The sequence below is a fragment of the Elaeis guineensis genome, chromosome 8, assembly GCF_000442705.2.
Source record: "Elaeis guineensis isolate ETL-2024a chromosome 8, EG11, whole genome shotgun sequence".
NCBI lineage: Eukaryota > Viridiplantae > Streptophyta > Magnoliopsida > Arecales > Arecaceae > Elaeis > Elaeis guineensis.
In genome coordinates this window covers 134,850,968-134,923,056 of record NC_026000.2, presented here as the reverse complement: position 1 = coordinate 134,923,056, position 72,089 = coordinate 134,850,968, and the positions used below count along the sequence as shown (strand labels likewise).

The following is a 72,089-nucleotide window of genomic DNA, read 5'->3' as shown; positions in this document are numbered from 1 at the left end:
ATTTTAATAATAATATAAATAAATGGTATTCGAATCAATCAATTATATCATTCTTTATAATCATATATCATCATAATTAATTTCAACGAATATCTTCAATCATAAGCATACCATGAATTAATATGATTTAAATTTATAATTTATCAGATAAATTTAGTAAAGATAAAATACTACTTACCTCAAAAGCAATTCAAACTATAGATCCTATAAATCCTGAAAATCCTTCTCTGAATCTGGTATGTCACAATATTATATTTTGATCAAAATTTTATCATAATTAAAATAAAATTCTTAAAATCCAATGTCCCCATATGGATTGACTTGGTGATAGCAACCAAAATTTTTGATTGATCCATCTAAGCTATTAAAAAAAAATCCTTCTTTATTTTTTTTATTTTTTCTTTTTCTTTTCTCTTTTTCCCCTCTCTTCTTCTTCCTTCGTTTAAACAGAACAGAGAATCGTGGTACCCCTTCTTCTCCGTCCCAATCTCATGGAGGTCTCGTCGGAACGGTGAGTGAGGGTTCAACCCAGGGTGGCGCAGCTGCGGCTCCATGTTTGGGTGCTCGCCGGCGATGGGCGGCGTCAGAAAACATACACACACGGATGGCTAAAATAGGGGTTTCAAAATCCCAAATTTTTTTCCAAAAAAACCGTAATAAATCAGTAGAAATCTTGATTTATAATCAAAAGAAATTGAAGAGAGGATTCTTTGATTCATTACCTTGCTCTTTGTGGTGTTTTTGGGCCACGAAATCGCCGGTAAAAACCTTCAATCTGAGAACAAGGAAACAAGAAAAATCGAGAGAAAGAGGAGGAGAAAGAGAGATTTTTTGGTGATTGATGGATGAGGAAGGAAGGGGCTTCCGTTTTATAAAGAAGGATTTAGGGTTTCGCTTGGATTCGGTCTCCTTATTAGAGTAGGAAGAAGACTCTCAACGGGAGTCTTCTTCCTCCCGTTAATTCTTTTGTTTTTTTTTATTTTTTTATTTTTTTTTGATTGGGCTTGGGCATTGAAAGTCTTCTTCCTCCCGATAATTTCTTTTTTTTTTTCTTTTTTTTTTTTGATTGGGCTTGGACTTTGGGCTTGGGTCATAACATGAATACTTCTTCACTGGCATGTTCACGGATAAGAGTGATATCTATAGTTTTGGGGTGATTCTGGTTGAGCTCCTAATAGGTGAGAAGCCAGTAGTACCAACAAAATCTATGGAGTTCACCAATCTCGCTTTGCAGTTCAGTTCTCATGTGAAGGAAGGCCATCTTTTGAAGATTTTGGAGGAATGTGTGCTGCAAGAAGGATCCCCTGAGCTGCTTGTAGCTATTGCAGAGATCGCGAACCGATGCCTGGGCTTGAAGGGGGAAGAAAGGCCTGCGATAAAAGAAGTCGCTATAGAGCTAGAGGGGCTGAGAACATCTAGCGAGCATCCTCAGGTTGTAAAGAATGAAAAAGAGGGAGACCATTTGTTGATGGCAGCTGAATGCTCCACAAGTGGTACCTTTGGTGAGAGCAATTCTTCGACACACATCATGTTGCCGTTTGGCATGTCACGATGATTGAATTGAATCAAAGTGTTCTAGAATTTAATCTGCTGGAAGTTCTATATCTTGTAATGAAGATAAGGAGACTACACCATGGCAGAACCAAAGATTCTGAAAACTGCATTGTGGTCCCTATTCTCTAGGTTTGTAAGTAACTTCTTGACCCCGTGTCGATTAAAAAAGAAGTTTATTAGTTCCGCCATCTGGTTGTCCCCAGTTTGGAGCTCAGATCCATGCACGCATATATCTATCCCATTATATTGAGGAATTTCGTCAAATGTTATAGCTTTCTTACGTTTTCCTGGATTTGACACCTGTTAGTGGGAGAGCACAAGTAGCATTTTTTTGACTAAGGAGGTGTTTGATTGAGACAATTGGGACCTGAAATAGAAATCAGAATGGATGACTTTTATTCTAATCATATAGTTTAGAGGAACTCATTCTAATTCTAATTTCAGAATGAAATGGACTCAATCCCTACTCCCTCCTAATAATTCAAATTTTCATTCCGATTTTGTTTCCGATTCCGATTTCGATCGTGAACTAAACACTTTGGGAGATTTGACATTCTGATTTCAATCCATTTTGATTCTCGTTGTGTTTCTGGTTCCAATTGCGAACCAAACACCCCTTAAGACCAGTGATCGTGTATCTTAATCATTTAACTGATCCTAATTTTTTTAGTAGGCCATCCTGATTCAACTATAGGAACATGACAAGTATTTATGTTAGACAATCTAAACCTAAGGGGAGGTAAACAAGAGAAAAATTGGACACTACAATACTAGCAGCCTGGATCAAGAAATCTATAAAAGTAAATAAATAAATAAACAAACTATTGGACCATGAATATACAAGCATGCTGGCGCGACAGGGCTCTGAACATTTCTGGCTAGTGTCGGAGAAAATGCAACTGAAAAAGAGTGTATCAAAATCGGAAATTCTAGAAGTAACTATGTATCTTTTGAAAAATAATCCTAATCATCTAAATGTGGTTTGAGATAAATGGATTTGCTGGTGCTAGTGAACCAATTGTATAGCTTGTGGACAAGACTAATTCCAGCTCTAACTTCTGGAAAAAAAGGGTGCGACTATGTTAAGATTTGACGAAGATTAGTCCATGGAAGACATTTCATGGGGGCTTTGTTCAACAAAATTAGTGAAAGGGGACCAAAAAGGGCGCCCTGTGAGCGCGTCTCTTGGGAAGTTTCACCTAGTATCGAACAAGTCTTTTGATACTTCCAATTTCTCATTGGACATGTTACACGACAATATTAATTACTTACCTTTGTTTGGTATGGATAGCGTTTAGTCCATATTATATGTACGATCAAATTTCACGTATCAACAAATCTTGCCCCAAGCATTGGATAGATCTTTCATATCTCCAGAACTAGAACATGGGCCGGTCCACAAGATGAGTTTGGAATATACTGCAAGTTTTTTTAAGAAAAATTCTGATGTACTTGGCCCAGCTGGTCCTTGTGCATCGGGAGATGGAAGTGACGTCATGCCCGAGATTGGTACAGAATAAAACATGCTTTAAGAATTCATGAGAAAATATTTGCTACAATGCAATTCCAGGCTACATATATCCAAAATTAAATTCCATCAGAAAAAAAACCAGACACAAGGCTTAAACCACAAAAAATTTTGCATGGGAACCAATCTCTTTCATCCCTATGTTTGGTGATGGTTCTAAAAATTTCAAGAAACATTTCTTAAATGAACTAGGCCAGAGTATGGAGCACTGCCCTTCAAACAGGAAAGGACTTCAGATGCAGAATTAACTATGTCATAATCCAATTACAGTGGATGATGCCTGAAATCATTATTGGGCATTATAATTGTCATATGTTATTTATGCAAATATGCCTGGACTTGGATTATTTAGGATTAACGTATTGACTATTGTCATGGTCATTATTTATCATGATAACATAAAATATTAGTTAATAAATCAAAAATGCAATGATGTTATCCACCAAATAATTATTCACTGGATAAAATATCATATATTCTTTTCTCCAGTTAGTTTACAAATTTGAATTTCTAAAAAAATGATTTTATTTAGATGAATAGTTTAAATATTAAATAATAGCTAAATATAATGAAATAATGGTCAAAGTATTAAATTTTTGTAATTAATATATACAACCTAATAGACCACCTCCAAAGCCATTGCAACAATGACAACTTAACATTATAATTACAATATATTTGTTCCAAAATATTCTTCATACATTGGAGAAAAAGGCCTTGGTGTTTAAACTAAGTCAAGATGTTAGATGTATGTCCTAAAAATCAATTGTTAGCTGACACACTTTTATTTTATGACATATATTTATATTTAAACTATTGATTTAATCAATAAGGCGCAAGTTTTCTTTTTCCATTCAAGTATTATGTATCCTTGAATCATCTTTGGAATTAGTGTTACGATACATATTCTCAACTATTGAGAATTAGAGACATGTATGATCGATTCCTAAATTGCTCTTGATCATAAGATAGTCATAAAGATGATGATCCATTCAGATAGATCGGCACATAGTTCGCTTCTTTCGGGGTAGATGAGTCTCTAATTTATAGTATAGAGATACTGTGCGGCAAATGCGGGTAGTTGTTAGAGAACAATTAGCATTGAGCATGACCATATGAGAGATCACATAGATTTCTATCCAATCATTAGTGATCATCTTGATGCTGTAGTTGTATGACTGATTTTTTGACCTGTGGTGTCACAGTTGCTCACAGTAAGACTATTGTAGTTTGACTACACATAAGCATTGACTCAATTATGAGTTTTTGTAGTGGACGTTAGCTCAGTTGGTTGAGCTATGGAAGTAAAATGTGTATCTAGATAGGATCTATTGTCCTTGATAGAGAGGAGTAGTTCTATGAGATATGAAAAGTCGAGTTCACAAGTCTATGGCCATAGCAATGTGATTAATGAAAAAGAATTTTCATTTGAAATCATTATTAGACTTGAGTTGATCGGATCTATCATATGACTGATGATGAGGTTTAACGATTTATCTATGACCTGCCATTTAGTCGGGATTCACGATATAGAGATTGCATCATATATTAACTATATCTAGAGGTTCTATTTCGATTCTGCTGGATTGTCACTACATATTTTTAGATGTCATTGGTGGATTGTGAGAGCTTAATAGGATCATTCTGGATCAATAATCTTTGTCGAGTTAGAGTGAACTGCTCCGACCCACTGAAAAAAATTTTAATGATATCTATTATAGAGATCATGGTATATTTCACTACCAGACAGAATTGAACCTATGGGGTCACAAATAAAGAGAGAAGATCTAGATTAGTTATAATTGGGCTTATGAAGTAACAATTTATATGGATTTAGAAAAATCCTATTGAATTCATGTTAATCTTGCTAGAACCTAGGTGAACCCAATTCTTCTTGTGATTGGTTTGCTTGTATGATAAGCTTTAGCCAATTTTTACACTTGATTTGAACTTAATTAAATTTAATTCAATGGCCTCAACTGGTTAGATGTTTAATTTATGGCTCGAATTAAATCAAGAAAGAGTTTTTTAATTTTATTCATCTTAATTTGATCAAGAATCCTTGAAGTGAATTTATGAAACCATATGGGCTGATTTAAAAATTTTTAATTGGATTCTATATGATGGGACGTCTAGCACTGGGTGTAGGCATGGGTCAATAATGGGTAGCGCTCCATTTACTTGATCCAAGTATTTTAAGACTAGGACTTCTAATATGATTAGGAGGAGGGATCTTAATTTGATTAAGACACTCTTATGTCGTCTATTTAAAGGATCTTAGTCCTACTTCTTTTCATTATCTTCTATTCTATCATCCCTTGCCACCATCCTTATTGTTTCCAATACTTTTCAACTCTTTCTCTCTCTAGTCCATGCCCTCTCTCTCTAGGCATCCTCTATTGGATCTAGAAGAGAAGTGGGTGGCATCTTCTTCTCTGGTGTCAAAGGTTGGCACCAAGGCTTTTAGTTTTTTCTTCTTCCTCTCAGGTTTGTTGGGAGTTAGTTACAATCACTTCTTGATAATAGTTCTTCTTGATTAGTTGAGGGATCAAGAAAGGTTCTTAGTTTCTTCAAGAATCAAGAAAGAAAAATCAAAAAGAATTCAAGGGTTGATCCCTATCTAGGCTTGATTCAAACCTATTCGGGCCTTCGGTTCAAGCAAGCAGAATTCAAGATAAAATAATTTAGGTCGGTCCTATAGATATCCATAGAGACATGATGCTTGTATTGCTGATTCAAAATCTGCTCAACCTTAGATCCAGTAATTAAATTAGATTCAGCTTCTATTACAGGTTTGAAGCAAAGAAAAAACGATTCAAGTATGTGAATTGATCACAGATTTTTCTTATTTATCCTAAAATCAGTTTATGTTAATTTCAACATATGAACTAGATCCGTAGGTGCTTTCATATGATGAATGCATATTTAGATTAAAATTATTTTAATCTGATTTTTTACTACATTTTGGATTTAGAAAAATTTTTGAAATGCACATGCACCAGCACCTGTAGAAAATCCAACAGTGGTATAAGAGCCACATGTTCATATATATGAAAGTAGCATAAAAGTTTTAAAAATTATTTTTAAAATTTTGATTTTGGCTCATACATGTGATGTATATATTTATGTTTAGATCTGAAAAGTATTTTAGTTCTAATTTTTATTCATATATGCGATATAAGAAAGCATGCGTAGGTTAGAAATTAAATTTCAGTGATCTAAATTTTTTATGTATACGATATATGATGGCATGTTTAGATCTAAAATTAATTTTTAAAAAATTTAAAATTTTTTATATATGTTGTATATGATGGCATGCATGTTTTAAAAATCTTTCGAGAATTAAAAACTTATTTTTTATTCAATAAATTTAGATCTGAAAATTATTTTTATGATCTAAAATTAGTGTGTGCATAAATCGTTGGGCATGAGTAGTTTTGCATTAGAATTGCTTCTTAGGTTATGATTAAATCATATTGGGTCTAAATCAATATAGCTATTGATTAAACCAAGTATTAATTTGGACTAGATTAATTGAACTAGCAATTTTATAAGTATTGTAGATTGAGTCGATCAAACCCCATATGTAGAATCAAATCAACCTAAGGACCTATTTGATTTTATGGCTCGAACCCGATTCACCTATATTGACTAATTGAAATCAATAAATCATTTGGTGTCTAAGATAAATCTCGATCGATGAGTTTTAATTGAGAGGCTACTCATCTAGATAATTTTATCTATGATGAGTTAATGACGTACCCTTTCATCAATCTCACTTATCTGACCAATTGGATGATTAGGTTCATTAGTTGCTAAGATGTTTTGGTTTAGCCCAAGCAAATTAGATCAATCATGTGATGACTGATTAGATGAGACCTAACCTAAACTTTCCTAATCAATATTAAGCCTTAAAGTCTTTTACCATTATAGAAGTGCGGGCGTAGTACTGATGTTGACTGTTCTCGACTGATCACAGTGGTTCAGTTGCATCGAAAACATGCAACTACTCTACAAGCAAAGAGTTGCTCTAAGATGAAGATAGGGTTGGACCCAATATATATTATCTGAGGGACTCAATAATGGCTTCATGCCTGTTAGTGAATAGTGGGTCTAGCTTAACTAAGGAGTAAGACAATATGTGTTATCTAAGCTCTATGACTTAGAGACCAAATTAGTACAATATGCTTAGAGAAGCACCTGGATAAAAAGTTACCTACACATCGATGTGTATGTCATCAATAACTGTTAGATGAGGTGCACGACATTGGTGAGACCGTAGCATCCATTAGAAACCTTATATTGGTCACATCGGATTTTCATTTTTCATCCAGAGAGTATCGAAATCCAAAAAAATAGTAAAAGTCTATTTACATCTAAAAGTTTCTAGAGCAAATATAATTTTAAGTATAAATATTTAATTAGAATTTTTACTCTCATAAATAAACTAACCATTTGATTGGCACAAATTTTAAAGACTGGCTCAAAAATCTCAGGATAGTCTTAACATCCGAGAAGATTGGGTATGTATTCGACCAGGATGCCCCAGCTTTACTAGTTCGTCCTACGGTAGAGCAAAGAGCTACTCTAGATAAGTGAACAGATGATGACCTTAGGGTAAAGTGCTATATACTGGCTTCCATGTCAAACAAATTGCAGAGCCAGTATGAGCACATGCCCACTACCTATGCCATGATCATTCACCTACAAGAGTTATACGGTAAATAGAGCCGTACTGTGTGCTTCGAATTGTCCAAGCGATTGTTCAATATGAAGATGTGTGAGGGGCAGTCAATCCACGATCATTGTATGGTAATGATCAAGGCCTTGAGGAGTTTGAGAAGCTTGGGCTTAATATGCAGAGGGAGTTAAAGGTGGATTTGATCTTCCAACTCCCGACTAGTTCATTTGGATAGTTTATTGTAAACTATCATATCAATAAATTAGACTGTAACTTATCCGAATTGATCAATATGCTGGTCATTGCTGAGGGTACATTGAAAAGTTTAATGAACTATATTCTTACTGTTGAGCGAGCACCTTTCAAGAGAAAGTCTCAAGGGAAGAAAAAAAATAAGCCTACAAAGAAGCAGAAGAAAGAGAGCAAATCTAAGAATAACACTCCAAAGAAAGCTATAGAAAAAGAAAAGTGATTCCACTGTAACTCCGATGGTTATTGGAAGAGAAACTATCCATTTTATCTGAAGAACCTAAAGATGAAAAAAGACGAACAACCTTCTGAAGGTATGCTCATAATAGAATCTAACCTTACAGTTTCTTCTACTTTTAGTTGGATATTGGAGTCTGATTCTAGTGCTCATATATGTACTTCAATGCAGAGTCTAATAGGAAGTAGGAGGTTGAGGTAAGGTGATATGATATTTCGGATCGGTAATAGAATAAAAGTTACCATAGAAGCCGTTGGAACCTATCCTCTTCGATTACCATCAGACTTTAGATTAGATTTAAAAGACTGTTATTTTGTTTCTATAGCTAGTTAAAATTTGATTTCGATCTCTGTACTAGCACAGGATGGATTTATTTTTTATTTTAATAAAGACTATTGTTTCATTTATTTACGAAATAAATTGGTTGCATATGATCTATTGATTGGCAGTCTTTATCACTTGCATGTTCATACTAATATGAACCTAAATGAGCAAGTAGTGAATGTCGTAGGCCAAAAGAGACTCAAAGATGAGTTTAATCATAAGTACTTGTGGCACCATAGACTTGATCATATTGAAGAAGACAGGATAAACATACTGAAAAAGGATGGGATCTTTGACTTAATTAAATTTGAGTCAATTTCGGCTTGTGAATCATACCTTCGAGGAAAAATGGTTAAGTTACTCTTTATGGGATAAAAAAATAGGATCACTGAGTTACTAGTCCTGGTACACACTAACGTGTGTGGCCCATTTGATGTGTAGGCCAGAGATAGTTATAGCTACTTCATTATTTTTATTGATGATTTATCACGATACGAATATGTGTTTCTTATGAAACATAAGTCTGAAGCCTTTGAAAGGTTCAAAGAATTCAAACATGAGATAGAAAAGCAAACAATAAATCCATCAAAGTTCTACAATCTAATCGAGGAGAAAAATACCTAAGTGCTGAATTTCTGAAATATCTTAAGGAGAACAGCATTGTCTCTCAATAGACTCCTCTCGACATACCTTAACTCAATGAGATATCTGAAAAAAGAAATAGGACCCTATTAGATATGGTCTGATCTATGATGAGCTTCACTGATTTATCTTTATTTTTTTGGAGACACGTCTTACTTACTGTGATATATATTTAAAATAAGATTCCTTCTAAATCCATTCTTACCATACCATATGAGATATGGCACAGTAAGAAGCCAAGTTTGAGTTACCTTAAGACTTGGAGATGTCCAACTTATGTTAAAAGATAGAAGGTTGATAAGTTAGAGGATAGATCTATTGTAGCTTGCTTCATAGGATATCTCAAAGAATTCATGGGATACTACTTTTACTTTCTACATGATCATAATGTGATTGTAAGTCGTAATGCCATATTTCTAGAAAAATAGTTTATCCAAGATAGTGGTAGTGGAAAGTTAGTTGAGCTCGACGAGAATATTTATGAAAAGCAACAAGTTATAGATCTTCAGAAATCCATCCATGATTAGTCAATAGTTAATGTTCCATCTCCACCTCATAGATCAGGTAGAATATTCCATCCTCCTAAAAGATACATGGGTATGCTAAAAGAGGATGTAGAGGAAGTAGTTCTTGTAAAAGATGAGGATCATAGTGATGATCCTAGTACTTTTGATGAGGTGATGTATGACATCGATTTTGAGAAATGGTTAGATACAATGAAGTCAAAAACTGACTCAATACACTCGAATCAGGTATGGACCTTAGTGGATCCACCTGAGAGAATTATTCCCATTGGGTGTAAATGGATCTATAAAAAAAAAAGGTACCGATAGTAAGGTAAAGACCTATAAAGCAAGACTGGTGGTGAACGGTTATAGTCAGTGTGAAGGTATTGACTATCATAATATTTTTTTATCGATAGCCATGCTAAAATCTATCCACACATTGCTTGCTGTTACAGTTTACTATGATTATGAAATCTGATAAATGGATGTAAAAACTACTTTCTTAAATAGGTACCTTGAGAAAGATATCTATATGGAGCAACCTCTAAATTTTATGTCTGATGATAGTGATCATCGAGTTTGCAAGCTATAAAGGTCCTTCTATGGACTAAAATAGGCTTCTCAGAGCTGAAAACTTCATTTTGATGATGTGATTAAATCGTTTGGTTTCATTAAAAATGAAGAGAAATTTTGTGTTTATAAAAGAATCAATGAGAGCACACTTATCTTTCTCATACTTTACGTGAATGATATTCTCTTTATTGGGAATGATATTTTCATGCTGACCTCGATCAAAATTTAGTTGTCTAAGAAATTCTCTATGAAAGACCTAGGAGAAGCATCCTATATTCTTGGGATAAAGGTCTATAGAAATAGAACTAGAAGGATGCTTGGTCTGTCACAAAAACTGTACATAGAGAAAATGTTGAAGTGGTTCAGTATGAAAAACTCCAAAAGGGGTTTGCTACTCCTTAGATATGGTATTCAACTCTCCAAGATGTTGTGTCCTACCATTTTTGAGGAGATCAAGTGCATGAGTAGGATCTCTTATGCTTCGACGATAGAAAGTCTCATATATATCATGCTGTGTACTCGACCTGACATTGTCCTTACTGTGAGTGTCACGAGCAGGTATCAGTCGAATCCAGACGATCAGCACTGGATAGCTGTGAAGAATATCCTTAAGTATTTACGAAAGACTAAGAATTTGTTCTTGATTTTTGGAGTACCTGAATTGCGAATCGAGGGTTATACAGATTCAGACTTCATATTGGATCCTGATGATAGAAAGTTTATATCAGGATATGTGTTCATTTGTAATGATGGTACATTCAGCTAGAAGTATTCCAAGCAGAGCATCGTCACAAATTCGACCATAGAGACTGAGTATGTCATTGCTTCAGATGCTGCAAAAGAAGGCTTCTAGTTCAAAAACTTTACTGCGAAACTTGGTGCAATGACATCGGATGCCATACCACTGTACTACGACAACAATGCAGCTATAGCATTTGCTAAAGAGCCTTGATCTCATCAAAAATTTAAGCACATTGAGAGACGATTTTATATCACACGCGACTATTTCAAAAAGCAATATATCGAGGTACGAAGAGTAGATTCCACGAATAACGTGTCAAACCTACTAACAAAGTAGTTAAGCCAGTCCAAAATAGAAGTTCATCTTGAAAAGATGGAGCTTAGATTAATGGTCAATTGGCTTTAATCCAAGTGGAAGATTGTTAGATGTATGTCATAGAAGTCAATTAGTAGCTAACATATTTTTATTTTATGACATATATTTGCACTTAAATTATTGATTTAATCAATAAAGAATAAGTTTTCTTTTTCATTCAAGTATTATATGTCCTTGAATCATCTTTGAAATTGATGTTATGATACATATTCTCAACTGTTGAGAATTAGAAGCATGTATGATCAATTTCTAAATTGCTTCTGGACATAGGATAGTTATGAGGGCGGTGATCCATTCAGATAAACTGATGCACGGTTCACTTCCTTCGGGATAGATGGGTTTCTAATCTACAGTGTAGAGACACTGAACGGTAAGTGTGGATAGTTGTTATGGAACAACTAGTACTAAGCATAACCATATGATAGATCACATGAATTTCTATCCAATTGTCAGTGATCATCTCGATGTTGTAATTGTATGACTGGTTCTTTAATCTGTGGTGTCATAATTACTCACAGTAAGACTGTTGTAGTTTGACTATAAATAAATATTGACTCAATTATGAATTTTTATAGTAGATGTTGGCTTCAGTTGGTTGAGCTGTAGAAACAAAGTGTGTATCTATATGGGATCTATCAATCTTGATAAAGAAGAGTGATCCTAGGATATTTGAGAAGTCGAGTCCATAAGTCTATAGCCATAACAGTGTGATTAATGAAAAAGAGTTTTCATTTAGAATCACTATTAGACTTGAGCTGATCGGATCTATCATATGACTGATGATGAGGTTTGACGATTTATCCATAGTCTATCATCTAATCGGGACTCACGATAGAGAGATTGTATCATACATTAACTATACCTAGAGGTTCTATTTCGGTTCTGCTAGATTACCACTACATATTGCTAGATGTCACTGGTGGATTGTAAAAGCTCAATAGGATCGTTCTGGATCAATGATCCTTATCGAGATAGAATGAAATTATTCCAACCTACTGAAAAGAGTTTCAATGATACCTATGATAGAGATCATGGTATGTCTTACTACTAAACAGAATTAAACCTATGGGGTTATATATAAAGGGAGAAGATCTGCATTAGTTATAATTGAGCTTATGAAGCACTAATTTATATAGATTTAGAGAAATCCTATTGGGTTCATGTTAACCTTGCTAGCACCTAGGTGAACCCAATTCCTTTTGTGATTGGTTTGCTTATATGATAAGCTTTAGCCAATTTCTATACTTGATTTGAACCTAATTGAATTTGATTCAATGGCTTTCAATGGTTGGATGCTTAGTTTATGGTTTGGATTAAATTAAGAAAAAAAATTTTCATTTTATTCATCTTGATTTGATCAAGAACCCTTGAAGTGAATTTATAAAACCATATGGGCTGATTTGAGAACTTTTAATTGGATCTTATATGATGGGATGCCTAGCACTGGCATGGGTTAATAATGGGTGGCGCTCTATTTACTTGATCCAAGTGTTTTAAGGCTAGGACTTCTAATATGATTAGGAGGAGAGATCCTAATTTGATTAGGACATCCTTATGTTATTTATTTAAAGAACTCTAGTTCTACCTCTTTTCATTATCTTATATTCTATCATCCCTTGCTGCCATCCATATTACGCCTAACGCCTCTCCTCCTCTTTCTCTCTCTAGCCCATATCTTCTCTCTCTCTAAGCGTCCTCTATTGGATCTAGAAGAGAGGTGGGCGGCATCTTCTTCCTTGGTGTCAAAGGTTGGCACCAAGACTTTTGGTTTCTTCTTCTTTCTCTCAAGTTTATTGAGAGTTAGTTACAACCACTTCTTGATAGTAGTTCTTCTTGACTTGTTGAGGGATCAAAAAAGATTTTTGATTTTTTTAAGAATCAAGAAAAAAAATCAAAAAGGGTTCAAAGGTTGATCTCTATCCAGGTTTGGTTCAAGACTATTCAGGCCTTCGATTCAAGCAAACAAGATTTTAGAGAAAATAATTCAGGTCGGCTCTGTGGATATCCGTAGAGACAAGACGCTTGAGCTGTTGATTTGAAACCTACTCAATCTTAAATCCAAGGATTGAATTGGATTCAGCCCCTATTACATGTTTGAAGCAAAGGAAAAGTGATTCAGGCATGTAAATTGAACACAGATTTTTTTTTATTCATCCTAAAATCAGTTTATATTAATTTCAGCATATGAACTAGATCCGTAGGCGTTTTTATATGATGGATGCATGCTTAGATTAAAATTATTTTAATCTAATTTTTTTCTATATTTTGAATTTAAAAAAATTTTAAAATCTATGTGCACCAGGACCTACAAAAAAATCTAATAGGTTAATTTTTTAATAGACTTTTGGTGGAGGTGGTTTATTCCTACTTTATTCTATATAACCTGCCAAATATTGAGTTTTGATATTGGAACAAGTCATATGCCTATACCCAACAAGTCATGGTCAACACCCAATTAAACCGGATTTAACTTGGTTCAAATTCCCGCTCTTATCGCTGCCATTTCGTATTAATATAGCATTAATACTATTATGATATATAATATAGAATAATATTATAAGATATGCTCAATATAATATTATATAAAACAATATATAATATTATTATGTAATATAATATTATAGTGTGGATATATAATATTATATATTATAGAGTAATAGGGACAGAAGCGCGACCTTGTCCAATTAAATATAAAGTACCTATTCTTCCGGAACTTATTTCTAATAACATCCAAACAATATGTTGCTTAAAAGTTAAAACATAACTTTGTCCTTGAAAAATCCATCTCCATTCCAAACGGTCTTCATGATCTCATTGTGTGGCCAAGTACAATCTCAAGTCAACATGATGATAGCTTTGTCCGCAAGATTGGAGTCTAAGCTTTGAATAAAGAAAAAAAGGAGAGGAGGATTATGCTTTAATAAAGTTGGCGCTGGGATGAGAAACCTCTCCAATGGAACCATCATGGAGAGCGACGGGCTTATCAAGTAGCGTGGGTGGCGGGTGCGACAGCGAGGCCTGCGGCTCCGGATGCCACGGTAGAGGAGGGGAAAAGGCCACGGCTTCACGTGGAGTTGGTGGAGACTCCTGCGGCTGTGGCTTCCGGGCCGGCCGCTTGGCTATCTCTCGTCCTGGCAGAAAACAAACCACATTCTCTACGCTACACAACCTAGAGGGCAATTAAGCAAACATCCTTTCTCTATCCCTCTCCCCAATAATGAAGGATAGGATTGGAGACAAACTTCTTTATCTCAGGTGATTGCAATGAACGGTCATGCACCACATGCTGCATGCTCCTTTTTCTAAAGAAAGAAGATAAGGCATCTTCTTCACCCCAATTCTCTAGATAAACATATGGAAGTTTGGAGGAAGACCTATATATACACACATGGTGAGATTTTACTAGCTAAATGATTTTGTGCCTCTTTAGATTCAACAAAGAAGTTCGCTTAAAATTTTCCTAACCTATATAAAGCTGCAATTGTAAGTAAATTGTCAGAATTTTATGCAACTATGGTTGTACCGAATGTGCCACAAATTTGAAATGTTAGGCTACCTTGAATGTTCTAGCCTGATGATCTTTGTCTAGATGGGGGATACCTTAACTTGTCACTGTCTCAGTCTTGTTATATGTGGAACGGTGCATGCGAATGATATGTCAGTATGTCGTACATATTTGATTTGATGATTGCTCGGGAACATACCTTGAAAAAAAAGATGCTTGCTAGAGAACAAGCCATCTATGTCATGCTTCCACTGAGTAGGACTATTTGTTACTAAGTTGATTGAAGTTGGATGGACTTTTTTTTTATGGCATACATGATACAATAAAAAATATCACTCATTCCACTGCAGAACCACTTGCTTCGGTGGTGTGGGTCCTTCCGTTGGAGAGTGAAAATTGGCCAATATCTTTGCAACATTAAGTGAGTAGCATAAATTAATGATTTATAGGTCATTCAAAATGGGTGCACTAAATGGGTATAATGTGTGAAAAAGTAGACATTTTGGATGGATACCGACACATCAAATACTTTGACTAGGATAATACTCAAAAAGTTTTCTTTTGAGTTGCGTTAAGATAAGTGCTTCATAGAAATTATGTGCAATGTATTATAAGTTGATCTTTATTGAATCTATCTTCATTGTTTGATTGAGAGTGATTCTTCAATCAACCCTTGGTTATCAATCAATTGCAAATCACATGAAAAAGTAAAATCCATTTTGCTAGAAAAGAATCTGCTCGAGCACCATTTGTTTATTCCTGCTCTACTCCATGTTTTAGCCATGACATGCTTGGTATTGCTCCAAAATATTGTATAGATCTAATAAAGTTATTACAAACTACCTATGATGCATGGGCAATCTATAATTCTTAGCTAGCCCTCTATTCATTAACCAACCTATAATTAGGCTATGACTTTTCTCTTCAATATGGCAGAGGTTCTCTACAGCCTAAGTGCAACCCTTGATTGAGGTACTTTAGACTTTAGGTTCAAAAAATTTTCCAACCAAAACCTATCATAATGAAGATACGACTTAGATTGACCGAACTCAGATTTTGTCATGCTTCCAATTTTGAAATTTGATCGTATTTGATTTTGGATGACCATTTTTCTAATCTAAGGCAAGCTATTTGTTAGCCAAGTAGAAGTCAACTTATCCGCTAGCCTAAGCTGCAGCTCTACCCTTAACTAAGGGTCATGATAAGAGTTGATAGTTAGCCTCAATCTATTGTCTTTTAAGTTGCATTTCGTCGCGCAATCTATCTAGATTGCTGATAATTTAATATGCTAATCTGGATTATACGTTCGGTATCTTTTTGAGTGGTAATCCAAACTGGATTACCTTGGAGAGAGGTGGCTATCGAGATTATCACTTCTTTGGTAATGTTACAATAAAAATTTTGGATAAAATTATCCTTAAAAAAATCATACAAAATCATTGCCCAACCCTCCCCCTCCCTCCCTCCGCGTGCACCCCTGGCCTGCGGCTCCTCTATCTACTTTTGCCTGTCTGCAGCTCCTCCACCCTAATCCCAGATTATCTCCTATGGCTCCTCCACATCTATCCCCACCAACCCCACAGCTCCACACACGCCCACCCCTCAGTTTCTGCAGTTCCCACACCCTCCAGCCCAATACCACTTCCCTGCGCTACCACCACACCCACATCACTCCCACTATTTCTCATCAGAGAAAAAAAAAGTATCCAGATAAAATTATTGAAAGTATTTTGAAAATTTGATTTCACATTACCAGTAATTTAATTATCATACCAAACATGCCAATCAATATTTTCAATAATCTTACTGTAACATTACCTATGTGTACCAAACACAGTAATCAATATTTACTGGCAATTTAATGATAGTAATCTATCTTGAAGGCAATCCACATTACCTTTCGAGATTATCTGATGATGCACGAAATCCAACCTTAGATTTGAGCATGCAAAATGGATCGAATTTAGCTATTAGCTTGGTTTCAAGATGCACAAGTGTCAGCGGCTTTGCTAGGTTGGCATCAAGTCTTACAAACATATTCAAATTTAAGTACATGCTATGGATTTTGTTGAACTAAACCCAAATTTGAGATATACCATTCTGTTGGTATGGTCCTCCTCATATGAGACCCATATCCTATTAAAATAAATTAAAAAAAATCATTTTGGATTTGGGTCTTTACGGTATACAATCATGCATGTGAAACCTAGGGTGATGCAAAAATCAGATGAGTAGCTGAAACAGAGGCAGCGACAGAAGAAAAAGATGGAGAAGAGGAAAAAGAATTCAAAGATTTTGATGTTATTTTATCAGATGATCGGATAGTTGATCGTATCTCGATTTTGATGAAATTTTAGTATATTGTTCCTGACATCGAGAACTATAAGGTGAAAGGTTTTGATTTTTGAAAAGCCTTCTCCAATAATTATTTCAAGCATTTACATATTTGATGAATCTTTCTCTATTTATTGTTGAAATTTATTTTATTAATGATAATTATTTTTATTGTGGAAGCCAATATTTATTTTTGATGATTATATATTTGTGTAATCTTTAGTTGATATAGAGAAGATCTGCAGTAATCCTGTTATTCTAAATAGTAGAAGATTCATATCAAAATTATGATGATTTTTTTTGCAGATTGTTTGATTATTTTTACTTATTAATATTTTCTTGTAAAAATTATTATTGCTCTACAATATCTTATTTAATTTATCAAAAAAAAATATGGTATCATCTGCAGTTTTTCCCGACACATCCTTATCCTCAATTTACATTTGCATTATCTTCGACATTTGAAGGTACCAGTCCACCTTTCGACCTAGTCCATTCTTCCTCCATTTTTTTCAGAATAAATTTTATGACCAAGCTCTGAAACGAAGTTGAAGTTTTATTCCAAACATAACAAAAGCCATGCAATTAAGATACCATCCTACTTTTGCGTGCGTAAGGATCTAAGCATTAGAATAGCTAACACACCGGACACCAGATTACGGGGACAGATCATCACGTATCATTTTGTGGATTTATGGGTCCCACCTTATGTGATTGTCACTTGTTACTGAGAGAGTGCCTCTCTGTGTCCCGCGTTTTGCCAGGTATGCAGATATACCGCTCTAAACGCATCCGGGACCGCAAGCAGTCCGAGCCCATAAAATATAATAGTAATGTGGGATGGACGACCGTTGTCACGGTTATTTCAAGCCTTGTTTTTCTGGAAAAAGGACAAAAAATGAGAAAGGGATAGGAAAGGACTGAAAAAATCGTAGCCTCAGAAACAGGGGATTGTTGTACAAGAATCATTCTGCCACGCGTCTCCTTTTCACACCAAATCCAACCATAAGAATCGAGGAAAAATCGGATAAATCGACAAAACGTACGGCCACGATCCGATCGGTCTAACGGTCCAGAGTGGGATTTAATTTTGGACCATTGAAGCCGTGGTGGTGGGTGGAGGGCTATTAATAAGCGGTTCCCCGTTTCTTCTTCCTCCTGAGCGATATGGCAGCTTAAACGGAGGATAAAGCAGCAAGCACTCAAGTCGGAGTACTTGAAGCCGTGTCATCGGTGTTCGCACTCCATTTCTAGAGGCTTCCAGAAGGTCTTTGTTGCTTATCTCTATTATTATTAGTGTTATTTATGTATATATATATATTTAAAAACGTTTCTTGCATGCTCTCTCAAAGATTGAAGGAAAGCATTCCCTACTCCTAGCTTTGAATTCACGAGCACTGTTTTTCTCTCTCTCTTTCTCTTTCTTTTTTTTTTTTTTTTATGAGTTTGAATTGTTTGTTTGGTTATGTTGTATTGGAAAAAAGATATTTGAAATGAGATAATTGAAGGAATATCTCCTGTGATTGGAAGTCAAGCTTTTGCGGAGGATCTGGTTATGATGTTTTGAAGCAACTACTAGTAGTTTTGTAATGTGGAGACTAAACAGTTCATTTATTTATTTATTTTGTCCCACCTTTTCTTCATAAGTTTTTTTTTTTTTTTTTTTTTTTTTGTGGGGGTGGGGGTGGTGGGGGAACAAGTGTGTCTTTGCCATTGTTTCATAAACAAAGCAGAGTGTCATAGATGTTTGATTTCAAGTTTCAGCACATTATTTTCTATAAACTTGATTCTGCCCCCAAATTTTTCTAAGTGGGTTTCCTTTAGTTTCTATGTTTCTCTGCATGAAATTTGAATTTTCTTTTCTGATGCAAAAGGGTGGTTTTATTTTCATTATTGAATTTTTAGTTAAGCTTAGTAGTTCCTGGCATTGGTTTTGACATGGTATCTAGTGCATCTACAGGGCTTTCAATATTAAAGTCAAGCAACTGGTCACCGACCATTGTAAACGCCAAGTCCAGAGGCTTAATTTGGAATAAGTCATTGAATGATGATAACAAGCACATCCAAGAATGCACATGAAGGTGGACAGTCCTCCAGCTCTAAACCCATCGAAAAGTGGATGGCATTTCCGACTGTAGAATCTAAAACAGATTCAAATGAAATAATCGAAGAATCAAAGGCCACTGGAAGCAATCAATTGGTGGCTGAAAGGGCAGCAGAATGGGGACTAAGTGGAAATCTTAATAGCCTATTTGTGGGCTTAAGGTCATCGGGAGAAGGAAGCAAGTCATCCATGGAAAGGACTCCAGCATCAACAAAGACATCGAATGAGTCAAGTTATACTCTGGAATCAAGCTTGCCTAGGGTCTCTCAGGAACTGAAGGATGCATTGTCAACACTGAAGCAGACTTTTGTTGTATCAGATGCAACCAAGCCTGATTGCCCTATCATGTATGCTAGTGCTGGGTTTTTCAGCATGACAGGCTACTCATCAAAGGAGATTATTGGAAGAAACTGGTGCGAGCCATGTCTTATAGCATCTACTTACTAAAATGTTTATCTGGAAAGCAAATTCAGCTGCAGCTCAAAAAAGCATTAACATCTACAATTAGGACATCAAGTGGCACTTCAGCTATGCTTGAAGGTTTTCAGATTCAAAATTATGATTTTATCCTTTTCCTATAGGTTTAATACTTTGGAGGTGAGATATTTAATGAGATGTTTGGTTGTCAAAGGGGAAGGTTCAAAATTGTAAGACATAAGATGATAAGGAGAGAAAATCATGAATTTGAAAGATTCTATGCAAGTAGAGGGTTTGTCTTATAAAATTTCATGATAGAGCCAAACATTTGGTACTATAAAATCACAAGTTCTAGTTTCCAAGCACATGCAATATTACAACTATAATAATTCTAGTAGTGATTCTTCCGAAAAACAACTTGTACTAGATTTACAGTTTAGCTTTTTTGAACCTTTGGCAATATTTCATTCATTCATTTATTTTGTTTTTTGATTTTTATTTTTGTGGGGGTGGTTTGTGCAGAAGGGGGGGGGGGGGGGGCGGGTGGGGGGGGGGGGAGTGGGGTGGTGGTGGTGATTTGGGGGATGGGATGAGGAGGTGAATGTACTGATATCATCATAGGTTTATTGCATAGATAGGCAGTTTATATCGTTGGAGTCATGACTAGCATTTTTGTGCTATAACAAAGTAAAATGTTTTGATATGAAGTAACACTTCATGCAAATAACTAACTCATCAATTGTATGGTCGAATCAAGTGCACCTAGCATTATCAATTCTACTATGTTCATGCATTCTTTTCTTTTTCTCTTTTTTCTTTTTTTTTCAGTCGGTTTCTTCAGGGACCAGATACAGACAAGATGGAAGTTGCAAAAATCAGAGAAGCTGTAAGGACAGGAAAAAGCTACTGTGGGCGGCTCTTGAACTACAAGAAGGATGGCACGCCATTTTGGAACCTTCTCACAGTGACACCCATAAAAGATGACCATGGGAAGGTTATCAAATTTATAGGGTGAGGTTATTTCTCGTGTAACTAATGCATTTCTGATAGTTTTCACTTGCTTGACAAACTGCAACCCATACTGAAATGTGCTGTCACATACCTGCTAAGAATTAATTCCATTACTGTAGCTTCAAGAAGCCCTTGATATTATTTAGCAAACACTAGAAGCTCACAGAGGCCAAATGCTGAATAGTTTTTAAGTCTGCATCTATGCAAGGATTAAGTTTATTGCACCTAATGTCCAATTATCACTAGAATCTATAAGGTCATGGTGAGTAGACTTTCAGATATTCAGATATCAGTTGTGAACTTTCCAATCATCTATGACCAATGCCAACTTTCATATCGGATACCATAAAACATAACCTGCTTGTCAATCATCTGCATGCAAGATCTCATCGAACAGATGCTTTTCAATAATGTTTCTCAAATTTATTTGTGTTGCATTTTGAAGTATTCTAGGTCCTCCTTTGATCTTATTGTTGCCTTAAATTTTAAATAGACTATCTAGCTGAGACATATGTTGTTTCAGAGATGACTTCTTTACATACCTTTCTACACTTTTCTACATACCTTTCTACCAACATGTCTGAATCATTTAGATGTAATATTTCAGAATGCAAGTTGAGGTCAGCAAATATACAGAAGGTCTAAATGACAAAACATTGCGTCCAAATGCTTTGCCAGTGTCATTAATCCATTATGATGGTGAGCAGACCCATCAAATACATTCTAAATATTTAAAATATTGAAGCTGCTGAGTATGACAATTTTTTGCATCAGCACGACAGAAAGAGAAGGCCTTATCGTCTATTACAGAGGTTGTCCAGACTGTGAAGCATCCCCGCTCTCACTCACAAGCTGCAGATGAGTTTGCTGTCAAGCTTGATGAGCATGAAAAGTTCTATGTTGACTCTCCACTTCAAAAGTCTTCAGACATTAAAAATCTCAAGTCACCAGGTAGACTGACTTCTCTACAGGATGCCAAAAGCGAGTCACCAGGAATGAGCATTAGAAAATCAGGCCGTTCTTCCTTAATAGGGTGAGTTCATCATTTTTTAGCTTCAAGAGTGTCAAAAGGGGAAAAAATGAAAAAGGATCACTTCATTAGTGTATTGAAAATTTAAGAATAAGGCGTGAGATGCAGAATTTCATATCAACTTACATGGCAGCCATTATTTTCATCTTTCCACATCAGACTAGATATTGCAAGGGGTGGGGGATTGGATTTTCTTGGAACAAGCTCTAAGGAAGATTGATGAAAAGATATCAAATGGTTTTTCTTCTATATAAATGAAGTTATTTCCATCTTTCCACATCGGTCTAGATATGCAGGAGGAGAACTGGTTACTTGGAATGCACTCCCTAAAGAAGATTGATAAAAATATATATATATATTAAACAGAAAAAATCCTGAACTCATAAGCTTCTATTCCATGGAAAGAACTGAGAGTAAATTTCCAACTTGTCTCCACAATTATAAATAACTGAAAACAATAATGGTTAAAGGTAATTTCCATCACTTGCAGAGTGAAAACTTAAAAGTAACAGTAATGGGGAAGAAAACTAAACTTTCTAAATATGAAAATCTACCATAAACATTAGACTAATGAACAAATAGTCCTTGTAACTTATCTAGAGGTCTGCAAACCAAATTTCCTGCTTTTTTCAAGTTCAAAAACGTTTAGAAGACCAGGATACTCCTTCTCTATCCTCCAAACTTCACTATGACAGATAGCTGAGCTTAATACAGGAGAAGATCTAAAGGAGTGTTTTCAACTAGTTTCAGGTTTGTTTGTGGTGTAAAAAAGAGAAAAGAAAAGAAACCAAAAGGGAAACCTACTTCCCACTGCTTGGTTGCAGGGAGAAAAAAGACACTAAATTTTAAGTAACATCTCAAATTAGGTGCAATTGTGATAGGACATCAACTATTAGAACTAAAGGAATATCTAGAGATCTACATAAAAGAAAAGGAATATTAAGAGATCTTTGGTATCCAGTATCCCTTGAACACTACCATTGTCAGTGAAAAAATCACCATGTAGTGACTAATTGACCATTATTACCAGCACCACTGGCTCTGCCACCATCCTCATGATCATTGATGCCCCCAGTTCCATGAATCAAACTGCCATCACCTCTGCTACCACCAACTCTCACCAGCACCTTTGTTGATGCTGGTAATGCTGCTAATACTATTGCCACTATCACCACTGCAGCTATCACTGCTGATACTCCAATTCTACTACCACAAGAACCACCACTACCTGCACTAATGGTGTCATCACCATCATCACCTACAAGACCATCAATGCCACTGGAACTACCAACTACCAGTCAATATCATCAGCAAGCATGCTGTCATCATACCACACCGCTCACTTCAACTTTTTTTCTTCTGTTGTATGCTTCTAAATGATAAAAAATCTTCTTTCCTCTATTTTCAGTTTATCTTTAAGAGTTTCTGTTTCTCTCCTTTACATCCATCTAGTGTAAGCTGTAACTATAATGTGCCAAATGTTTCCTAATACACAAGCAGCAACATTTGGCATATTTGATAAAACACCCAGTTGTTTGCAGGTTTAAAGGAAGAAAGCGGAGTTCTGTAGAAAAGCGTGAATCTCTTGTCGAGCCAGAGATTTTAATGACAAAAGAAGTTCAACGCACAGAAAGCTGGGATCATGTGGAAAGAGAAAAAGATATACGACAAGGAATTGATTTGGCTACAACATTGGAGCGCATTGAAAAGAATTTTGTTATAACAGATCCTAGACTTCCTGATAATCCAATAGTAAGATCAAGTTGGCAAAAGATAATCTGATATTATCCATAGTGTCATAATTAGAGGGATATAAGCTACTCATGCACATGTGCAAATGTATGCATGAATACATGAGTACATACATGCATACCCAGATGTAAGTATATGCATGTACTTTTGAATGCATCAGCCATCATATACATTTTCACATATTGTTGCTCACCAATCTCATCAGCACTTAATTCAAATTCAACTGTTCTGTTTGAGTGTTTTTGCTCTGGATTCATTTGGTGATGCTTGAGCTAACCTTAAAAGTGCATTTGGTTGAGTCGTGTTTAAAATAGAGGGACAATAATCTCCTTAAGTTGTTCATCTAAAGCAACTTATGACAGCAAGCTGACAGATGCTCTATGCTTCATCAGTTTAGTACACAATAACCATTTAACATTATGATTCCCATAATTTTCTAATTTTATTTAAAGTATATGTAAATGATAATGTCCACTGAAAGCTTATGTCTTGTTTTGTTTTCTAGACCAAAAAAGGCTAAATCATGCTTGGTGTTATGCTCTGCAGATATTTGCATCTGATAGCTTTCTTGAACTGACAGAATATTCACGGGAAGAAATTTTAGGAAGAAACTGCCGGTATGGAAAAATGCAAACCTCTGTGAATCTTAATCTATTACAGTAGTGCTATTGATTCTTGATCCGTTTGATATTGTGAATTTCACTTTTGGTTTTCCAAAGTCCCACTAGATTATTTGCTCAAAAGAAATGTCCCAATTTGTGGAAGGGTAAACGCTCTTTACACAAGTGGTGTCTAGCAAAATCTTGTAACACAATATGAAATTTTAGTCTTCCATAAAAAAGTGATAGAACATTTTCTAACCAAAGAGAGACATATGTTGTATTTTCTTTTTAACTGTGATTGGTATAATTCTTTGCAAAAGTATTGCTATACTGCAAGAACCTAAGCTAACAAAAATAATAATAATAACAAATAAAAAAAATCATGAAAGCCAATGCTAGGGAAGCCTAGATGATCTCTTAGTAAAGTTGATAGTTGCAGATGGCCCTGATTCATATGGGGGGAGATTCTGCCAATGCTTGGAGCAATCGTTTACTTTTGTCAACACAGTTTGTGCTTAAGTAACATGGCTAGAAAATTTCGTGATATCAAGCATATATATACACACACATACATATATAGAGAGAGAGTTGCACCATACATTTTATGTTAACTCCTTGTGAAAAATGTAATGGTTTTAAAATCAATGATACACCATTCAAATTGATAATCCAAACCAGTAAACATGATCTATACTATAAAAAGTGCCTAGAAATCAAAATTCATATATTTTGTTGGTCTCTAACCTATGCATCAAGTTGGTACATAAATGAATGGTATCGATTGCACTAGCATGGTAAAATACATGATAGGGCACTTAAATTGAAAATCCATTTTATGGATCATGATCTACACTCTTAAAACATGGGTAGAGTTAAGTTTGTAAGGTTTAGATGACTATATCATAGTAAAACATAGCATCATGCTACTAAAACTATCCATTCTGACACTTGATGATTAGGTTAAAGACCATCGAAATATAGGAATTTTGGTTTCTAGATACTTTATCATATAGATTATGTTTAACTATTTGGATTTTAAATTTTGTGAGTCTTTTATTAATTTTAAATCATTAGCTTCTTCTCTAAGTAGTTACTATATATACAAGGTACATCGTACTATATCGTACTGGAAGGTATGGAGCATACCATATCGTATCGGGTTGGTATTGGCACATGGTATGGGGGGTGTACTGACATTCGGTATGCCGAACTAGTTCCTATACAAATGTACCAACACAGTGATAGGGTGGCACTAGTACAAGCCCAGTATCGAGATGATGTATCTTGTATACATGTATGAATATGTATGTATCTGTTTGTGTGTGTATAATGTAGCGTATGATATCATAAGATTTGCTTCTGTCTAGGCTCACCAGGTAACCTATTGATCAACTTTAGGCACATGCCTCCTTTTAATCCTAATAAATCATGCATGTTGATGATGTTGTCTAGTCTTCTTACAAAATATGATGATTATAGATGTCTATGGTTATTTTTTATTTATACCCTAAATAAAATTTTTCATAAGGAAAATATATACCATTAGATCTAACCATTGTGCCGATAAGATTGAGTGCCTGTGAGTGAGAGGTAAGCAGAACAAATTGGAGCATAGTTTGAGAGTTCATACATAATTCCATAAAAGAATGAAACATAGATGGACTTTTTACAGGCAACAAGCAAATTAGTTAGGCATCTGGCTATTTTTTATTGAAGATATTCAAGAAATGTGACATCATAGGTGAATAGATTAGTTAGTCCTTGCCCCCTTGGACATAGAACGTGGTGGTCAAGCAATTATTGAGATATGGAGCTATTTAATGAACAAGGAAATTTTCATTCACTGAAGAGAGATCCGTTTCTTCTGTCATTCACATACTTTAAAGCAGTTATGGAATTTGCAGTAAACACCAAAACCTAGAAGCTCTAGCCATTATAATGTTTATAGCATCACTATCTATACCTTTTGTGATAGTTTTTAGAAAGAGTTATGTTGTCAAAGTGATAGTTTTCTAAGATAGAAGACACACTTAGCATGTTAGTTTGCTTGTAGTTGATCAATTTTGATATAAGTTTACAATGCTATAGGCCTATACTCTAATTATTAATTCTTTCCTTCATGAAATTTCATGCTATTAACACTTCTCTCACTGCCATGAAAACCATATTTTTAATATAAGGAAAGTAAATGTATTTTTTTCATAGTTGTCATATCCTATCACAAAGTTGATCATATAGTTCATTTGCTATCATAGTTTCATCTAAACTTTAATTGCAAGTTTAGAATATGAGCACGTCTATATGTCTACTATGACATTATCTCGCTTGGCATTTTGTCAGTAGTTTGATATGTGATTACTATATGCACTCCAGCAATAATCTTCATATGGTATTCCAGGTTTCTTCAAGGACCCGAAACAGATCAAGGAACTGTTGCAAAGATAAGAGATGCTATAAGAGAACAACGGGAAATCACTGTCCAACTAATTAATTATACAAAGAGTGGTATATAAGTACTTTCTAATCTATTTAAGGTTTGGCTTTGATTTTAATAATGCAAAAACTGACCTAAAGTAGTGCATCAAATTTGATAACCTTCCAAATAGCAACTTATGCAGTTTTTCTTCTTTTTTATAATTTCAATGTTTGACTGAGATAATAAGTTGCAACTTTGCTGCTAACTAGTAAGGTGTACGCTGAAATGAATGGGATCCATATGGATACAAACAATAATTCTTATTTGAACTAAAATATAGTCAATTTTTGGGGACTCACAAGACAGCGGCCTTTATAGAGACTACTTGAGCTATACATGTGTATTTGAGGCAGATGGGTGCTTGTTTGAAGCTGCCTTTGAGTCCTAAATATTTTCTAATTTTGAGTTTTAGTTAGTGTTTACATTACGATGGTCAACAGCTTGCATGAATTTCCAGTATGGGATTAGAATTGAGTTTGAGTCAAATAAGAGAAGTTCTTCAGTGGTTTTTGTGCTAAATCAAGATTCGTAGATGGTCAAGTTTATTTTAGGAAGTGTTTGCCATGTCTCCTATTTAGTTTAGGAGTTGTTTAAGTGGGTTTATATGTTACAAAATCCATAGTTACAAATTTACAAATTAATGCTTCTTTAAGTAACATTGGTCAGAATCCTGGAAGTACTAGTTCTCACTGTTGGTGCACTTGATGCAGGAAAGAAATTTTGGAACTTATTCCACTTGCAACCCATGCGTGATCAAAAGGTAACAGAAAATATCCTTTCTTTGGACTATCATTGTCTGTGATAACAAGTTCTATTTTACAAAAAAAATGGAGATTTTCCAGTTCATGATTGGTCCCAATATTGTTAGGGTGAGCTTCAATACTTCATTGGCGTGCAACTAGATGGAAGCGGTCATGTTGAACCCCTTCGAAATCGCCTCTCAGAGATGACAGAGATAGAAAGTTCTAAGCTGGTAAATAGTAAACCACTTCCTTTGAATACCTGCATACTTCTGGGCATTGTTTACATAGGATGTATGAATGATGAATCATTCTACAACTGTTCCATGTTAGGGGTGAGGGGGGTGGATTGCACAGTTATGCAAACTTGTTAAAGTCATGTCTTGCCCACTTAATTCTTTTATTCACTTGCAGGTTATAATTCTAGGAAATGACAATTATCCATGATGTTACATCTCTTGAAGAGTATTGCATATTTATGTATCATACTTTAGAAGTTGCTAATCAAAGCTATAACCTTCTTTTCCTCCACCTTTCAGAGACTTGAGTTTCCTTTTCTTCCTTATTGAGAGATAAAACACATTAGATATTGATCCACTGAATCTACATAAAGTTGGTGCTATATGTTTATACAATGAGAAAATTCAAACCTTTCATAGGATAAGTCTAACCAAAAATTATTCTTGAATGTGCTGCAGTTGGTTGAGTTTGGGCATTTGAGGAGAAAATATGCCAAGTTTAAGGAAAATTCTTTATTCAATATATTTTGACTCTATGAATCTTAGTTATGAAACTAGACTAATTAATTTTGTACCACTCATTTGTACAGATCTCAACTATTGTATATAAGTAATACAAACTTGTTTAATACTAGATGCTAATATATTGTATTGTGCTTATCAACCAAGTTTTCTTAAATTTCTGTCATATAAATAACATTTAGCTACTGTTCAGTAGTCTAACATTCATATGACGTGGAAAATGATGAGTTTTGATTTTGATTTTCATGTTCTTAAGCAAATTTTTGTTTTCACCTGACAACTATTTTCTCATATTTATTGCTCTAGTACTGTAAAAGGAGGTGTAATGTTTTACCATGTAATCCACCTTGTAACTTCTTACCCAGGTTAAAGCTACAGCAGAGAATGTTGATGAAGCTGTCAGAGAGCTTCCTGATGCCAACTTGGTAAGGTACATTTTTAATTATTTTTCTATTTGTACAGGCCGAGAGCAGAAAGACTTTCATTTTCTTGATGCTCATGTCCACTTATTTTTAATTTTGTTGTAATCAAGGTTTTCAATCCCGTGGGACTGAGGTATCTCGATATCTCTATAAAAGGAATGCCTTACTGTCTCATCCCGTCCCGTCCCGATAGATGTTCCAGTCATATCCTGATAGATGTCTTTTTTTTTTCATTTTTTTCATTTTTCTTTTCTACCTTCTTTTCTTTCTTTTTCTTTTTTTTCTTTTCTTCCTTCTTTATTTTCTTTTTCTTCTATCTTCCTTTCTTTTCTTTTCTTTTTGTTTCATTTTCTTATCCCTTCCTTTCTTTTTTTTTTCTTTTTTCTTATTCTTTCTTTTTCCTTTCTTCCTTTTCTTCTTTATTTTCTTTATTTTTTTTTTTTTTTTTCTTTCACTTTTTTCCTTTCTTCATTCTCCTTTCTTTTTCTCTCTTTCTTCTTCTCCTTGTATAGATAGGTTTCGGAGTCTCGTCCCTGTTCCGATCCATTTTCTCACAAGAATGGAACGGGTCGGCCAAGACACCCCCCATCCCATTGGGACGTAAAACCTTGGTTGTAATAAGATGAGCAAGCAATGTTTGGAAAATGATTTACTAATTGTTAAATCTTATGCTGTTCAAGTAATAAAAAATATGCTCATATCTAGAAGAAAACTAAACCACTTGAAACAACACAGGCATGTCTTTGGAATTGCTCTAATCTACAATGCTATAAAATGTGATGAATAACTATGTTATTCAAACTGAACACCAGATATAAGCCTGCAGCTGTGAGGTCTCAGTTTTCTGGCGTCTGAACCAGTCTTTTGAAAGGTGTTTTTTTTCACTGGGTACAACTTAGCAAAAGATCAGTATGATTACGTCAGGAGAAGGCTGAACTTGTCAATTGGCTGTTTGTAAGAAAATATAGAGTACTCAGTCTACAGTTAAGTGACAAATATAGGTTTCCTAGTTTTATATGCAATACAAAATATCAAATTACCTCCAGATTTTTTGGTGATGTCTGAGAGTTTTTGCTAGTACGTACTTCTTGCTATCAATAATGATGGAAAGTGTATGTCTAATATAACCTGCCTAGCTATTTCTGCGATCAGCAAGGGTAAAGGATTGAAAATTCTGCAAAGAAAGTGAATGGCAATATGGCATGACCATCAAGCAGTGTGAAATTTTTGGGAATGTAAAGGAAAGGAACACCTAAACGAACATGGAGGGAAGCTGTGAGTATTGAAAAATCTGTAGTAAAACTAGAGTTATCACTTATTAGAAAGAACTAATGAATAAGGATACGTAAAGCCAAAACCAAATAGCTGGGTCAAGGCTTGGTTCTTGGATGGAATTTAAGTCGATCATGGTGTCACCCTGTGTAGGACTATCATAGATTATGATTAAGAAGAATAAGTACTATTATATCTCTGTCTCTTTGTGTAAGGAACGCTTCACAATTATGTTGACTATGCATAAAATATGACATCTATGGACCATGAAGGCTGAAATGGTCTTTTAAATGTAACCAAATTAAAAATTTTGAAGCTGAATTATCTCCCTTTACTAACATGAGAGTCCAGCTGGTATACATAGATAGTGAGTTATGATAATTGCATGGTCTTCCTTGATCTTCATAAGTTCATTAGGTGGAGTTAAAAACATCAATCAGAGAAAAGACCTACGTAGGTATTTGGGGAAGAAAGCATGTATAATAGCCATATGTTGGAGGAGCAAATGAAATGTAAAACTATGAAGGTGGATTTCCTTGGCTGCCAATTTAGAAATGATAGATTGAGACGAGGCAGTTACGCTTTGCTGAAGCAACTGACTATTTGAACTCTTCTAACTCTTCAGCTCCTGGCTGGTCATGGTTTCATCCATCAACTGCTCAAGTTTCTCTACACTCTCTTCTATAATGTTGTTTCTTTTCTCTTTGCTCCTAAGCACCTTGCTTAGGAAATAGGAAATCTTTCTTCTCCTTCATTTTCAGAATGAAGCAGGTGGAGCTAGTCTCCTCCTTTGCCTCAAAGAAAGAAGATGCAGATGGCTTGTGAAGTGTTGGATAGGTAGTTACTAGGCATGAATTTATGCAACCCACTGGTGGTCATGAAAAGCTAATACTAATGGGCTATTTTAGACAGCACATAGATCCCTAAAGGCAACTAGTTCTAAGGAGTGGTTTGACAGCTGGAGATTCAAGGACAAATAAATGGATATCTACTGGTTTGTTGATCAATATGATAGGAAGAGGTCATCATGCAATAATGAGGGGACAAGGGCCACAAGCTAAGGTGACTAAATAATAAAAGGCAACCATCAAAGAGAACCTAAAAAACAAGTGATGATTTTGGCTTCTTGGATGTTCATAAGAAGACCACAGAACATTTCTAAACTCCCTTGAAGAAATGTAGGAGAACTCTATGTTTCCATTGGAGCTTAATAACTTGAAACAATTTGTTGTCTGCTAAAGGAACATCAACCCACCAAGACCAGAACTGATTATTTCTCGTCAAAACTGCTGAATCTAGGTAGTACCAGAGCAGTTTTACCCCACCTTGCTATTCAGAATGTATGCCTTCATTGAACATGGGATCTACAAGATACTGAAGAAAGCATATCCTGTTTTACCATCTTTAAGTTTAGCACAGACTATCATTGGTAGTTGCTCTATTTAAATCTTTACATTGCACAACTACACTAATCTGGGTATGTGCTTGACATTTGAAGATTTTGTTTTTTACTTAAAGATGTATGCTTTATGACCCAAATATTGAAATATTACTTTCAGAGACCGGAGGATTTGTGGGCAATCCATTCTCAACCTGTCTTTGCGAAGCCCCACAAAAGGAATAACTCTTCTTGGATAGCTATAGAGAAGGTGCGTCATCTTTAATTTCTTATGTTTAATCATTTATTAATGCAGCACATTGGATTTGTCATAGACAGATACCATGATAGTCTGCTTTTCATTGCATATCTAACATAATAAATGAAGATATATTCTCCTTGAAGCATTCCTGCTAATTGCGGAATGGCTCGCTCTTTTCCCTAAATGTTTAGCCAGCTTATCAAATAATATAAATGGCTCTACCTCATGCTCTCAGATTTTTACCTCATGCTCTCACCTCATCATTTTAGTAATTTCTTGATCAGCAGAAAGTAAATATATACAAACTCAGTTCAAGCTTAGTGTGTCTATATCAAAAAATTGAACCCACTTGCTTTATGCAAATATCAACAATGAACTGAATCATATATGCAAAATATTGGTAATGTTATCACTTATCAATATATATAGTTGTGTCGTTCTATTTTTATGAACACATGAAATGCATGCTTGTTATATTATAGCTCAAAATAAAATGAATTAAGTGAATCAGCACACAAAGACCAGAGTTGATATGAGAATTTAAGTACTAATAAGTGCTGCTGAAAGATGATCTCAAAATTAAACTATGTGCTATTGCTAATCTTCGATATTTTACCTGCCTCTAGGTGCAATATTTTCAAATTGATTTTTATTTTGATAGAATCTAACATAAAGCAATCAAAATGATACATGAGGAAAAAGCTTTTTTGAAACAGAACATATTGAGAAACCACATGAGCTAGAAAAAGTCATCCATTAAGGTGACTCTGTCATAACTTCCCAGATAAACCTATTGAGACTTTTTCAAAAGCTTGAGAATATAGACTTTCATTCATGGATTGACATACCGTGCATACTGGCTGCAGCATACTGGCAAAGTATTGGTACCAGTAGACCCTTGATATCATACTGTACCATGTTGGTATGGCCTCTTAATTCTTCTGTACCGCCAGCAACAGCATACCATATGAAGATATGGTACTGTAACATACTGGTACCTATACTTTTTTTGAATGAAATGGAGGAAGCAATGAGATTCCCCCTCATACCTATACTTTAAACCTGCTTTCATGAATTTTCTCAAATATCAGTAAGTTTCCAAATGAGAGTTTGTACTACTGGGCTCATGTCTGTCCTATTGAGAGACCCCTAGTGCTTTTCTAATGAAAAAAAAGGACACAAAGAAACTTAAAAAATTTTCTAACATGAAATTTTATTTCCTAAAGTAGCTCATGCATCATATCCCTAGACCATCTGTAGAGATTTTATTGTATCATAATCTTGACATGCTCTACAGTAAGCTTTCTCTTCTACCTTAAGGATCTCTAATATATGTTAGTGATGTATGGGTCACCATGATATTGATAATCAATCTTAGTATACAGGAAAGCTATAGAGACATTCAGCTTTTGATCTCATCATTGTCCTTAGGAGTTAGGACTTCAGTTTATAAGGATAGCAATCCCATTGCTACCAAGATTTTTCCTACAGTTCTAATTAGTATAAAGACTCTAACATTCAATGAAGTAGTCATGCAATGTTCATTCCATTTCTCTTTAAAACTTGATGAGGAAATATAGGAGTTGATGCATGATCTTGTTAGAACATGAAATTGTTTTTTATGCTGTAACACTTGTAAGCAAGATACTACACTAGGATTGCTGGTAATTACATATGTTATAATCCATGTACAACTCATACAAACAACACAAACATGCATTAAGAAATAACATAGTAAGCATGCATATGTTGTACATATGATATAATATACTACTGGATTATTATATCAACTATCAGAAAATCATGACTGATTATACACCAAGAATTATTTTATTGCCATGAGACAGATTTGTATCAACCATGAGATGAACTGGGTATCCACTGAAGATGTCACAGAAGTGGGAAATAGAGCAGAGATAGCATGGTAGCCTTTTCTTTTTGAAGATCAAACAATGGAATGACACCACTGGGGATGGAACCCAGAATTCTGGTTCTGTAGACCAGCACCTCATCCACTAGGCAATCGAGTCCTTAGCACAGTAGCCATGTTATGAGCATTTTGGCTGGATAAGAAGTGTATAGCTCTCACAATGACTGGAGTTTAAGATAGGCAGAGAGATTCCTGTAGGATGCCAACATAAGTGATAGATAATTATCAATCAAGAAGGCTGATAGGGACGGATAATGAATGAATCAGTTAGCAGCAAGGTGAGGTTACTGTCAATATCAACACATCAACTAGTTGTAATGTGCAGCGGCATGGAACTGCAATGCACACCAAAGCAAATTATGCCAGGTGTCTGCAAGTAGACATTGACATGAGTGCATCGGTGGGTGAGTGTGGGTGTGTCAGTGGGAGAGAGAAAATTAGAAACCAATATTATCAGAATATAAACAGGGAAGATTGTGCATTTGTGTTACTACGAACATAGTGATAATTCATAAACCTGGATGGCTATCATTTTACCTTTTCCATTCAGCAAATTTTTGTTGACCTTGATTTATCCATCATGACCACTTTACACTTTCAACTTTGGAAGCTTGGGTGGGGAGGGTGGAAGATGTAACATTATTATATATTACCTTCAAAATATTGTATGCCATACCAAGGTTTCCCTTAAATATGCTGCAAAAATGCATTTTATGAATTTCATTATGATGACCATATCTACTTGTTCTTTTGTTACATTAACAAGTACACAGCTGATAGCTTCATTCTCCAACCTAATCTTCAGCTTTAAATAGATAAGCTCTTGTATGCTTCTTTGTATTCACAGATCACTGGGAAAGGTGAACATATTGGTTTGAAACATTTCAAGCCTATAAGACCCCTGGGTTGTGGGGATACTGGCAGGTATTGCTAGAAACCAATCTCAAACATATATGTTATTTGGATATTTTTATAAGTACTCTGTGGACATATTTTCAATTAGTTAAGTTCTTTGTAACAGTTTCTTGTAACTTATCTGCAACTAATCCTTAAGAAGAATTCAGTTTCTCTCATGTGTAGATAACTTCATGAGCTTGCATGTCATTTTCTATCCCTCTCTTATGTCAAAACCTAATGATGTGGCAATATTTGGTCGTTGCAAACACACTGGTCATAAACCTATCACTATGACAATATGATTGAAGAACTGAACTTTGATGCAAGGATCGCCGACTCGGAATCAGATCCCATGCCGGCTGGCCGGCCGGTGGTACAAGTCAGTACACTCTCATACAAGGCACGAACCGATACGAAAACAAGGGATGAACTGAGGGGGAAAAGAGAGAGGGGAGGAGGGAGGGAGATGGAGGGAAGGAAAGAGAGGCTGACAAAGATGCCAACGATGACCATCGGAGGGCCATCAAGGCCTCCCAAGCTCCGCGGTCCTCCGCAAGAGGAAATGAGAAGAGAGAGAGAGGAAGAGAGAGAAAAGAAGTGAGGGGAAGGTGGCAAGGAGGCCGTTAGGCGACCGTCGGACAACCCAAAACCGCCCTATGGCCGCCACGGGTTCGAAATATGGGTGAAGCCCCTATTTTGTTGTGTTTCTTGAAAAACAGATAAACAATGAAGCCAATAGTGGGTTTATTTATCATGTTTTTTAAGAGCAAAGCCCCTATTTCAAATCTGCGACGGCCATGGGGCAATTTTGGGCCATCCAGTGGCCTCCCTGCTGTCTTCCCCTCACTCCGCTTCTCTCTCTTCCCCTCCCTCTCTCTCTATCTCTCTCTCTTCTCATATCTCGTGAAGGACCACGAAGCCTCAGAGGCCTCTACAGGCCCTCCGACGGCCTTAGCGGGCCACTGCCGGTCTTTTCCTCTTCATCCCTCCCCTCCTCTCTCTCTCTTCCTCTCTTTCCTTCTCTCTCGCTCCATTTTCACTGCATTCCAAATCGAATGCCCGAACCACATTGGTTAGCTGCTGGTACGGTTTGGCATGCCCCTGAACTGAGTGGTTCGGGGCGATTCGGCGGACCGTGCCTTATGATTCTATTTTTCTTTTTGTCTCTAAGAACAAAACTTGAGTCATTTGGGTTATATGTGAATTCTTAATAGTTATATTCTCTTCATCTTAGAAGCACATTATCTCTTCTTACTTCAGATAATCTAACATGCTTTTGTTAGTACAATGGTAGAAGCTGTGTTTAGTAAGCAGTTGTTGGAGGAAGTAGATATTTAAACAAGTTATTTAAGAGTCCATTCTATTTTGTTGTAGCAAGATTCCATATCATAATTGGTGTCCTAAACAAAGAGACTAGGGAAAGTGGGAACCTCTTGAACCCCAGAACACCTATTGTTGAGACTAGGTCCAAACTGAGTCCTTGCCAACAAGTCTTTATGAAGGGCATAACATTGGACACTCCCAATCGCTTTCAACTGTCTCCTCTTCCTCTCTTGCTTGGGAGTATTATTTTCTGAACACTTCAGTCAACTTGATCTCTTCTATTTATGTGTCTAATTTGCAATAGGACATTAACAAAGTTCCTGCTAACTAGATCATGAGTTGACCTTGCATGGATCTAGTTTGCCTTTTCATTTGGATCTAATCATAGGCATGGATCTTACATACTATGTACACCAAGAGGTCAAATATTTATTTTCTACTCATTTTAGTATAAAAATTATCAAAAGAAACATTTTTATCTTCCCTTAGGTGGTTCAGTTTGCACTTGCTTTGCCGCATGTCATTAGCTTGCGGAGTTGATGACAATTTCAAAGTGAAATTTGAGATGCCATTACCATTGCCAATAGTTCAAATTTTGCTAGAGATATGACTTGTGCATTGTTTGTCTTTTCTTGGTTCGTTGAACCTATTACTTGTAAGTTGCAGATAACCAATGATAGTGTATATGCATTGCTAGAATGCTGCTTAGTTAGTATGCTTGGATGCTAAGATGTTCCATTGGGATAGAACAGACTTAAAACCTCAGTAAGTGTACTGCTAGCATTAAATTAAATATTCTTTGTTAAAAGTTGGCAATTGAAAATCCAGGAATTATATCCATACATAATATTAGGAAAAAGATGTTACAAATAATTTTTTTCTTCTAGATTTGACATACTAATCACTTGTATTATACCATGTAGTCATGTATATCCATAGTTCATGGAATATTTAATACAAGAGTTATTGCTCTACAAAATTGAAAAAGTTTAGTTCTTCCACTAAATGGATAGGTCTGTTGGCTGTTTATTGCAGTGTACATATGGTGGAACTGCAAGGTACCGGTGAATTATTTGCTATGAAGGCAATGGAGAAATCAGTAATGTTAAAGCGTAACAAGGTCTTGTAGCTATTCATCAATTGTTTCTCAATAATGATTATATTGCTTCTCTGAATACAAATTCTTAGTGAAGTCACAAACTGATGAAGGACAAGAGCACATACTGTATATTGCACTCATATTGATCAAGGACCACACAGTCTACACTCCATGCCTTACTGCACTGACTAATCGTGTAGATCACAAAAAAGTTACATGACACTATTGACAAATATGCTAAAGGCATACTTAGCTATGCTAGGGAAATATATTCTTTTGTATTTAGGCTACTTTTTATTTCTTTCTAGTGAGAGGTGGACTTGTCTTGAGCATATAAAAAGATATTTGACACTTTTATACATCAATTTGGGTCAAATTGTTGTCCAGGAATCTAATGGAAGCTTAAGAAATTATCTATTTAAAAAAAAAAAAAAAACTCAATGCACAAATTAACAGAAATTAGCATATTAGCAGATTAAAAGAAATCAAGAGAAATGATCAAATTTTGCAGTAAAACCTTACTGATTTTACCTAATATTATTGATTCTAATTAAAGAACAACTATGATAGCTAATAACTTATATGAAAAATTGTAGTCTGTTCAGGTTCTTTATAACCCACAAAAACAAATTCCAAACTGATGAGGTATTGGTTGTGCTGACCTGCATCATTTTGAATTCCTATGATACACTATGTCAAGAATGATGTGAATGACATCCCACCAATATGGGCCGGTGCAAGAAACACATCCACCAGGTTTATAGATTCTTAGAAATCAATGGTTAGCCACCTTTGGATGTTTTGAACTTTGAAGCAAATTCTAAGTATTGGTGCCAGTGGATGCGCCAGTCACACGCCAGCACAATGCATGCCATACTGTACCAGAATGCATGCCATACTGTGCCAAGACAAAAAATAATAAGAGGATTTTAAAACCCTTTTTAATTAACAATAGTTAAATAGATGCTGTTCCAGTCCATTCCAGGTGCCGGTACTGGCTCAGCATGGCCAGCACTTGAAACCTGGTTTGAAGATTGTGAGAAACCACTGTGCAAGAACATCTACACTTGTATGTGACTTTACTACATAATATTACCATTTTCGAGACCATTCAATGAGATATGCACAGAACTCAGAGAGAATTTAGGGGATAACAACTATGCCACCAAAGGAAATATGTGGTGCAATTCCTCAAATCTCATCAGAAGGTGCCAGTTATCAGAAAGAAAAAAGAGACATAATATGCTATAATCTTGCTTATGATAAGTTTCCAATCCCAATTTACATACATTGTTATTAAATATCTACATATGAAGCAATTGTTAGGCATTATCTATTTCCATGGAAAGTAGGTTTACTGTCTCTGTGCCCATGCAGGTTCATCGAGCATGCATAGAGAGAGAAATTTATTCGTTATTGGATCATCCCTTTCTTCCAACACTGTACACTTCCTTTCAGGTTAATATTTTTATTCACTAAACTAACTTCCCTTGTAATGGACTAAAGTATATGTGGAAACTATTATGCTTTATGAAACATTGTATATGCAGCATGCTGAAAATACATATATAATACTATAATCAAAGTTCAACTTATGCAAAAATTCTATTTATATGCAGAAAAGAGTATTTACAACCAATTTCATTAATGATTTCTGATTTATTATTCTCACTTTCATCCGGTGTCAGTGTTCCCTTGCATGGGCCAGGTTATCTAACCAAGTTTCATTAAAAGAAGCATGAATTAGGCACTAGTTCATTAATTTGTGAGGTTTCTCATCAAAACTGTTCTCCGAAACATTTTTTCCTCACATGATGGTGTTGTCGTAACAAAGTCATTGTTGTTAGTTAAGTCTTTATTATACACGAATTCTCCTTTGATTTCTTTTATCTGCAGCACAATCCTGCAAATTTTGGTTGCTTTTATTTGATAAAACTTTTCATAAATTTGGAATCTCTTAAACTTGTGAATTGTTTGAAAAGAAACTGGGAGATTTATAGACAAGCCTGAGAAATAGCTAAGCTAATCCTAAAACCCCAGAAAATCGAGCTATAATATGGATAAGTCAGTTAGCATCATTAATTAAAGTTATCTCTAGAGAAAAGAGGGGCAGAAAATGTAATCCTTAGCAGGCCTGTAATGTTGTTCAGGGCCCACCTGCTGAATGTATGTTGCTCTACTCTCAAAATACAATGCCTGTCTTGTCACTATCTTAACCTAGATTATTCTAAACAGGACAGAGGATGTCTTAGATAATGATGACATACTCATCAGCCCACTCACAGGTGATGAAGATCACTGATCGCAATTGTGCTAAGCCTGAATTTCAGTATGAAACTAAACTCAATTATCAAACCACTTTGCTCCCTTTTCCATTAATTCTTCTCTGTGAGCACATCTTTTGAAGACTTTACCACTTAATTCCAATTTTACTTAGGTATTTGACTCTTCTCCCTGACCATCATAATTCTGCTATTGGGCCTCCTCCAGTCTTCATTGAATAAGATTATACTATACAATTAAGTTCTCCACACTTTTATCTTGTGCTGCATTAATTCTGAAACCTTTGCAGTTGGACTCAATACAAATAGTATTATTCATTGTTTTGCCACACATCCACCTAACCCATCATCTCTGCAATGCTCTTTTGATCATCCAACAAATGATATGCATTTCTGCATAATTGTCTTATTTTGTCTTAAACCCTATAAGCATGCAGAGAGGACCCATGAAGAATTTTACATTGTTTACCTTGCTATAGATATATTTGTTTGATCTTCATTCATCTGACCATTCTACTTTCTATGATGTGATAGATTCCAGACTGACACATCAATTTGGGATATTTTACATTCATTAACTTTATTTTCGAATCCTCAGAGTGTCTGCATTAGGGCTTCAAGTACTGTCTTGCTGGTTCACTTCTTCATTTAGAGGAATTGCAAGATGATGCAAAGATCTGGCCTGGGAATAGATATCTGACATATGAGTAAATGTTTTCCTTAGAGCCTACATGATGAGCATGCTATTCTTTTGTCAATTTACAATGAACAATTCTTTCATATAAAACAATGTAAATACAATTTGTTACAAGGGATTATATAACTGTACATAATTCAATCAAGTGTGGATAAGATACTGCAATAATAAATAAAAGTACTAGGAGGATAAACATTGTACTACAGTAATTCATTCATGAGTCATGCGCTATTATGTCAAAATGGAGATAGAGGATCATATGAATTCCTTCATTTAGCAAAAATCATTTCACATTAGTGTTAACATCAAATTATCTTAACTTTAAAGTATGCTTAAAATGGAAATATAATTATGATAAGATCTTGAGATTGGTTCTAACAAATGCGAGATGTTGATGGCTAGGGAATTTGAATTTGCTTGCATATTTACATGCCCAGGTAGACAACTACAAGTGTTGTTGACAATTTCTGAAGTTTTCTGCTTGCAATCTATCGAAACAGTTACTTTTATCTCTAACTTCCAACCTCCATGGCATTCATGATGACATATTCTAGTTTCAAGTCGCTTTACATCATTTTGTTATGCATATTTTATCTCATCAAATACAATTTACTGATTTGTCTTGTCCACAGACTCCAACACACGTTTGTTTAATAACAGACTTTTGCGCTGGAGGAGAGCTATTTGCATTGCTTGACAGGCAACCTATGAAGATTTTCAAAGAAGAAGCTGCAAGGTACAAACAAAATAGTGTCTATATTTCATTCTATTTTGGTAGCTTAACTAAAACTATTACTATACCATCTATTAAAAATTTTTCTAGTTGGCATGCCTGTCACTGCTAAGAGTGACACTTTTACATATTTATATAAGTTGAGATACAAACCTATTGATAGGATTTATGGAAAATAGACAATATTCACCTTATTCAAGAACCAGAGAGTTAACCATGATCTACCTCAACTAAACATGCAAAGGACAAGCAAAAAGGGGAGATTTATCACGCATGCATTAAGCGGACATAGAAATAGTTTTAACTTTTAAATGTTAACAATGGCTTTATTTGATTAAGGTTTGGAAGTATCAGAACATTCTGAACTTTGGTACATATATGTTTTAAGATGTGTAGATGAAGCTAGCATAGGTGATTTTCAATTTATATGGCTCATCATGCATGTCAGCAACCTAGCTCTACTGGTACATTCCATTGTGTCCACTCGATGCATGGTTAATAAATCTCCACAAAAAAGTTGATTTTTGGTTTCTGAGTATTTTCAGCATCATATCATTTTGGCAAAAAGAAAAATGTTATATATCAAAATTAATCATGTGGGTTCTAAATTAGATATAGTCCATGTAGTTTGCACTAGTGAGTTTTGGGCTCCAATCATATAATACATTGCTCTCTCTCTCTCTCTCTCTCTCTCTCTCTGTGTGTGCGCGCGCGCGCGCGCGCGATGTTTTAGCTAGTAAGCCAAATCATCTAAGTTCTAACCAGTAATCAGATTTCTTAAGATTTATATATGCCTTCTTGTGTTAATTATTTGACTGTGATGTCTTATAAGCATGTTAACCTTTGTGCCTGACCTAATTAAACTCCTATCTCAGCCATTTGATCTCAAACATGTTTATCATCAATGTAATTTAATCAGCTGAAGCTTGTCCTTTTCTCATGAAAGCATTTCTCGTAAGCTTCAAGTTGAATTATTCTTAACAGTATTCACCTGCTTCATACATGACATTGCTGTTCCCCTAATTCAATTTTAATCCTAAAATTTTCCAGGTTCTATGCTGCAGAAGTTGTAGTTGGTCTGGAATACCTTCACTGTCTAGGTATATCTGTCAACTCATAAATGGTGTATGCTGGAATTACCAAAAGTTCTCCTACTTATTCTGCATTTGGTTTCTGAATTTTCTTGATTAAGGTGTTTACATTGTTGAACAAGAACACCCTGATGGTGATGGTTTGAAAATGACTGATGGTTTTACAAACAGATAATTTTGTTAAAATATGAGCTCTGCAAGTAATCTAAATGCAATCAATGGAAATTAATAAATTGTCCAATGTAAATTAATTAAGTAAAATATTGAAGTGGCCTATGGAGAGATTCAAACTTTATTTCAGACAGAGATTTAAGAAAAAAGGTATGCACCTGTACGGATCATCGGCTTTGCAGCCATAGAATGCACACTCTTGTCAACTATAGGATAAAAGCCTAGATCTCCTGCCCCTGCAAATTGCATGAGCCATTCATCAATTGGCCATCTAGGTTCTATGGTAGGAACCTTCTTGTCTAAAGCTTCCTCAGACAGGAATGTGGTAATTAATGCATCAAGGATTGACACTAAGTGCAGAGCTGGTCATCAAATGATATAGTGGATCATACCTTGATAAGTTATGCCAACCCCATATAAATAAAGAAGGTTTTTTTGGTTAAGTTTAATTACATGACTTCCATCTTCACTTAGCTCGTTTGTACAGATAGATTTACCAAGTTGACCTCAAACTAAAGGGACAAGACTCATGGTTATGGTTTCTTTGTTACACAAATCCCATTGCCTTTTACAAATCACATGCTTTTAGAGACAGCAGATTATATGGACTTCCAATCCTGGAGAATGATATGTTAACTAACTCTCCTATGGCAGAAGCAAGGTGAATCGAAACTTAATGCTTCTACATGGGCTGACATAATCATGCTCAGTCTTATCCTTTCTTTTCATTCTGAATGCACAGGATAGAATCATGTCTTATCTATGATGCTATTCATCACAATTATAGAAGTTTCATTTTCCACCAAAAGTTAAGAAAACTTACTGGATGAATACTTGGATTTCTTTATATGCTTGTCTTCATTAACATTTATACATATGTTTCCAATAAAAAATGGAATTTAGCAAGAGGATTAACCACTGAAACTTTTTCCCTGGTATTCTGAATCATCAGCAGATGAGTTGCAGAAGCATTTAAATTGTTAAAATGCGCAGAAGATACACAAAAAGTAATTATATTTTCATATCTTTATTATGTAGGAATTATATATCGTGATCTAAAGCCTGAGAATATATTACTCCAAAAGGATGGGCATGTGGTATTGACCGACTTTGATCTGTCATTTTTGACATCTTGTAAACCTCAGGTATCTTTTCCTATTCCATTTGAAAAATAGTTAGTTCCTTACATGTATCCTATGTTTCTTTTGTTTGAAGAATTTCTTATACTGTCAAATGATAATTTTCTTATTAATGGCTCTTGACTGGAAGGTCTACTATTGTCTCTGGCCATTCAACATTCTAAACTGATTTATTTAACGAACTTCTAAACTGATTTTTCAAATGATTATTTTATATTTTTCATAAAGTGATTCTGTATTAAGACTATTGCATTATCTTTCGATCAGCTTTATAATGATTTTATTGTTAGCAGTGCAATTGAGAAAGGTAAAAAGATAGAAAATAATACATTCCTTCATTCACAATGAGAGAGAGGATTGATAGGTAGTTTTTTCAATTTGTTATTTCATTTTTTGTTGCAGAAAATGTCTCTGTATTTATATTATATCACCTTTTTGGATCCGTTTTATAATGATTTTACAGTGAGCGGTAGAACAGAGAAAGGCAAAAGATAGAAGATAAATAATTCCTTCATTCACATTGGCAGATATATAGATAGATAGAATACTTTGTTGAAAAAATTTTGTTGGAAAATTTTGCAAGATCCATTGTTAATTAAGATAGTGCATTCAACAAAATTTTGCAAGATCTATTGCTAATAAAGGTGGTGCCTTCCTCTAGATTCATGATAGCCACCATCTTCAACAAGGTGTTCATTTTGACTTCTAGGGGTTTAGGGTATTCATTGTAGTGCATATACTAGTCTTGGTTCTTTTATTAATACTTTACATGTCTCTATGTATGTATGTGTGTCTGCAGTCATGATCAACCAATGATTAGTAATGACCACTGTGGAGGAAAAGCCCTTCACTCAACTCAAAAAAGACTATTATGTGAAGTGAAAACAAATTATAGGAAGTGAGGTAGAGAGGAGAGTGAGGGAATCAATTGTAGCCTAAAATTCAACTTTGATTTTGAAAACTTTATCATTGTCATAGTAGACGTTTAATGAAATTGAAAATAGGAAGATAGCTCTCTGACTCCGATTAAACTACCTAAACCGTCCAACCCGATCCAAACCGAACCAAATATGGTGGTTTGGCAGTTTAACTGGTTCGATTCGGTTGAATAAAATAGAAAAACTGATATTTCAGTTTTGTTATTGGTTTATTGATTTATGTGATCTGCTGGAACTGAACCGACAAATCCAAATTAAAATGCCATCATTTTATATATTTATATATACACCAATATTACATGCTTCATATATTTATATATACACTTATGTTACATGTATATTCAAAGTTGGACTATATACTTTATATGAATTAAGAATCTAAGATGTTAATTTGGCCCTATTTCAATCCAACTTAGCCCAAATCTGACTTGATTATGAATCATAATAAAGGAACAAAAAATAGAAACCAAATCGACCAACCTGCTTGAACCGAAAAACCGTTTAAACGGTTTAAATACTTGAAAAAACTACATGAACAAACCGAACCAATACAAAACCAAACCAAAGAAACTGATTATATTTAGTCAGATATTTGATTTTAGGAACCTCTTAAACCAAAATGTCGGTTCGGTTTTAAAAAATCACTTAAAACCGAACCGACCCAACCGTTTTCAGCCCTACTAATATGTCTGTAAGTAAGGAGAGTATGTATTGGAAGTTGCATCATTTATTAACTGGGTTGCAAGAACTGTAGCTTGAGCTAGTGACTTCTAATCCCCTTTTTCATGGAGTCATTTCAAGCATTGAAAGTTGAGTTTTTGATTTTATCTCATCATGTTCCCTGATAACTTCTTCTATATGTTGGTGGAGAGAATTGCAACTCCAAAATAGGTGAGAGACCTAAGGTAAAAATAAGTGGCAACGATTGAAAATATTTTATTTGTCATTTCTCAGAAAACTGCTGCTGCTACTTGAATTCGTGGTTGCTACAATATTTTCCCATGGACAAACATGAGAAAGAATGATGATCCACTTGTAAAAGCCAGTGAGAGCATCGTTGGCAGTTGTTTTATGATTATTCTTTTTTTCTTGGGTCTGCACATGCTTAATAGGCACTCTATTGTTCAAGTATTTCATACCATTCGCTTGAGTGCTTCTGTTAATTTAGGTGATTTATTGAAGGCATCAATTGGCCTTAGATATATTTACCCTTTCTCTATGGGAGAGAATATTCAACATTCTTTCCATTATTGCACAAGCAGTCCAACTACAATATCTTTGAGGGTGCATCTAAGAACACAACACATTTGTACTTGCCATGGTTTGAGGCACCACTCTGTTTGCTCCATCACGACACAACTTGATGTGTCTTTATTGCTTAGCCACTAAGCTCCCTCTAGTGCACTCATTTTATTAGAATTACACAAGTTATATTACTTGTAAGGAACGGGTTTAGCTCGCCATCCATGGCTACTGATGCATGGATAGTGATGTAAGACCCCGTTTGCTCGATGCACCTGTGTTTGTGTGCGGGCACGTGCGGTACATGGGGTGCACCATGCATCAGGTCTGCAGGACCTGCATCATTGCACACATGAGGAAGCACCCACCACTTGTGATGAGCCAAACGGCTTCCTAGTTGCAAATGCGGAATTGATATTAAATAGTTCAAACCAGTATAATTCGATGTTATCAATATATAATAAATTGTAGTTACAATCAATTACTAGAGCTAGCAACATCTGCAATTTGAGTGTTTTCAAACATCTGTCTGTGTTTTGAATTTCTTAACCATGAAAGTTCTCTAATATAATCAACATTTTGCAGGTGATAAAACATGTATCTCTGTCTAGGAGAAGAAAATCCAGAGATCACCTTCCTCCAACCTTTGTTGCAGAACCTAGTGCACAATCAAATTCATTCGTTGGAACAGAAGAGTATATCGCTCCTGTATGAACTTCTGTCAACTCATGGTCTATTTAGTTGTTTTAATACTACCTATGCTCTCCGTCATACACTAACAGTTATATTTATGAGGAAGAGATCGTATTTATTAGTTTATTCTTAAAAAACACAATCAAGAAACCCTATAACATCACTTTGGTGTTAGCTATATATACTCCACTTCACCCTATACAAAGTCCAAATATTACCTCTTTAATCTAAATATTCTTTCATCTTCCCTCTTTTATGGATGTTCAACTTGTACCAGAAACCAACTCCACCTTTGTGTTGTCTGTAGCCAAGTTGCAGCAAGGCTTGACCATCAGAAAGGCTCTTCTGCCTTAGTTTGTTTTTATGGCTTCTAATCTAACTCCCCACATGTCAAAACATAATCTAGAATTAATTTCAAACCTATGAAAGTATAAAGGAAAGCAACATTTACAAATGCAATATGCTACATTGCTAAAGAAAAATAAAAGCATAGCTCCCTGATTATGTGGATCTACCTGAACGTTGAAGATAACGCCTATACAATATACATCCAATGGAGAGCTGTGCAGTACTTTGCATGCATGTGGGTGAAAGTCACCTGCGCATGCTTGTGGCTCCACTATCCCATATATGATATACCTTTACTATAAAAAATAACAAAAATTCAATCTTCTCAGAACCGAATGGAGGCTTGATTTAGTATGAGAGACAGACACATGTTACACTGAACATGATTTCATATTTGATGTAATGCAATGCAGAAAGGAACCTGTCTGTGACTAGTAAAGGGTCGGGCTTTCCTCACAGCTTCACAAGTCAGTTCCCCCTTTTCTAGAGCAGCTAGCACACCAATTCCAACAATCCCGTCTATTGCTCCTTCTCCCATCACAGCCTATGGAAACACCCTTCCTTGGCTGATTTTCCCTCTCTCAGCTGCCTCCTCACAGCCTATGGAAACACCCTTCCTTGGTGTCCAGAGCACTCAGAACCCTCCCAGGTTACACAGAATGCTCTCTCACAGCCTATGGAAACACCCCTCCTTGGTTGATTTTCCCTCTCTCGGCTGCCTATCTCGGCTGCCTTCTCACAGCCTATGGAAACACCCTTCCATGGCTATCTCGGCTCCCTCGGCTGCCTCCTCACAGCCTATGGAAACACCCTTCCATGGCTATCTCGGCTCCCTCGGCTGCCTCCTCACAGCCTAGGCCGACAGGCCTATATAGCATCTCTGGCCATGGGCCACTCACCCACTTTTCTGGCAGTGCGCGCCCACTCCCTGGTAGCGCGCCCACTTTGCTGGGTAGTTGGCCGAACCGCCCAACCAACTGTGAGTCCCGGTCAGTCATGCCCTGGAACTGCAAGGAACCGCCAGCAACCGCAGCCTGGCGTGCGTGCGTGCCGACCGCGCACACCTCCGACTTGCACGTGCACGCCTCCGCTTTCTGCGCGCGCACGTCTCCTGCGCACGTCGCCCATGCCGTGCCGCAGCTGGACTCTACTATTTCTGCACGCACTCCGCTTTCTGCATGCGCACGTCTCCTGCGCACGTCGCCCGCGCCGTGCCGCAGCTGTGCCCTGCCCGAGCAATCACATCTGCGCCCACAAGCAGTGCCGCACCTGCGTCCATGCAGTGCCGCGCCTGTACCCGAGCTGTGCCACGCCCATGCCCGAGTTGTGCTGCGCCCATGCCCGCAGACAGAGCCAAGTCCTTCTGGCCGAACCCAAGCCAAGGTGCGCCTAGCCTGCGCACCCATGCCGCGCATCATCGCCATGTCGCGCGCTTCTTCGGTGTGCCGTCCCGAAGATGTGCGCCCTCCTTGCGCACAATGCTGCGCCAAGCCCGCAGACAGAGCTGAGTCCTTCTGGCCGAACCCAGGCCAAGGTGCGCCTAGCCTGCGCGCCCGTGCCGCGCATCATCGCCATGTCGCGCGCTCCTTCGGTGTGCCGTCCCGAAGATGTGCGCCCTCCCTGCGCACAATGCTGCGCCGAGCCCCCTCCGCGCAGCAAGGCATGGCACGGAGCCGCCTGCGCCCGTGCCAAGCCCGTGTCCAAGGCTTCAGCCCTGTGACAAACCTCCCCCACTTGATGAAGCCAACGTCCCTGTTGGCCGGGAAGCTAAAAACTCATGTACCTGCTGCTCAATTGCCAGAGGAAAGTCTCCTTCTCCCAGCTGGTCTCATTGTCTGGAACTCCGCTCCAGAACGAGTTACACAGGTGCTCTTCCCTTCATCTCCTTCCGAGATGCGAACCTTGTTCAGGGCCCTATAATCCATGCACATGCGCAGCGAGCTGTCCTTCCTTTGAAACAGCACCGGAGCTCCATAAGGTGCTTTGGAAGGCTGGATCATGCCGGCATCCAGCAGCTCAGTCACTTGCTTACGCAGCTCCCCCAGCTCCAAGGGACTCATGCGATAGGGCGCTTGGGCTGGTGCCTTCACCCCCGGCACCAACTCAATCTTGTGGTCAGTTGTTCTCCTTGGTGGAAGTTCCTTTGGCAGTTCGGCTGGCATGAGGTCCGCATACTTCTGCAGCAGGTCAGCCACTTCATTGGGAACTTCCGCCATGACTCCTTCCTTCCTTTCCACCAAGGCCACTAGGAAGGTAGCTTCACCTCGTCTCAGCCCATGCTTTACCTGCAAGGCTGACAATATCGCACCAGATGTTCCTCCATTCCTTGCTGGAGGGTTAGCCACACTCGAGATGAAGCAAGGGTATTCTTCGTGCAGCAACATGAGCCCACCCAGATGAGGCAGCAAAGCTGCCTTTGCTTGCACAAAGAACTCAATACCCAGGATGATATCAAAATCATCCAATGTAACAATAGTGAAACCGAGGACACCAGTCCAAGACCCAAGGGATACCTGGACGCCAGCAGCTATCCCAGCAACATCACGAGCCACAGAGTTCACAGCTTTGATCTTGCTGATGCTCTTGGTCACCTTCAGTCCGAGCACATGCGCAGTCCGCTCGGTCATGAAGTTGTGTATTGCGCCTGTGTCCGTCATGGCCAACATCTCCTTTCCGCCCAGCCTAACCTTCATGTACATCAGGCCGGATGGTATGCTCCTCTTCGCTCGCATGGCGTTGACGAGTTGGAGTGGGTTGACGCGTGAGGGGCTGGCTTCATCACCTCGGCCACCCTCCTCTACCACGGCATTGAGTCTTTCCTTCTTCGGGCAGTCCTTTGCCCTATGCGGTCCACTACATATGAAACAACCAGAGAAAGTAGTGGTTTTACCTTTCTCTTGTGCGCTAGCCTTGCCAACGCTTTGGCCATCCTCTCGGCCATTGGATTTCTTCTGGGCAACTGGCTTCCTGCCATTGGACTTGGGCTTGCTAGTCCCTTCTGCACCCTCTACAAGCCGACTGATGCGAAAATCAACCAAGCCATCCGCTGCAGCCATGGCCGAGGGCAAGTCTTTCACGCCTCGCCTCCGGAGTTCCATCTGCGCTCACGGTTGCAAGCCGGACAGGAAATTAAATAGCCTATCCTCGTCCGACATGTTGCGGATGTCCAGCATCAACGAGCTAAATTCTTTGACATAGCTCCTCACCGAGCCCACATGTCGCAGCTTTTTCAAGGATTCCCGTGCCAACCATGAAGTATTGCAGGGTAGGAACTGATCCTTCAGTTCTTTCTTAAGGGTCTCCCAAGCCTCGATCTTCGGTCTGCCCGCACTAGCATCATCATCTAACCTGGTGCGCCACCATAACTTTGCATCTTTGGTTAGATACATGCTAGTAAGAGTTACCTTCTCTTTATCAGGGACTCTTGCAGCGACAAAGTACTGCTCCATGTCCCATAGAAAATTCTCGATGGCCTTAGCATCGTGCTCCCCCTCGAAGGCCTTTGGCTCCAGCACCTTCATTGAGCGGGATGGTTCTGCAGCAATGGCACCCGGGCTGCAGAACGCTGTCTTGAGCACTCCCATTTCGCTCTCTGCAATGCTAACACGAGAGGCTAGAACAGCACTTACTTCTTCGAACCGAGATTGAAGTGCGCTCAGCCTTTCCTCGAGCTCATCCAATTTGGATATCAGCGGGCGTTCCAACTCCTCTGGGACTTCACCGAGTACCTGCTCGATGATTGTTACCCGCTCTCGAACAGCATCCAAACCGGATCCACCAGCCATTGTTCAGGCAACCACAATTAATCATGAAAGGTATTGGAACATCCCTTTTACTTAATATTGATCTTATGGTATACCTAGCCATTCCAATGTTACCATGAACCAGATTCTTACAGAGGAAAGGAAAACAAACCCTCAATTTCCCCTATACAGAATATTTCTTCAAGAACTAAGAAACAAATTAAAACAAGCAGGTTATTGAAAATGTTACATTCTTTAGGTCAATTTATTCAAGTTTTTATCAAAGTCATAATTCTGCTATTGATTATTTATGTAATTGAAACCTGTAGACATCTTATGTTGGAATGTCATCCTGTTATTCATTCCATGCCTTACAATTCTATGTGCTTCCCGTGAGCTCTAGAATTTTTACGCTTCTGCTGGTTATAGACACAATCAGACATCTACATTAGCTAATAGATAATGTTAGAATTCTCAAGGAACCTCTATATCCTCTCACATCTCTTTCTTTCAGGAGATTATCACAGGAGCAGGACATAGTAGTGCCATAGATTGGTGGGCTCTTGGTAAGCATTTAAATATATGGTAGCATACATTACTTAGGTCTCTTTGCTTGAAGATGTATGCATCCAAAAGTATGTTTCTTTGACAGCTAACACTAAACAACTTTTTCTTATCAAACTTTCTCATGCGAAATTTTAATGTCTAGCATGTAGCTGTCAAATAAGTCTAAATTTTGTGGGAAAATGGGCCACTAGAATGGGCTTACTTATCATAGGCAACAATATATGTTCCTTCAGTAAAAGAATTTCCTTTCAAAGGCAAGATGACGACAACTCCTTGCTTCTTGCTTCCTAATAGCCTGTTGACCATCATAAGGATTGTGCAAGGTTAAAGTACTGAGGAGCAGGCTTGTACAGTCCAGGATGAACGGGGAAATACCAGGCCTTAGACCTTGATGTGACCATAAGTTACATGTATAAAGCAATTATAACATCAGGTGAAGTCAACAAGCGGTTGGTATCCAGTTCCACAACAAAAGATTTCATCAAATCTGCCAACTGTAGGAACTAGAAACTGCAAATGGGTGGTAACTTTCACATTTTCCAATATTCACTTTAAGCTCTTCTTTATCAACTTTGGACCAAATTCTTGATCATTTTAACTCCTCTCAAACTCTCATGGATGGTCAGTAATTCTCTACCAATCCTACCTCAATTACTCAGTGAACAGTGTTTGTGATACAAAAAAACATAGGATGCTCAAATAAATGGTAAGCAAAATTTTCAATTCCCAAGTGGAACAAAAAGCCATAAGAATTCTATCACATATGTGCAATAATAATAATAATAATAATTGGCTTGCTATTGAGGAAGAGTGTAGCTCAAATATGATGGTATCTATATTTACTAAGATATCCTGCAATAAACTTATGCTATGCTCGTATAACAAGCACCTACCACATTTTAATAAGCAAGTTTAATAACTGTTAAGGTTCTTTACTGGCCCTCAGAATCCTAATAATTACTCAAATACCAATGTTAATGTCTATAACAGCAGACCAAAAACAATCTTAGTCAACAAAATGGTTGTATGCAGCAAAAAACATCTAGTTTTGTTTTGGAGAAAATTAGATACATTGTAGAAAGGAAGAAAATGAAATTTCCTGCTCAACATAATTATGGAATGCCTTTATGATTGAAGGTACACATATGCATCTTTATGCAACTTGCAAACAGAAATAGTTGAGGTATCTATTCAGATATTGCTACAAGCAACTGTCTTGCATATGTTAGTCTAAAATGCTAATTGTATATGATGATAATATTACTGATATATGAGGCAGATACTTATATATATGGGAAATATTTTACTTGCAACATTCTGTACACCTAGTTGAGTGAATTTTCTCCTGTAACTAATGCTTCTCGCAACAAAATAAAATGTATATTTTCATCTAAATATACAAATAGGGACCAGTGGTCCATTACCCAATGCATGTAAAACCTCAATTATCAACCATCAAGTCATCAGTCACTGAACTACCTTACAAGTAGCTCTAATCACCTATTTAATCCATGTCTTAATAAGCTTCTATTCAATATTTGTAATAAGTGAGAGCAAATACACTTTTCCAGATCTAAATTCTTTTGATAATAAGCCAAATTGGATATATTATACCCTTGACTACTTTTTCAAACTGCAGGAATTTTGTTGTATGAGATGTTATATGGCCGTACACCTTTTCGAGGAAAGAATAGGCAAAGGACATTTGCCAACATTTTGCAGAAAGACCTCACATTCCCTAGTAGCATTCCAGTAAGAAATTATTCTACAGCTCTTGTAATTATTCATTCTCTAAATTTAGTCTACAGCTCATGCCTAACCAGTTCTTTTACTTGTTTTATAACATATAATCTCCAATTTTATATTATCAGCTTGCATTAAGGCATTAGTTGTCACACTTCTATTTCAATTAGGCAACAAGGCAGGTTCTGACCATCAAAAGGGGGTTGGCTCTAGCACCGCAAAAGGATTTAGCACATACAATTAGATTTCAAGCTTCCTCATGTAGTTGCGAAATGTCATATGTTAATGTGCAAAGCATCAGGTTCCTTGCTAAGGCTTCGTTAGCATGTAGGATGCCCCAGTTTCAAACTGACCCAACAGCGACAAACAGACAGACAGATACTTGACTCTATATACATCCAATAAGGGATTCCAAATTGTGTTCAAATTTGTTACCAACAAACAGTTGAAAATTGAGGTTCCTGACCAGGGTTTTAGCATGTCGGAAAGTTCCTTCAGATCTGACAGGTGCTTCCAAACCAGTTTACAAACTCGTTCCTCAGAATCCCACAGAAGTTTGCTACTTTATGCTAAAAATAAGTCATGTTTATACCAATTATAAATTTCTCATTTCCTTTCATCCTCTCAGTTTTATAAGTTGTAACTATTCCACAAAAATGGCAATGTCTATATCGCATGTCTAGTGAACAAATAATGCCAAAGTGAATTTCCTAGATCTAAGGACTCAATTATTAGTTTTAGCTGTTAGTCCTATCATTCATATAATGCTTTGATGGTAAAATGTTTGAACTTAAATAGTTCTGCATGCTCTTCCACAACCACAAAGAAACAATGCATCAGAGCTGCCAAAATGGAGTCCATTTAGCACTAAGCTGGCGGTATCGGACAAGACAATCAGATGATTTTTAAAGTGTTCCTTCTGATCATATGTCCATTTGGAGGTCCCAGCCTTCCAGGCTCATAACTAAAGGGAGTACTTTTGGACCTAAGTCTCCACCAAGGCAGCATAGATATCTTAGAGCTATGTCAAAACAAGAAGGAATTTAATCTCAAATTCTCTCCTTTTCTAAACATATGGATGTTATAGACACTTTTGCTGCCTACTGAGTCATCATCCAACAAAAGTGAATCGGGAAGTACCACTTTTGACACATTAGAGTGTGGCTCTTGAAGTTTTGCCAAATATTCTACTCAGCCAATCGGGCAGTACCTCTACCATGGATAAACCTTCTGAACTTTGGTTCCAGACTAACTGACCATGAACCACTCTACATTGAGATCTCATCTTGGCATTAGTGTCCCAAGCAACTTGAAAGAGATTAGAAATCTGCTAAAATGTGAACAGTTCCCCAACCATATACCTCTCCAAGAGCGACACAATTTGTCATCATGAACTGAACATTAGTACCATACAAAAACATCTGCTGACTTCATCACACCAATGAGGAGGCTCTTTTTGAGGAAACAAGGTTGAAAACTAATGTAGGGTTACCTCTACAATAAACTGCTTTAATTACACTAGGCCATAAGTTAGGAGAATCATCATCAAGAAATCTCTAGAGACACTTGCCAAATAAAATCCTGAAGGCTAAGGATGGGTAGGGGATAAACCCTGTTTATGCCCATTAAATCCAGGAACAAGTGCCAAACAGGAGTTTAGCGCAGTAGGTTAGCTACAGCCAGCAATCTAGTCAAACCAGGTTTAAAAGGTTTAATTCAATAACAAGGGGGGCTGCTATGGGCATTCATCGGTTGGTTTAAGTCATATTAAATTCCATTTATTCCAAAAATGCCTCTCATTCCTACTTAGAGAATGCATCGTATTTGCTAATAGCTTTATTACCTTATAATATTATTATAGTTTAAAATTTCAACATCTTGGTATATTATATTAAGTCATCATCGTGCCATGTAATACCATATTATAGTGTAATATTATATCATATTATGTCATTGCATGCTTTATCAATTTAGAGCTTTATCAGGGTTAATATAATACTAAAATATTCTAATATTAAATGGCTTAAGGATAAAGAAAATTGCAATGGCAAAATTATCCATCACAACAAAATATTACCTTTTTCTTTTCTTACCCTTGATATCCAAATGCCAGACAATACAACAACAAAATCACAATGATTACTTGGTTACAGCTGCATTTATCCCAAACAGATGGAATACTTATCCCAACTAAATCTATCCAAAATTAAGTCTACAGTCTACCTGTACCTGGTATAAGGCCTACCTATCCCCATAAAATACCAACCCATTTTCATACTAGGCCCAAATGCTTTTTCCAGTACTCTCATCAAAAGAATAAAAGTTGATGAAGTTGATTCCTACTTGGCTAATTGTGTATATACTGGGCAGGTTAGCCTTGCAGCCAGGCAGTTAATCCACGGATTGCTCCACAGAGACCCTGCTTATCGTTTGGGATCAAATACTGGTGCACATGAAATCAAACAACATCCTTTCTTCCATGAAATTAATTGGCCTCTTATTCGTTGCATGGTAATTTAGATCAGGGTGATCCATATTTATTCTCCTTTAGAAAGCAATAATTCATGAAAACATCTACATATTTTCATATATTTATATTTTTGCAGACTCCACCACAGCTAGATGTTCCTCTTCAACTGATTGGGAAAGAACATGTTCCAAAAGCTAAGGATATACAGTGGGACGACGAGGAAATGCTTGTTCAAAGTCTAGAAACAATTTAAGGGTGAGAATTATTTTCCCATCTAGGTAACATCAATATGCAATATCTTGCCAGATATATGCATGCGCTGGTCAAAGAAATGCTCCTCATATCTTAAAACTTCTGTTCATGGAAAACAAAATTCTCTTAGAACAGACCTGCTAAGGCAGGAAATGCGGAACATATGCCAGATAAGCCCCTCATGGATCCTGGCATGTCAGATGTAGTTGCTCTCTGATCTTATAAGCTAGACACTTTTTGGAAGCAAGGGTGCTTCCTGGGTTCATGGTTAAATGCCCATGTCAAGGCATGCCCAACTTGCAAATCCAAGCTGTGATAACCCGGCCCAATTGGGCCCAAAACCAGCCCACAAAGCCCAAACACAAAAAAAAAAAAAAGAGGAAACAGAGGACGAAGACTCCCAACGGGAGTCTTCTTCCTCCCTATGTCCGACCAGGAGAAGAACTCCCAGGGTCATCGAAAACCCTTGGGAAGAACCTTATAAATCCCCCTTCTCCCCCTCAAAAGCCAGCCACGACCAACCGTTAGATCTCCATCTTCTTTCTCTCAAAATTTCTCGTTGAAGCTGCCGACCCTGTTTTTGTGTTCGCCTCAATTTCTCGTCGGAGACCTCACCGGAGTCGAAGGTAAGCTCCGACCCTCCTTCTCTTCCTTCCCCTCCTTCTCGAAGCTTCATGCACCCTCGTCGGCCATCGGGGTCGTCGAAAAATCCATGAAAAGATGAGATCCTATTCTGCCCTGTTCGGACGAGTCCTTTCCCCCTCTTTTTCGGCCACCGGCGCTGCCGTTTGCGGCGTCTCACCCTTAGGATGGGACCCTCACCTCTACCTCTCTTTCCATGGAGGTCTTGGCCGTCGATGACCGAAAAATTAAAAAAAAAGGGTGGATCTCCTGTTTTTTTGAAAACTTTTCTCCCACCGGTCGAGCCTTGTTGCCGGCGATCCCTTGCTCTCCATTGTCGGCCGTCGCTGTCGGATCTCCGGCCATGCTGGCGCCTTCATTGGAGCCGAGCCACCCTCTGGTCCTCCCCCTGTTCGGCCAAGGAAGAGGAAGAAAGAAGAAAACGGAAAAAGAAGAAGAAGAAGAAAGAAAAGAAAAGAAAAGAAAAGAAGAAAAGAAAAAAAAAAGAAGAAAAAAAAAGAGAAAGAATTTTCTCTCTTTCCTCTCTTATCTCTCTACCTTCTCTCTCTATTTTCTCTCTCTAAATTTTCTTCCTTTTTTCTCTCTCTAGACCTTTTATCTCTTTTTATGGATTTCGTCTCTCTAGGATCATTCTCTCTCTCTGATTGTATCACAGACCCTAGGATAAACTTGAGATGAAAATATGATAATCTGAGACTGCTCCAAAATTCGTGCAGTAGATCGGATCCCGATCCGATCCTTATTCGAAATTGATAACATCGATCATGGTTAATCCATATTAAGTCACCCTGATATAACCTCTGATGATCTCAATCATGATTGCCACTTTTGAAGGATACAAAGATTCTCTCTCCACTTTCTCTCTCTATTTTCTCTCTCATGATTGACTTTCTCTCTCTAAGAAGGTCTATGAATCCTATACCAAGTCATGCCTTCATCTTTTAGGGGTTCATATTGACTCTAACAAGATGATCCGAAATTGCTTTGATATCCGTGCTGTATGTCAACCTCATTTGATCATATCAAGTATCTTTCAAATTCATTATTAATGAACTCTATTGATTGATCTTGATCTAATCTGTGCTTCACAACTTCTTGATCAAGTCACTTGAATCTAACCCTCAGATCAGAGATCCTGAATTGCCCTAGTATCTGGATGGTCCGACACATCCGGTCAACAGTCCTCTTTCCTTATGATTTAATCTTGTTATATTTATGGGATAGAATTTGATAATGATTTGATATTTTAAATAGAATTAGCTGATTCTTCTAACGAAGTCTGAAGATCTAAGATGAACGAGGTAAGTAGATCTTATGCTCCTTATTTATTTTTAAATGATCATATTTTTATGCAAAAATTGCTATTGATGAAATCATAATTTTTCATAAAATAAGGATCGACATATGTGATATGAAAAAGTATGTTTTATTATGAGCATCGATTCATGAATATGTCTTATGAAAATAGCATGATTATGAAGCATGAATTTTATTGTTTTTCCGCTATGTATATGTATGCTTTAAGAAAAAGATATAATGATTTCAAAAGCTCTCAGATGGCTATGAATGAATCTCTTTGGAAGGTCGACATCCGAAGCTAGCATCCATACGAAACATGGCCCTGCCAGCGGGTATAAAGTTGGCACATGAATTAAGAACTCTGTCGATTAAGAAACATGACCCTGTCACGGGATAATAGTGACCTTAGCACGAATATCTGTGAGCAATGTTTTGAAACATGACATGAATACATGATGAAAATGATTTATGATTCATGATTGTGAAATATACATGATTTATGCATGCATGATGAGTTTATAACTTATTTTGTTATATACTCTATGAAATGCTTTATTTTGTATTATCTGTTATTTTTTAAATATTATATTATCATGAAAAATTTATGCTTGATCCGATAAGGAAGCGCAAGTTCTACTTACTGGGCTAGTGTAGCTCATATTCTTTTTATTTTCTTTTTGTTTGAACAGAAAAATAAGGTTAGGATCGGCAAAAGAAATCCAGGCTTGAAGATCTGCATAGCAAGCTTGAAAATTTGGTAGCAGAAGTTTAGTTATTTTATAATCACAGATTTGTAGTTATTTATGAATGTAGAGATTCGGGTTGGTACTTGTTTTTGGATTTAGATGCTCTGAACCAATATTGGTTCAATTATTTGATGAATAATGAAACTGAATCTTTTATTGTTGAATTTTAGATGATTATGATGGGTTGGTTTCGTGTTATCGTGGGCTCCATCCCTCGTAACATGATCGTGTTATATCTCGAATTTGGGGCGTGATATTTTATGGTATCAGAGCTTAGGTTATAATCATTGGGGATTATGATATAAATGATATAAATGATTAGGATATGATAGAATAATATCAGAGTTAGGTTTAAGATCATTGAGATTATAAAGTGATATCAAAACTTTATGTATGATCAATAAGATGTGACCGAGTGAAGTATAATGGATAATATCAGAGCTTAAGATTATGATCATTAAGGACGTGATAGAATGATATAAAGTTTAGGTTATGATCATTAGAGAATATGACTTAAGTGGTATTTGAACTTAAGGTTATCATTATTCGAGATTGTGACTTTAGTGATATTTGAACTTGAGCTAAGATCATGAGGAACATGATAGATATAAAAGAAAGGATTCAATAATTTGATTTCGAATCAATAGGTATTATGATGAAATTTATGCATAAGTGGTATATGATGCTATAATAGAATTGACGAGTTATATCTTAGATTTCAATTAGCAAGGTTGACCTGAGTACGAGAAGTGTTGACCCTAAATGAAGTGGAGGTATTGATATATTATGTTAGGTATATTTGATGATATTAGAATGCTAAACCTATATGGATAAAGGACATGATAACTTTACTGATTTTGATGTTAATTTTTTGCAAAGAAAAGTTGGTTTGGAAGTTGTCTAAATGATTGTAAGGTAAATCGAAGGTTAACTCAAATTAATTCTAGACATATTGGATTCTTGAGGAGTGGTGAAGCTTATGTAATAAGTTCAAACATAGAAGGTGGATGAAGATTTAATTTTGATATGCTATGCTAAGAATAGTAATGACAAGGAAACCTTAAATTTTACCCTAAATTGTATATGAAATCTGAAATTGGATCTATCTTTAATTGATTTAATATACAAAGATATTTTTATTTTTGATAGACTTGATAATTTGGTAAGTTGAGATCAGAGGGCGCAGCAAAAGCGTGATGGTCTGAATTGATTAGAAATATTAATCCTTTAAATCAAAAGATATTATAAAATACGTTAGTTGTAAATAAGGAAGGATTTTACTGATAATAAATGGATGCTAGAGAGAAAATCTATTGATCAAGGAAAGACTCAGAGCAGCACAGGATAGACAGAAGATTGGGCAAATAAAAAAGAAGAGAATTGAAATTTCACTTCGATGATTATATTTTTCTAAAAGTATCACCTACAAAAAGTTCATGAGATTTGGGAGACATGGCAAGCTAGTTCGCATATATTAGACCTTTTGAAATTTTGAGCCGAGTAGGAGATGTTGCTTACGAACTAGCTTTACCACCAGATTTATTCTAAGTGCACAATGTCTTTCATGTTTCACTACTAAAAAAATTTATACTGATCCAAATAACGTGATAAAGTATGAGCCATTGCAAGTTCATGAAGATTTAACCTATGAAGAATTTTTCCTCCGAATTATTGATCGAAAAGAGCAAGTTCTAAGACGGTGCATCATTCTGTATGTGAAGATTCACGAAGTAATCATGAAGAGAGAGAGGCTACATGGAGCTTGAAGATGATATGAAGACGAGATGTCCACACTTATTTAAAAATGAAGGTATATTAAATTTTGAGACGAAATTTTTTTTAAGGGGGTGGAATGTGATAACCCGCCCAATTGGGCCCAAAACCAGCCCACAAAGCCCAAACACAAAAAAAAAAGAGGAAACAGAGGACGAAGACTCCTAATGGGAGTCTTCTTCCTCCCTGTGTCCGACCAGGAGAAGAACTCCCAGGGCCATCGAAAACCTTGGAAGAACCCTATAAATCCCCCTTCTCCCCCTCAAAAGCAGCCACGACCAGCCGTGAGATCTCCCTCTTCTTTCTCTCAAAATTTCTCATTGAAGCTCCGACCCTGTTCTTGTGTTCGCCTCAATTTCTCGTCGGAGACCTCACCGGAGTCGAAGTAAGCTCCGACCCTCCTCTTCCTTCCCCTCCTTTCCGAAGCTTCATGCACCCTCGCCGGCCATCGGGATCGTCGGAAAATTCATGAAAAGATGAGATCCTGTTCTGCCCTGTTCGGAGAGTCCTTTCCCCCTCTTTTTTGGCCACCGACGCGTCGTTTGCGGCGTCTCACCCTTAGGATGGACCCTCACCTCTACCTCTCTTTCATGAGGTCTTGGCCGTCGATGACCAGCCAATGACCGAAAAATAAAAAGAAAAGGAGGGGTCCCCTGTTTTTCCAAAAACTTTTCTCCCACCGGTCGAGCCTTGCTGCCGGTGATCCCTTGCTCTCCATTGTCGGCCGTCGCTGTCGGATCTCCGATCGTGCTGCCGCCTTCGTTAGAGCCGAGCCACCCTTGGTCCTCCCCCTGTTCGGCCAAGGAAGAGGAAGAAAGAAGAAAACGGGAAAAGAAGGAAGAAAGAAAAAAAGAAAAGAAAAAAAAAAAGAGAGAGAGAGAATTTTCTCTCTCTTTCCTCTCTCCTCTCTCTACCTTCTCTCTCTATTTTCTTTCTCTAGATTTTCTTCCTATTTTCTCTCTCTAGACCTTTTATCTCTTTTTAGGATTTTGTCTCTTAGGATCATTCTCTCTCTCTCTGATTGTATCACAGACCCTAGGATAAACTTGAGATGAAAATATGATAATCTGAGACTGCTTCAAAATTCGTCAGTAGATCGGATCCCGATCCGATTCTTATTCGAAATTGATAACATCGATCATGGATTAATCCATATTAAGTCACCCTGATATAACCTTTGATGATCTCAATCATGATTGCCACTTTTGAAGGATACGAAGATTCTCTCTCCACTTTCTCTCTCTACTTTCTCTCTCATGATTGACTTTCTCTCTCTAAAAGGTCTATGAATCCTGTACCAATCATGCATTCATCTTTTAGGGATTCATATTGACTCTAACAAGATGATCCGAAGTTGCTTTGATATCCGTGCTGTATGTCAACCTCATTTGATCATATCAAGTATCTTTCAAATTCATTATTAATGAACTCTATTGATTGATCATGATCTAATCTGTGCTTCACAACTTCTTGATCAATCACTTGAATCTAACCCTCAGATCAGAAATCCTGAATTGTCCTAGTATCTGGATGGTCCGACACATCCGGTCAACAGTCCTCTTTCCTTATGATTTAATCTTGTTATATTTATGGAATAGAATTTGATAATGATTTGATATTTTAAATAGGATTAGCTGATTCTTCTAACGAAGTCTGAAGATCTAAGATGAACGAGGTAAATAGATCTTATGCTCCTTATTTATTTTAAATGATCATGTTTTTATGCAAAGAATTGCTATTGATGAAATCATAATTTTTCATAAAATAAAGATCGGCATATGTGATATGAAAAAGTATGTTTTATTACGAGCATTGATTTCATGAATATGTTTTATGAAAATAGCATGATTATGAAGCATGAATTTTATTGTTTTTCCGTCTATGTATATGTATGCTTTAAGAAAAAGATATAATGATTTCAAAGGCTCTCAGATGGCTACGAATGAATCCTTTTGGAAAGGTCGACATCCGGAACTAGCATTCATATGAAACATGTCCTGCCAGCGGGTATAAAGTTGTACATGAATTAAGAACTCTGTCGATTAAGAAACATGACCCTGTCATAGGTACAATAGTGACCTTACACGAATATCTGTGAGCAATGTTTTGAAACATGACATGAATACATGATGAAAATGATTTACGATTCATGATTGTGAAATATACATGATTTATGCATGCATGATGAGTTTATAATTTATTTTGTTATATGCTCTATGAAATACTTTATTTTGTATTATCTGTTATTTTTTAAATATTATATTATCATGAAAAATTTATATTTGATCCGATAAAGAAGCGCAAGTTCTACTTACTGGGCTAGTGTAGCTCATATTCTTTTTATTTTTTTTTTGTTTGAACAGAAAAATAAGGTTAGGATCGGCAAAAAAATTCAGAGTTGAAGATCTGCATAGCAAGCTTGAAAATTTGATAGCAGAAGTTTAGTTATTTTATAATCTCGAATTTGTAGTTATTTATGAATGTGGAGATTCGGGTTGGTACTTGTTTTTGGATTTAGATGCTCTGAACCAATATTGGTTCAATTATTTGATGAATAATGGAACTGAATCTTTTATTTGTTGAATTTTAGATTATTATGATGGGTTGGTTTCGTGTTATCGTGGGCTCCATCCCTCGGTAACATGGTCATGTTATGTCTCGAATTTGGAGCGTGACACAAGCTACACAGTTCTGAGCCATGTATCATCTTTCAGAGACCTAATAAGAAATGGCCACCTTCTAATTCTTTATCTTGCAGTATATCCACAGCAAGCATGCCAAGCTACCAGTAACTGGCTTTTGTCCATCATCATGCTTCCTTTTTCATAACATTTAGACCTCATAAATGATAATTGTAGGACAATATAAAGGAAACAGTTTTGTTTTGTTTTGTTTTTTTTTTTTTTTCTAACTATTGATTTTGCATAAACAGTGCAGGTAGTTTCTTGGGTGAGAGGATCTAGTGCTTTTCTTCTCTCACAGATTTCCCAGTCCAATTACTTTGTTAAGAGATTATCATCCTAGAGGGAAATGGACAGGTAATCATGTATATCAACGAGAAGTGATGTATATTACTTTGTTATTTTGGGTGAGGAAAATGCTATACTGTAACAAGAGAACAAAAGGACAGTGTCATGTCAGGGTGTTCAAGATTTCTTTGTTGCGAAGGACCACTTCAACCCTGAAACATAAGATACTCTTACAGAAAGGACAATCAAAAGGCTGGTACAAGGGCACGTCTCAGTACAGAGGAGATTATGTGCGAAATACATTTGTACTTTTATCTGGTTTAAATAAAATTGTGATCTATGATCGTATGAACACAGGATGACATAACATTAGGTTTTGCTTTATGCATGGCCCGCCAGATGGGAAGAAATATTAAATATCTTCTTCTTTTGAAGACCATAAGACTGAAGGCCTCAACATCCAACCTTATCTGAGAAATACAGAGAGGGCTCCCCAACTTCAGGATTTGAACTCTGGTCCTCTCCACTTGAAATAGGAAGTCCAACAGGCTGAGAGAAGGTTGGTTTAATATCAATCTTGTAAGCTTAAAGGCAATGAAAAATTTGATCAATATTGTAGCTAATTTTTGTTCTCATTTGAGTTCAACTTCCCAGCTTCACCAATTCACCTGAACAAACTTCTTGTACAAGACTTTCATTTCATAAATGTCCGCTAAAATCTATGTAGAAATGCTAATGAATGTGGGTGGAAACTTGCTAAAGGAGAATATTACGATAGTACGGGTGAAGGTTCTGTCAGTTGCTGAGTTTTGCAATTTATTACCAATATAATATACCTGCAATTGTGGAGTATAAATTATGGAGCAAGTCAAAAGTTTATTAGAGTAACAAGACAGTCATTTGATGATCAAACCATGAAGCAGCTTAAATCTTACCAGATCAGCTTGGAACATATTTCGTATCAATGAATAAAATGAAAAGAGTTGGAAATGAAAGATTTCAAGTGCCTAACAAAAGAAAAAAAGGATTTCATGGATGAGATACGTGAAGGTTCATATAAACTCAACTGCTACATGTACAAATTGGGATGATATGCTAAAATCTAACCCTAAGAGGGAGAAAAAAAATGATGTTTGAAATTTTGCAATCTCGTCTTCGAGCTAATATTGATTCTGTATTCATATATGAGAGCAGAATTAGTAACTCAATTGGGTCCAAGCGTACAACTAGACCTGATTCGGCTCCATCCGGTGATATGCATTACTTTAGTCTAACCAGCCAACCTGATCCATCAAGCAAAAAGATTTGGCAAAGCCTAATAAGTTAGACTCAAAGTTCCACCAGATTACGTCATGATCTCGTTGAATCCGCATCTGCAACTTTAGCCCTCATGATCTCCTTTCTAAAATCTCCTAAAGCAAGCTTTCCAACTAGAGATCTTATGTATTATTGTAATACAAGCTGAAGGCCCTATCCATGAAGTTATGTGAAGAATGCAATACATTGTCTGCAATATAATTTTTCGGGAATAAAGGTCTCCCATTCAACTAAACTAAAGTTGAATAACATTGGTGATGATAGTGCCAATATCACACAATAGATGTACTTAATAAGCACCGGCATAATATAATCTTTTTTCAGTGAATCCATTCAGAGTAGAGATTGTTCCATGATGAATAAAAATTGAAGGAGATTTTTGTGCTGTTTGTCTTTTACACGCCAAGAGCAGTCATATGTCAGCTGTATATATTTGCAAGGTCTTCAAGCAACAAGCTTCCAGAGTACTCTCTCATCATGATAAAATAATTGCATGAATCCTTGTTTTGTGGGATCAATGCACCCTCTAATTAATCAAAACTTATGAAAGAGGGAAAAGCTCGTGTACCACTGCAGGTGCATAAACTCAAGTAAAGCAGAAGGGCTAAGTTTCATATGTCCATAAGAGAAGAAAGTAAAACCATATAGAGAGAGTAAATCTCTGACCTGTATTCACAGAGAAGTGACTCTGAAGTGATATATCATTTTTAAGCAAGGGTCATATTTTCAAAATTCAGACTACAAAGGTGATACGATGGAAAATTAATGTGATACTAGAACCAGCCAATCAACTGCCAGCAGCTTTTATGCAATTTTCAGGCCACTGAGAATCCACGAGCATGAACTGGGAGACATTAATGCTATAGCTTCAATAAGACCAAGCGGTATGAAAATAAAGTAACGAAGATCCAAACTGATGATAGGAAACACTTCCAAAAGCCAGCAAATAAGAAAATAAGTGGTTGAAGTTGAGAGCCCACCTCTAAACATGGCAAGGCTATTAGAAACCAAAGATATGTCAGTGGCTCTAAAGCCAGCCCTAATTTGGAATCTAATTAGCTGAAATATAAAGCAAAAAATGCTTGAAACATCTGAAGAAAACAATGCACATCTCAGTATTTTATCTAGAAAATTCAAAGCAGAATGACCTAAAAGTTATTCTTTACCTATTTTTTTGGGTTTCAGAATCATAGAAAAGTAAGGAATTGAGCTAGAATAACTCATATAGTATGTGAATTATACACAGCATATTATCTGAGAATTTATGGAAGCAAAGAATTCATTTAAGGATATTCAAAGGCTTTCATTGATCCAATGGAAAGTAGAGCATGCAATGCCTTCAGCCAGAGGTGATGGCTCCATCTTTAATTTTCTCAAATGGTTCAATCACTTCTATTCTCATATACTCACTCCCACTTTATTCTAGGTCCCTTTTCTGAAAGCTGCAACTGATGTTGCAGCCATGGAGTAGAATAATGGTATTGGTAAAAAGAACTGGTAAGAAGTCAGCAAATGTTGTGGTTATTTTGGAAGTTTAAGATTTAGCACTTCAGCATGGAGAGTTTTTAGGTTCTTTGGGTGTTGCTTAGTGGTGCAAACAAGCCAGCCAAGCCAAATAGAAAGCCGCTCAGATTCCTTTTTATATAGAAGAGGTATCAACGCACATACTGAGCTTGACAACAAATGTTCAAGCTCATCTTGTTAATTAACTGGATCGACAAACTTGTTATCGAACTGAGACAGCTTCTGTTTATTTTTGTGAAACCACCATGTTCAGGCTTGCCCCTTTTATGAATCAAACAATAAAATATGTTTGAGTTTTATTCACTTGCTAGTCAAACAACTTCAACAAGCATGTCATCAAGCTGAGCCTGGGCTGTTCATGAAATGCTTATTCAGTTTCTACTTGTTGTTAGGTAGAATAAAGAAGAGAATAAATTTTCCTTGTACATGCTTTATTTTGTGGTTGGTGGTAGTACTGGAGATAGCTGTGGGTGTTCTCAAGTAAGGGAGGATTATCGGTGGATAATAACTTGTTTTGTTGATAGGTTGGATTAGGGCAGAAATAAATAGCCTAGGCTATATGTATCTTTCGTTTCTAGCTTCTAGGAGTAGTTCTATAATTTCGTAGGTCAGATGCGAAAGATAAATAAAGGATGGACGTGCCTCCTGTACCAATCCCGGCATATACTATGCCGTTGTTGGACTAGTACAATGCATGATAGCTTGCTCAACCACCCTCAAGCCATGGAGAATTAGTATCCATATTTTCAAGTGAGCCAAACATTGGCATGACATGGTATGTGTCTCACTAATGCTAGGTGGGAAGAACACTGATAGACAACACCTAAAACCTGGGGTCAAAGGGTCTTCCTGGGTCCATTATTTAGTCGATTACCTCAATTTTGGTAATGCCAAGATTGGCTTGTTGTAAAGGGAAGGATGATATATAGAGTGTATTTAAAGGAGTAGAATGGAAAATAACCTGGAGAGATAAAATCAATGAAAAATATCATATTTGGAAAGCAAAGCAACGTGCTAGGCAGTTAAAGATTATCAAATTCGGATATGGCTATAGGTTACATGGAATATCAAATTTTGGGAGCTAGCAGACTGGTATAGTATATAAGGAAGATTATCACAGGGAATCTTAGAGGTTTTTTTGGGTGGGGAAGCTTCAAACAAAAAAATAAAAATAAAAAAAAAGGAAAAGAAAGAGGATCTAGAAAAAGTAACAAACATAGAAGATGAAAATAGTTCCCCCTTAGAATTATGTTGAAGTGATCATTCAACTTTCATTGCATTAGTTAAACTAGGGTTTGTTATTTTTCATACAGTGACATCGAAAAAGTCTGTCTAAATCATTGGTGGGGTGAATTTGCATACGTAGTGATCTTTAAGGAATTAAATGACAAATTTATCCTGCCCTATTTATGTTATGGGCTAGACAATCAGGCAGGCACTTTTGGACGAGCCAAATAGGAGTAAAGAGAACTGGATCGGCCATTATTGTTGCTAGAAAATTGGCATTATATTTTTTATATGAGTTTGTGCCAAAGACTGATAAGATTGTGCAAGTATAAAGATGAATTTGCTAGTTAAAATTATTAGCATGGAGAAGACAGCCTTAGAGGCACCCATTTGATGGTAGAATTGTAAATATAGGGGACACCAATAAGAATGCTATAAACCATAGTTTCGGATCATAGTAAGACATCCTAAGGGATGCTAGGATGGGGTAGAAACTGAAGTGTTGGGACAGGATCATCCCATCATCAGCCTAGCATCCCGATTGGTGCATCTTAGGACATGATCATCCCATCATCAGCCTAGCATCCCGATTGGTGCATCTTAGGACATCCCTAGTCCTAAGTGTCATGATAGGGCGGGATGGCAGGGCATCCTATTCTATGAAAAAATCAGGATACCATAGGATTTAAAACTATGATACAAGTATTCAAATTTTAAAACAAGTGTCTCTCAACCTGTATAAATGCTCAAACAATGGTAAGATATTATTTCAAAGTCATTACAATTCAGTGTCATTATGGTTTGGTAGGTCAAAATCCAAAGCATTTAGCTTCTTACGCAATGAATTTCTGGACCATACCCTTACTTGATCTCAAGGAACATTGAACATAATGGCAAATTGAAATGCAGTTTGGTGAAGATATGAAAAGAAAGGCATAAGAAATGTATCAAAAGAAAATAGCTGCAGCCAAAGGGGTGTAAACAATAAAATTTAACCTTCCTTCAGGCTGCCTTTTTTTTAATTTGTATTTTCACTTGTTACATTTATATTCTTTTTCTTGGATCTTTCTCCTAAAATATCATTGACAATACTTAATATATGTCTTTGCGCAGGCTTCCTTTACTTAAATAATAGTTTATTCTTCCTATCTCTTAAGAAAAAAAATCATTTGGCACGTCTCTTCAAGCAACTTAATAATGTCAAAGTATTCAAAGAGAAAAATACAAGAGACTAACAAGACAACAATAAGAGATATTATTCTAACTACAGATTACATCTATTGCAACAAGATGATAGTTAAGAACCAAGATAGAAATCACAAAGATGTAAAGGAGTTGCATTGAAGGGGGAACCAGCCTTTGGAGGAATCAAGTGGTAAAAAGTGCTCACCAAGCCAACCACCAAAAATTAGGGAGACCAGATGATAGTGATTACACAATTATCTTAACACGGTAGCATTTCAATGATCATGAATTACTAGGGCTAATGATTGCAAGCCAATCATTTTTTTTTACCTGAATAATTTAAGGAATTTCATCTTTTTGCCACAAGTTTCTCAATTTAATCAAGAATAATATCTCTGCATTTTCATATTCTGGGGAGGAAATTAAACACCTGGAGTGCTTCTTATCAAAAGAGAATGGGTGGCATCAAAGTAGTTTCATTTAGTGAAATAAAAGTCGAACATCATCATTGAGGTAATTAAAAGCACAAGCCAGCAACAGGTATGGAACAAAGAAAACATGACAAGATTTTCATAAATCTGTTAAAACAGAAGTTTCTCATTTTCTACCTAATAATTTCCATAATTCCAGTTCTCTCCATCACATTTAGCATCCATTGACAATACACACATGCAATATGATTATCATCAATACTCTTCAGTAGAGTCATTCGAGCATGTGATATTGTACTAAAAATTAGAGAACAACATCAAGAAGAGTACATCAATAGCAACTAGATTAAAGATTGCGCTCACCAATTAATCCCATGAGGAAATCAAAAGAGTCTCTGAGAGTTCTTCTTTCCAAAGATGGCCTCCCAAACCATTGGAGAGAATGGACCTTTCCTGTCCAAATGCTCTCTAACAGCTTTCTCATCCATAGCAAAACCTCTCTCCCTCAAAGTCCTTACCAGGCTCCCAGCTTCCTCCACCCCCTTCTCCTTGCAATACCTATCAACCAAACCAGTGAAGGTTGGTGCATTCGGTAAATGCCCAGCATCCAACATCTCCATACAGTATTCAACAGAATCTTCTAATTTTCCCCCTTTGCACAAACCCTGAATCAAAACTGCATAACTAAAAGCATTCGGCATGATCCCATTTTTCTGCATCTTCTTGAAAATCCTCTTTGCATCGTCAAACTTTGCTGCCTTGCAGAAGCCTTCAACCACTGCCGTGTAGATCACAACCTCAGGGATTGTTCCCTTCTCACGCATTAACCCGAATAACTTCATTGCTTCTTGAACCAATCCATCTTTGCAGAGCCCATCAAGCATGGCAACTGCATTAGGGATGAGCCCTGTCTCCTTCATCTTTTTGAAAATGTCATCGGCATCTTCCGGTGGAGCCTCGGTCACCATGGAGTCAGGTCCAGATGATTGTTTTATTTGCTTCTGAGGAGCCTCCTCCACCTTTCCATCATGGTCGGCATCACTGAGATTCAGTTTTTTGAAGAGAGTATCTCCACACTTATCACCAGCTTTCTCTGTCTCGGCAGAATCTTTCAACTGATCACCAGTATCAATTGATTCGTTGATTTTCTCTTCACTCTTGGGTCCATCGGAGAACAGAGATGCTGTTTTTGCTCCTAAAGTTCCAAAATTTCCCTCATAATCGTCTCCATGATTCCTGAACCTCTGGCAAGGATAGCCGGAATCTTCTCTCCGTTCTCCCCTCAAGGGTCTTTCATGGATTCGGCTCTCCATAGTTCGGCGGCCTCTACCCGGAATCCCATCCTCATCTTTGAGGCCACGGAAGAGATCTCCAGATCCTCCATCGCGTCTCCTCTCCCCCCTCAAAGGCCTCGTCTTCTCCGTCCTCTCCTCTTCACCATCTTCCCCAAAGTTGAGACTTTTAAGGAAGAGATCTTCCGAGGGGTCCTCTCTTCTTCTCTCGCCTCTCATGGGCCTTTTGGGGCTACTGCTAAAATGGGTATTGGATACAGCGCGGAGAAAGAGAGCCGCGGGCGAAGAGCTCTCCAAGATCGAAACTTTGGGCAAGTGCGAAAGCTTCCAGCAGAGAAGCTTGGAAACCCGAACCCTAGCCTGCATTGCTGTTACTCCTTTTGCTTACCTCCCCAGAGATCGAAGGGGTGAGGGTTTAGGGAGGGAATAAAATTGCGGAGATTTCTGGAATGACTAAATTACCCATATGAGGGTATATTTATAAAGCAGAGTATGTTAGAGTATAAGGGTAATTTGGTCATGAGGAAACTTGATGAGAACGGAGTTTGGCAACGTGAGGCGATAAAGGCCTCATTCGTTTTATAGTGTCCGCAGTCGTGAGTAGTGAGAACCAAAGGTCTCGGCCATGGGTTCAGACAGCAGCTTTGGTTGAAATGGAGATTATTCCCAATAGGGTGAGTTTTTTAAAAAAGTATGTATATATATTCCCTTCTTCATGTTGGTGGACTATTTCCTCTGTTTTCATTTCTTATTTGATCTTTCTGATATCATTTATAGCAACACTAGTCAAGTTGGGAGATTTATGGACTCAAAAACATGATTTCTTTGTAAGGTAGGAGAATTGTTATCCATTTCTGTCTCTTATCCATGGGACAACAACAATCACCTGGTTTGAGAAAAGCCCGTGTCAGATTTCACTCGCAAGTATTCAAACCCAAAACTATTGTCATGTTTTAGAAAGTATTGGTGCAGAATTCCATCGAGGTTAAAAAAGTTGGAGCTGGAATGACCGCGGCCGCTACCGGGACCTGCAAAGAAAGTCTAAACCAAAGTTGGGGGTGCTCCGACAAGATCCTCCGATGCTCAAGTCAGTACTCTGCTTCAACAGAAATAGAGCACTCGAACGAAAATTTTAGCAGAGTTTCGAGATAGAGTTTAGAGCTTAGAAAAGAACGTATCTGGAGGTCTTTATTTATAAACGGAGAGCGTAACTGACTGATAGCGACGTCTGTAACCGTCTGGAAGTGGGCCATTCAGAGACGTGCGGAGTTTGTTACGGAGAGTAGTGGCGTCAGAGGTCGCCCAGGGTCACATGGAGCTTGCTGCGGAGAGTGGAGTGGTGTCCGTTGTCGTGACTTGCCAGAAAGTGGTGGAGCTGCGTGGAATCCATTGCAGAGAGTGGAGCAGGGTGACGGCTCTTGTCATGGCTTGTCAGAGAGTTCGGATCCATCGGTTGAAGCTCAGCTGGGACACCCGATGGAGCAGAATGGCTCTTCACATCGTCGTTCTAGGAGAGGCTCGGACGTTCCGAGGTCACTGATGTTTCAGGCGGGAGTCACCGGCCGCAGGAGCTCGGATGGAGATTTTCTGTTGGTGGAGTCCGGGGAAGTCCGATCGCTAGGGAAGTCCGTCTGGGATTTATCTGATGTGGAGGCTCATCCGAAGATCGTCCGCTGGGGAAGCCCGATTTTACGGGGAGCCTGGTAGGAGGTCGGTCGGCGATGGACTTCGAATAGAGCTGGGAGGCTCGGCAGACATCGGGGGCGGTCGGCCATCGCAGGGACCCAGCTACTGGAGCTCGTCCGTCATAGAAGCTTGTCCGGAATCCATCCGCTGGAGAAGTTCGGACGGGATCCGGTTCTCACGAGAGGTCGAAAGGGGGCCGTTTGTTGTAGGAGCTCGAGCGAGGACCAGTTGTCGTGGAAAATCGGAGTAATGTCCCGTTGTAGAAGTTCGTCCGGAATCCCCTCGCTACGGAGTAGCTCGGCTGAGGTCTACCTGTAACAGAAGTTCGAAAAAATTTTATTCATAGTAGAGGCTCGAATAAAATTTGCTTACAGTAGATGTTTGGGGTAGACAGCCCACTGTAGGTATTCGGAGTAGACCATTCGTAGTAGAAGTTCGGCTCTCGCGGGAGTCCGATTAGGATCCGGGGGGTGGTCGACCACCGTAGAAACTCGGGTGGAGTCTGGTTACCATAGAACTCTCGTTGTCGGGGAAGCTCGGATGCTGACGAAGTTCGAAAGAAGTTCGGGGGGTAGTTGGTTGCTGTAGAAGGTCGGCTGATAGTGAGCCCTAGAGGGCCTTCGGGGCGGCCCGATGGACGAATGCAGAAGTTCATTGTCGGAGAAGTCCGGACGATCGAGGAGGTTCGGAGAGGCACCACGCACAAGGTCAGGAGTCGGAAGAGCGCAGGAAGGATCGGTCCTTTACAAGCTTCGACCGGGGGGGTATTTTATACCCAACACCAGTCTCCCTACTTTCGAGTTCGGGCTACGAATGAAGGAAGTACAGAGAAATTCTCACGGTCGAAGCTGTCTCCCTCGATTTTCGTGCTTGGTGGTTGTCAGATATTTGACGTTCGGCACGCTGGTACTGAAGCTTTTTCGAAAAAGATTTCTTCTTTTTGGAGTTCCCATCAGGGCGTGGCTCTAGGTACGGCATAATAATAATTTTGTCAGCTGCCTGCCGTTTCCAACAGTCTGTCAAGGTGGGTGGGACACATGGCGAATGCAGGCCGGCTAGCGGAGATCCGTAATCATAATTACGTCGGATCCCGGGGTCTATTTAAACACGTTCTCCTCCTTCATGGGTTTCACTTTGCTTGAGAGAATCCCTCGGTTCCCCT

General features: G+C 37.2%; 2 protein-coding genes and 1 pseudogene across 15 annotated transcripts; 2 read left to right on the top strand and 1 right to left on the bottom strand.

The window, feature by feature from the left end:
* The window catches only part of LOC105049576 (wall-associated receptor kinase 5-like), a 14,868-nt pseudogene extending 13,313 nt beyond the window's left edge, over window positions 1-1,555 (top strand).
* A 16,805-nt stretch (window positions 1,556-18,360) lies between these two features.
* LOC105049508 (phototropin-2) lies at window positions 18,361-62,888 on the top strand. Of its 11 annotated transcripts, none has more exons than XR_012143477.1 (25): window positions 18,361-18,518; window positions 19,212-19,768; window positions 20,601-20,783; window positions 21,391-21,482; window positions 21,558-21,816; window positions 23,355-23,565; window positions 24,112-24,182; window positions 26,566-26,672; window positions 27,354-27,403; window positions 27,512-27,616; window positions 28,510-28,569; window positions 31,398-31,487; window positions 34,256-34,332; window positions 36,664-36,748; window positions 38,105-38,185; window positions 40,339-40,442; window positions 41,490-41,539; window positions 42,740-42,846; window positions 45,606-45,728; window positions 50,319-50,370; window positions 52,011-52,123; window positions 54,485-54,625; window positions 54,721-54,839; window positions 57,467-57,534; window positions 62,234-62,888. XR_012143477.1 is itself a non-coding variant. In XM_073262215.1 (25 exons), the coding sequence occupies exons 2-23, from the start codon at window positions 19,296-19,298 to the stop codon at window positions 54,835-54,837; spliced, it is 2,751 nt and encodes a 916-aa protein (XP_073118316.1). In that variant the 5' UTR covers window positions 18,361-18,518; window positions 19,212-19,295; the 3' UTR covers window positions 54,838-54,839; window positions 60,925-60,971; window positions 62,229-62,888. The 11 variants fall into 11 exon arrangements, 9 of the variants coding, with proteins under 9 accessions (XP_073118316.1, XP_073118317.1, XP_073118315.1 ...); XR_012143476.1 differs by having other exon boundaries at window positions 62,229-62,888; XM_073262215.1 differs by lacking the exon at window positions 57,467-57,534 and adding an exon at window positions 60,925-60,971 and having other exon boundaries at window positions 62,229-62,888.
* On the bottom strand, window positions 33,579-69,665 carry LOC105049506 (uncharacterized). Of its 4 annotated transcripts, none has more exons than XM_073262227.1 (2): window positions 68,313-69,665; window positions 33,579-33,600 (listed from the first exon to the last, which is right to left on the bottom strand). In XM_073262227.1, the coding sequence occupies exon 1, from the start codon at window positions 69,605-69,607 to the stop codon at window positions 68,333-68,335; it is 1,275 nt and encodes a 424-aa protein (XP_073118328.1). In that variant the 5' UTR covers window positions 69,608-69,665; the 3' UTR covers window positions 33,579-33,600; window positions 68,313-68,332. The 4 variants fall into 4 exon arrangements, with proteins under 4 accessions (XP_073118328.1, XP_073118327.1, XP_073118326.1 ...); XM_073262226.1 differs by lacking the exon at window positions 33,579-33,600 and adding an exon at window positions 39,684-39,705; XM_073262225.1 differs by lacking the exon at window positions 33,579-33,600 and adding an exon at window positions 41,915-41,937.
* Between the last annotated feature and the right edge of the window lie 2,424 nt (window positions 69,666-72,089).

Excerpts from the sequence above, each read along its gene's own strand:
- LOC105049508 (XM_073262216.1), top strand. The coding sequence starts at position 19,296 with ATGATGATAACAAGCACATCCAAGAATGCACATGAAGGTGGACAGTCC. Across the intron at positions 28,570-31,397 it reads AGCTTCCTGATGCCAACTTG|AGACCGGAGGATTTGTGGGC; the intron begins GTAAGGTACATT and ends TATTACTTTCAG. Across the intron at positions 50,371-52,010 it reads CATAGATTGGTGGGCTCTTG|GAATTTTGTTGTATGAGATG; the intron begins GTAAGCATTTAA and ends TTCAAACTGCAG.
- LOC105049506 (XM_073262227.1), bottom strand. The coding sequence starts at position 69,607 with ATGCAGGCTAGGGTTCGGGTTTCCAAGCTTCTCTGCTGGAAGCTTTCG.